At 43.6% G+C, this 70,288-nt stretch overlaps 3 protein-coding genes across 5 annotated transcripts; 2 read left to right on the forward strand and 1 right to left on the reverse strand.

Annotated features, from left to right (window-relative positions):
* Positions 1 to 4,337: 4,337 nt before the first annotated feature.
* Positions 4,338 to 11,023, reverse strand: LOC111143156 (small vasohibin binding protein). 2 transcript variants are annotated; one of them, XM_022496664.1, is made up of 3 exons: positions 10,963 to 11,023; positions 9,982 to 10,127; positions 4,338 to 4,765 (listed from the first exon to the last, which is right to left on the reverse strand). In XM_022496664.1, exons 2-3 carry the CDS (start codon positions 10,093 to 10,095, stop codon positions 4,679 to 4,681), a joined length of 201 nt encoding a protein of 66 aa, XP_022352372.1. In that variant the 5' UTR covers positions 10,096 to 10,127; positions 10,963 to 11,023; the 3' UTR covers positions 4,338 to 4,678. The 2 variants fall into 2 exon arrangements, with proteins under 2 accessions (XP_022352372.1, XP_022352373.1); XM_022496665.1 differs by lacking the exon at positions 10,963 to 11,023 and having other exon boundaries at positions 9,982 to 10,755.
* An 8,123-nt stretch (positions 11,024 to 19,146) lies between these two features.
* Positions 19,147 to 41,404, forward strand: LOC111143218 (erythroblast membrane associated protein (Scianna blood group)). Its single transcript, XM_022496792.1, has 11 exons — positions 19,147 to 19,199; positions 31,067 to 31,157; positions 31,382 to 31,728; positions 33,713 to 33,829; positions 34,376 to 34,408; positions 35,382 to 35,414; positions 36,583 to 36,603; positions 37,381 to 37,401; positions 37,499 to 37,525; positions 37,616 to 37,642; positions 39,718 to 41,404. Exons 2-11 carry the CDS (start codon positions 31,078 to 31,080, stop codon positions 40,440 to 40,442), a joined length of 1,431 nt encoding a protein of 476 aa, XP_022352500.1. The 5' UTR covers positions 19,147 to 19,199; positions 31,067 to 31,077; the 3' UTR covers positions 40,443 to 41,404.
* A 1,946-nt stretch (positions 41,405 to 43,350) lies between these two features.
* Positions 43,351 to 49,357, forward strand: LOC111143261 (zinc finger protein 691). Of its 2 annotated transcripts, none has more exons than XM_022496882.1 (2): positions 43,351 to 43,387; positions 47,848 to 49,357. In XM_022496882.1, the coding sequence occupies exon 2, from the start codon at positions 47,884 to 47,886 to the stop codon at positions 48,736 to 48,738; it is 855 nt and encodes a 284-aa protein (XP_022352590.1). In that variant the 5' UTR covers positions 43,351 to 43,387; positions 47,848 to 47,883; the 3' UTR covers positions 48,739 to 49,357. The 2 variants fall into 2 exon arrangements, with proteins under 2 accessions (XP_022352590.1, XP_022352589.1); XM_022496881.1 differs by having other exon boundaries at positions 47,875 to 49,357.
* Positions 49,358 to 70,288: the final 20,931 nt, after the last annotated feature.

Raw genomic sequence — 70,288 nt, forward strand, 5'->3', positions numbered from 1 at the left:
TATATATATATATATATATATATATATATATATATATATAGCCAAGAATACTTTATCCAGCAAGGCTGTCAGTAAAAATAGAAGGAGAGATAAAAAGCTTCCAGGACAAACAGAAACTAAAAGAATTTGTGAACACTAAACTAGCTGTGCAAGAAACATTAAAGGGGATCCTTTAAGCAAAGAGAGAGCCCAAAAGTAACAAAGACCAGAAAGGGAACAGAGACAATATATAGAACCAGTGATTTTACAGGTAATACAATGGCACTAAATTCATATCTTTCAATACTTATTCTGTATGAAAATGGACTAAATGCCCCAAGCAAAAGACACAGAGTATCAGACTGGATAAAAACAAGACCCATGGCTACATTGTCTGGAAGAGACTCATTTAATTTTATTTTACTTTTAAAAGATCTTATTTATTTATTTGACAGAGAGAGAACATAATCAGGGAGAGAGGTAGGGAGAGGAAGAAGCAGTCTCCTGCAGAGCAGGGAGCCTGATGTGGGCTCAATCCCAGGACCCTGAGATCATGAATTGAGCTGAATGCAGACACTTAACTGCCTGAGCCACCCAGGTGTCCCAAGAGACTCATGTTAGACTCAAAGACACCTCCATATTTAAAGTGAGGGGGTGGAAAACCATTTTTCATGCTAATGGACATCAAAAAGCAGCTAGGGTAGCAATCCTTATATCAGAAAAGATTTAAAACCCAAGACTGTAATAAGAGATGAGAAAGGACACTATATCATAATTAAAGGGTCTATCCAACAAGAAGATCTAACAATTATAAATATTTATGTCCCTAACATGGGAGCAGCTAATTATATAAACTGATTAATAACAAAATTAAAGAAACGCATCAGTAATAATACAATAATTGTAGGGGACTTTAACACCCACGTCACTGCAATGGACAGATCATCTAAGCAAGATCAACAAGAAAACAAGGGCTTTGACACACTGGACCAGATGGACTTCACAGATATATTCAGAGCATTCCATCCTAAAGCACAGAATACTCATTCTTCTCTAGTGCACATGGAACATTCTCCAGAATAAGTCACATATGGGTCACAAATCAAGTCTCAACCGGTACCAAAAGCTTGGGATCATTCCCTGAATATTTTCAAACCACATGCTTTGAAACTTGAACCCAGTCACAAGAGGAAATTTGGAAAGAATTCAAATACATGGAAGTTAAAGAGCATCATACTGATGAAGTTCTAGAACCTAGGTGAGGTTCGGTGGGCTGAGGTCCAGAGCTGATGACCAAGAAAGAATTCTTGAGACATCTTTGGTGTAAAATGGTGGTTTATTAAAGCACGGGGACAGGACCCGTGGGCAGGAAGAGCTGCTGCCCCGGGTTGTGAGAGATGGCAGGTTATGTACCTTGCGGTTGGGGGAAGGTGAGGGGAAGGGAGGTTTCAATGGAACTTTCATATGCTAAAGAGGGCCTACAAGGTTCCGGGATACTGGAGGCCTTGCGGCTTGATCAATGTTGTCTTTTGGCAAGCCATTCACATTTCTGCTATCAAGCATCTTTGTTAGTGAGATTTGGGTTTAGAAGAAATTTAACTTTATTTAGGGCTTGAGGAACTGAATTATTTGCCTCTGGAAATTGTGCTATTGATAAGGTAACTTCTTTGTTTGTAGATCTCTAGGACATTTGTGAACCAAGGGAGACTTCTGTCTTGCAGAATTGTGATTTCTGCAAGTTAACTATTTGTTTATCGTTTATGGCAGTCAGGGGTGCCTGAGGAATGCTACACATATGACCGAGGGGAAGTGGATGGAGAGGGGGTGCAAGGTGCCAGCTTTTGCTTTGTCTTCAGCCAGCCTCCTGCTCCCTCATCAATACTATAAAGAATGAAAGGTCAACCAGGAAATGAAAGAAAAATTTTAAAAAATTCATGGAAACAGGGGGGCCTGGGTGGCTCAGTGGGTTAAAGTCTCTGCCTTCTGCTCAGGTCATGATCCCAGAGTCCTGGGATCGAGCCCCGCATCGGGCTCTCTGCTCAGCAGAGAGCCTGCTTCCTCCTCTCTCTCTGTTTGCCTCTCTGCCTACTTGTGATCTCTGTCTGTCAAATAAATAAATAAAATCTTAAAAAAAAAAATTCATGGAAACAAATGAAAATGAAAACACAACAGTTCAAAACTTTTGGGATGCAGCAAAGGCAGTCCAAAGAGGGGAGTATATAGCAATATAAGCCTTTCTCAAGAAACAAGAAAGATCAGGGGCGCCTGGGTGGCTTAGTGGGTTAAGCCTCTTCCTTCAGCGCAGGTCATGAGCTTGGGGTCCTGGGATCAAGCCCCGCATCAGACTCTCTGCTTAGCGTGGAGCCTGCTTCCCACCCCCTCTCTGCCTGCCTTTCACCTACTTGTGATCGCTATCAAAAAACAAATAAAATCTTAAAAAAAAAAAAAAGAAACAAGAAAGATCTCAAATACACAACCTAACCTTATACCTCAAGGAGTCGCAAAAACGTTTTTTTACCTCTGAGAAACTGCTCACAAAGGAATTCCAGGCAGGGAAGCAGAGAGACATGCTCCTAGTTTTCCCCGATGATGCTTGCAAGAGCCTTAGCATTCAATGCTATTCCAGTTGTGGACACAAAGGCCCATGTAGCCTTCCCTGAGGCAGATGAAACTTCTTTGCCTTTAAATTGTGAGTAAAAAGATGACCCAGTGCTGCCTTGTTCAGGCATCCCTCACATCCCAAACTTTTTTTTTTTTTTTTTTTTTTTTTTTTTTTTGCCACAACCCATAGAAATAAGGAACTTTTACCTCCAGTGTAGTAGACACTTTCATAAGTATACAGGAGCCTGAAGCAAAAGCTTCATGAAATATGTTTACCATATACAATAATTTTTAATCTGTTGTTTCATTAAAAAGAAAAGCTGGTCATAATTTCTTAAATTGATTTCACAACCTGCAGTTTAAAAAACTGCAATCTTAGAGGATGTCTTTAGGTTGGAATAGCTCCCGGGCTGAAACGCGTTATACAGGCAGTTCTCAACTAAGGGTCAGAATCTTTCCACTTGATGCTCCTGTATTACTTGGTTATTTGAAATTTGAAACATCTCCCATGAGACAAGGTGGTTGGGAAGGGAAGAAACATTTACTGAGGATCTATTACATACATTATCTCATTTATTATTCCAACAAATGATCCTGACAGGAAGAAAATGTTCCACGACATAGATGGGAAGAGTGAGGCTCAGAGGCTAATAACTTATCTAATGGAGTAGAATTGCTACTTGACCCCAGGTCATTTGAATCCAAAAACTGTGCTCTTTGTAGTATTTTTATAGGTTTACAATAGCTCACTTCAAATCCCAACTCCTCCAAAAAACAAAACCAAATAATCCCCATTCAGTCCAAATTCAGCAGAATACCATAGACCCTAATTACTTTATGGGGATAATCTTTGTAGAGATTATCCTTAGTTATAATTTAACATTCTCCTCACTGGTAGCAAGTTCCTCATACCCCATTAGTGATCCAATTTTCTCCTAAAACAAGCCATAGCAATGGGAACAGAATTCTCAGTGACTTCTGAGGTAGCAGGGAGACGGGAGAGGGGGATGGCTTGAGGTGTTCCCAACACCAGTAGGGAAAATATGGGCACTTCTGGGATGGAGAGTAAAGGAGGTAGCGATGTCTGGCTCCTTTGCCGTGAGAGGTCTACCTCATTTCCATACATATTCTGCTTTCTGACACCCTTCTCCCTACTCAGGAATATCAAGAAATGAAATAACCTGAAAGAACAAGCTCTGCTTTTGCTCAGAGTTAAAATAACTCTTTGCATCGTGAAAGCTCAAGTAGGAACCACCATTCCTGGCACAAGTGTCTCAGGCAGAAAGTTTACACTTTGATACTTAAAGATGGCAGGTGGGTGGATGGGGAGGTGAATGGTTTTTGAGGAACCAGTCTGGATATTCCCATCATAAAAACTCTTCTAGGCTTGATAAAGTAGCTCCTGGAGTGAAAAGTGAAAAGCACCTGCACGAGTCACCCCGCTGGTACCAGCCTGCTGCGAACTGTCCGCCACAAGGCGAGAGGAATCCTAGCTGCAGCCCATCGGGGAATCGAGGTTCACATATTTATATCCGTGTGGCTAAAAACTTAGGAGCTGCTGGGTTTGCCAAGCTTTGGTCCCAGGAAGAATGAGAACTAGAAACACTCACTTTCTTTCTCTTACCTCCTCCCTTCCATTCCCTCCTGAAGGAGAAAGGGTTCCCTCTGCTCACCTCAACTTGTCTTACCTATTAAATTCTTTCTGGCGCCGCTCTTTCTGTGGCTAGGCACCCCAAGCTAAAGTAGGAGCAAACAGACATTTTCTTAGTATTTTATTTATATTTTTGGAGAAGATCTACAGTTTCATGAGAAATGCTGATTTTTCTCAAGCAATAGAAAAAAGTTAAAAAAAAAAAATCTGTTGTCTTAGAAGAACAACACAAGTCTCTTCAGCAAGCACTGGGCCAATTCAGACTGAAGGAACCAGTGAAGCAGGAGTGACATACGGGAAGTTCAGATTTATCCCCATTCCGGAATAATGCAAACATCTTCTTGTCTAGTTCTGTAAGGTTCCAAGCGGACCCTCTCAGGGAAACGGGAACCACATGGAAAAAGCCAGCCTCGGGGGGGCTTGTCTGGTTCTGTGCGCGGGGGCGGCTCACTCTCCAGGAGGCTGCATCTGTTTACAGAACTCGTCGAACTGCTGCTGCTCCAGTTCTGTCATGACTCTGTTGAGGGCATAGATCTGAAGCAGAGAAAAAGATCCGTTAGTGCGAGCGGCAGCTGTTCCACCTGTCCTCAGACGCCACAGGCTGTGACGTTTGGAAATACCAGTAATGCAGCAGTGATGCAGGCGAGGGAGAAGGGCAGATGCTAATTCCATCTGGAGAATCAGGAGAGATGCGGTGGCTTGATCTGGCTTTTAAAGGGTCAGGAGGATTTGAACAAATAAGAGACTGCGGAAGGGACATGGGAGGTGACAGCCGGGGGGGTAGTATGATGAGACAAATAAAATGGAAAAGTACAGGATTAGTTCTGGAAACTTCAATGATGCCTATATGAAGGATATTAAAGAGTTCGGGGAGCTGGAGACAGTGACAAGTGCGTTAGGAGCCTTAAATGCCATTCCATGACCTCTGGACTTTGGCCAGACTCCGGAGAGCCAGCAAGATTAGTGTGCTAGGGACAACCTGATGGGATCTCTGCTTGGGGAGAGATAACTGGAGACCATGTGAGGGATGAAGTGGAAGAAGAGATGGTAGGCCACCTACAGGCATCATTACAACAGTCCAGGGAGGAGGCGGCAAGAATATGACGCAGGGTAGGCAGAGGGGATGGAATGAAAACTGCAAGAGACATTCTCAGGTGAAAGGTAGGGTATCTACTTCATTCCTCACCTTTCTGTATCCTTGTGGTATCAATCTGCCGACTAACGAGCAGAAACATCAGAAAACTTTCCAATTTGTAGAAGGGAAAAATGAAGGAGTGTGTTTCTGTGTAGGTGATATAACTTGATTCGTTTAAGAAAAGACAAGAAAGGGGGGAAAAAGAACCCAAGAAGTGAGACAAATAGAAAACACAAAATAAAGAGCAGAAAAGGCAACTGAATGTGCGAGGATCACCAACCCTGCGAGATGGTTCTTTGAAAATACTAAAAAGAAAATCCTGCAAATCTCTGACATGATTCATCAAGACAAAAGGTTGACATAAACAAACATTATTATAATAAAAAAGGAAGAATAATTACTGATATAATGAGGATTAAATAAAAATATTATGAACTTTGTGTCAATAAGTTTGAAAACCGAAATGAAATGAATTGCTAGAAAGAGTAAAATGATCAAAACTGACTAAATAGAAAGTTTGAAAGATTCTATAATCCCCGCCCCCATTTTTTTTTTTTTTTCTTACTATGGTAAGATCCTATAATCTTTAAGGAAAAGGTGAATTCCACAGTGATGGAAACAGTTCTAAAAACAACACAAATGATTCTCAAAAAGCTAACATTGATGGTTAAAATGGTTAACTTTTCTGTTATGTACATTTTACCATAATGAAACACATAAACAAATAGATCTGAATAGTTTAAAAAAAGAAAAGAAGCTGAGTGAAGACAACCAGTCACAGAATATGGTAACATATATGAAATTCAGAAACATGCCTGACTAGACAGCATACTGTTAGGCTGCAAAATATTATTTGGGGGTACACAGAGAAATACTAAATTAGTGCAGAACAGCAAGGGTATAATCAGCATAAAATCAAGGAACAAGGACACTGCTGGTGGGAAGGGTTGGGGACAGGACCACAGTGGGGCCCAAGGAGCTTCCAAGTTACTGGTCACATTCTATTTCTTTAGTTGGGTGGTACACAGGGTGTTGGTTTTGTTCATCTTCCTTAAGCTGTAAACATCATATATATGTGAATATACTTCTAATATATAAGCATTAGAACCTCTGTGTCATCCATTCATACTTTACTGAGCATTTTAATCTGCATGTGACTGAACTGGGGACTGAGAGGGAAACTAAGTAGCTTCTTGGAGACCTCTAGATCCAGAAGGCAGGCTGGTGGAAGGGAAAACAGAATAAGCAGAGAAAAAAGAGACTTAAAATGGGTCAGCAGGTCTGAGCCAAGGAATGAAAGGACTTTCAGGAAGGAAAGGGTGTTCAACTGCGTCAAATGCAGGCCACATGCGCCCTCTGTTCCATTTACTCCTCAAGATGCTCCCACTTATCTAACTTTCTGGACTGCGGCATCTATGTAGAACTGAATGGAAACCATTTGTCTTCCTCCCCACAAGGGTCTTGTCACATTCCTATCTTAGGAGATCACATTCCAGGCAGCACAGATAAAGCCAACGGCAGCAGCCCAAGGTCAGATGTGTTTCGCTAGCAGTCTGCCCCTCCATCCCTGAGGGGCTAGGGGTTCTGTGCTTCCAAGTGAGGATAATATCTTCTACGTCACAAAGTCACCTATTTTATATTTATATCTCCCTGCCTTATGCCAGGCACGACTTACAAAGGTCGGGATGGGAGTAGCAACAATCAGCTTTGGTGTGAGGACACCTGTGGTCAAGCGCATGTAAGCGGGCCCCGTGCCAGGCAGTATTACATGGCAATATTCCAATATTGGATTCCAGTATTCCATTTCGGCACGTCACCATCAACACAATCAGTCCTTCCACCCAGAGTCTGCCCAATCAAAGCAGGCCAACTCCTGGGAAGCCCATGGTTCCTGCTGAGGACTGCTGCCATTTGCTGAGTGCTTTACGCACAGCATCTCTGTTCCTCCTAAGAGTCTTTGAGGTAGATATCATCACCCTTGTTTTGCAAGGGGGAACTGAGGCACTGAGGTGCAGAGAGGTGAAGCATCCTGTCCGAGGTCCCATGGGAAGAACTGGGGTTCATGACAAGCTGGAATTTGGAGTCAGACTAAGACATCTAACCTGTGGAACCTCATCAGAAGGATGCCATAAAGACACGGACAATGTCCTCCATATTTATCCCTACAGTGTGCGCAAGGGACGGTTTCTTCAGGCTGTTTCTTACAACAACGCTCCAACTGCTCCCCAAAGTGCAATGCAGTACAATTATTGGGGGGCCTGGATCCAGGTGGCGAGGGGAAGGTGAAGGAAAGGGGAGAATGATTTGTTAGGATCCATGTCCACAGTTCTCAGATGGTCTGTCTTAATCCAAAGGTGGATTTCAGTTTATGGATTAACTTTGAACACACTATTCAATTTCCTTATTATACTGACTGTCTGCCTTTTTCACTGAACGCAAGCTCCACGAAGGTGGGGATTCTTCTCTGCCTTGTCCACTCGTGTATCTCAGGCTGGGCAACAGTGCCGGGTGCACAGTGGCTCAGTTTTACAGGTGGATCAAATCAACATAAATTTAAAGTTGGCCACTATCAAGATGGAGAAGAAGTAAGGAATGAGAACCCTCTTACACCGCTGATGGGACCGCACACTTGTACAATCCGTTTGACAGCGATCTGGCAATGTCTAGTAAAACTGAAATACACACGGTAAATCTACTTCTAGTCATGTACGCTCCACAGAAATGCTAGCACAGTGCCAAAGGAGACATCTAAGTTTTTCACTACAGCAACGTTTGTAGTAGCGAAAAAACTGTAAATAATTTAAATGTTCATCACTGGAGGAAGGAGAAAATATACTAGATTCATAAAATGGATGACTGTATCTCTCTCTCTTTACCCCTCTATGTTCATTTGTTTTGTTTCTTTATTTTTTTTTTTAAGATTTTTTATTTATTTATTTGACAGACAGAGATTACAAGTAGGCAGAGATAGGCAGAGAGAGAGGAGGAAGCAGGCTCCCCGTCGAGCAGAGAGCCTGATGTGGGGCTCGATTCCAGGACCCTGGGACCATGACCCGAGCCGAAGGCAGAGGCTTTAACCCACTGAGCCACCCAGGCGCCCCTCTTTTTTTTTTTTCCCCCCTTAAAAATTTTATTTATTTGACAGAGAGACACAGCGAGAGAGGGAACACAAGCAGGGGGAGTGGGAGAGAGAGAAGCAGGCTTCCCATCAACTAGAGAGCCCGATGTGGGGGCTCGATCCCAGGACTCTGGGATCATGACCTGAGCTGAAGGCAGACGCTTACGGCCTGAGCCACCCAGGCGCATCTTACTTGTTTAGTTTCTTAAATCAAGAAACAGACTCTCAAATACAGAGAACAAACTGATGGTTACCAGAAGGTGGGAGAGATGGGTGTGATGGGTGATGAGCACTGGGTGCCATATGGGAAGTTCGGAGTCACTGTCTTGTACACCTGAAACTAATATTACACTGTATGTTAACTAACTGGAATTTAAATGAAAACCTAAACAATAAAAATAAATCTGGGGCACCTGGGAGCTCAGTAAGTTAAATGTCTGACTTCAGCTCGAGTCATGATCTTGGGGTCCTGGGATGGAAGCCTGCGTGGGGCTCCCTGCTCTCTCTCTCAAATAAATAAAATCTTTAAAAATAAATAAATAAAAATAAAACAGACTACTATACGCAGTGATGAGGAATAAACTAGATTATATTAACATGAACAGTTCTAAAAAACCTATGTAAGCAAAATGTAAAATAAAACAGAATTAATGTAAAATTTTAAAACACAAAAGAATATTATATGTTACTCAAGGATATCTAATAATATATGAGTGTAAAAGCATAAAAAATTATAGTAGATGTCCACAGAGAGGGAAAAAGGGTGTAAGACAGGAAATGGACAAAGAGGACTTTAAATTCATATGTAATTTTTATTTATCTAAAAGGCTCCAGGTGAATAGGACAAAATAGTAACCACTACCAATCTGACATGCTAAGTACCCCGGTGTTTGTTCTAATATTTTGTTTTTCTGTATTTTTAAATTTCTCAAAAGGGAAACAAATAAAATGCCTAGAAAGAGGGAAAAATTTGCAGCAAGCTTTCTTCTGATAATAAATACTAAAATAAAAATACATGTCTGGATGTGGTGCCACACGGGTAGCGTGAGCAGTTTAGTTTTTCATTCTGAAGTTGATCCCAAGTGTTGACTGCACAAAGAAACAGGTTTGGTGGGTGTAGAGCTTGGGCCTCTACTTCTGGTTATGAGCAGCTACTCTCCAGGCCAACGCCTGAACATCTGCGCTAGGGGGTGTCCAACACTTGGTTGTCTCACTCTGACCCCTCCCTTCCATGCCCCTTCTCTTTTTCCTTTCTTTCTTCCACAAAAGCTCTGCACCAGGAGTCATCTGGAGACCGTCAAGGTTCTGACACTAACCTGGCATGTGACTCTGGGCTGTCACTTCATCATCCTGAACCTCACTGATCTCCTGGGAGAAGAGCTGTTATACGGGAGGCAGGTAGCACGCCCCCCCCCACAGGTCTCCCCTCTTCTCATTCTCTATTCCAGCATCATCTCCAGCAGACTACAGGTGTACAGGCCTCCTCCTTAATCTCACCTCTGCTCTTTGTCTTTGCTTCAGCTCCTGCTGGGCTGATTTCTGCTTGGCCTTCTCAACTCTGCTGGCAGGTTCTTTAACTTTGGATTTTTCTTTCCGCGTAGGTTGATCCATGACTTAACTTCTGAACACTTGTTAGCTCTGACCTGGATGGTGCAGAAGAGACTGACTGATTAACAAAAGAAAGAAAGAAAGCACAGCAAAGAAAAAGAATTTCCAGTCCCTCCCTTCACTAATCCCAGAGTTCAGCCCCCTCCCTTGACAGGTGAGGCGGAGTGGCCCCGTGGAAAGGGCGCTGGATTCGATGGCCTAGGACTGAACCCACCGCCATGACCTTGCTGGGTGTCCCTGGGCAAATTGTTTTAATACCTATTTTTCTGAAATTTTAAAATTTTTTTCTGTATTTTTAATTTCTAAGGAAAGAAAAAGAAATGAATAAAACTAATAGACGGAAGGCAGTGCGGCAAACTTTCTCCTGATATTAAATACTAAGATACTTAAATACTAAACTAGAATCCTCTCTCTACTCTGAGCCTTAGTTTCGTGTCTGCAAAATGGGACAACAGCCCATTCGCGTGAGGACCAAGCGACAGGGCCTGGCTCTTCTAACCGTGAGGACACCGCGGCCGCGCGGGGCGAGCCAGTCCCAACCCCGGAGCCGGGCAGCGGGGAGGCTCCGGCCTCGCGCCGTCTCCGGCCTCAGGGCCAGGCCCTCCCACCTCCCCGCGGCCGGACAGTTACCGCCCCGCTCGGCCGCAGGGCCCCCGCCTGCGCCCGCCCGGGCCCGCCCTCCGCCACAGGCCGCCCTGGGCCCAAGTCCGGCCCCAGGGGACGTTCCCCCGCCCGCCGCTGCCCTCTCCGGGTGCAAGATGGCGGCGGGCGACGGTCGGGAGTCGGCGCCAGCCCGCCCCGTCTCGGTACTCCGGGATTCCGCCGCGTCGCCGGCAAGGCCCCACGTGGGACACCCCGGCCTTCCCCTACCTCCGGGTCTGGAGTCGCGAGCCCACCGCGCCCCGCATTGGGCGGGGCCGGGGCGGTGACCCGGGGGCGGGGCCGGGAGGCGGGGCGGCGGCGGGAAACAGGCGCTCTCTGAGGCCCCGCCCCCTGGGGCTGCGCGTGCGCAGAAAACACATCTGGGCGTCTCCTGTCTTTCCCGAGCGTGGGCTCTGGGACTGGGGAGGTTTAACAGTGCAGTTCTCCGGAACATTTTGTGGGGCAGCTGCTAGGCTTTGAAGGGTGAGATGGGAAGCCTGGGATGAGAATTGTGACATTCTGGGTCTCAGTTTCTTAATTCGAAAAGTAGGGATGGTGATTTGCGCCTTCTTGATCTACGAGCTTGTTAGGAGCACCAAGTGAAGTCCTGCCGGCCACGGGACTTTGAAGAAGGATGTCAGGACAAATGTAAATAACCAGTATAAGTATAGAGAAACGTACAAGCTCACAGATAATACATCATTTTACAGTTACAGTTGTTTTACAATTAGAATTTTACAATTATTTTGAAATAATTTTTCAAATTAAAATAGTTGGCTATCGTTTTTCATTGATTAGAACAGGATTGAAGAAAATGGTAGGTAAATGCTTTGACAACAGAAATCTTGTTCAGTCTAATAATAATGATATAATAATAATAACAGGGGCCTCTGGGTGGCTCAGGGGGTTAAGCCTCTGCCTTCCACTCAGGTCATGATCTCGGGGTCCTGGGATAGAGCCCCCTCCCCCTTTCTCTGCCTCCCTCTCTGCCTGCTTGTGATCTCTGTCTGTCAAATAAATAAATAAAATCTTTAAAAAATAATAACAATAGCTGCCTCTTTTCAGAGCCTATGACATCGCAAGCACAGTTCTTAGAGCTTCACATTTATTAACTCATTTATTCCTTTTGATAAATGTGTCCAGTAATATACATGTGTAATAACATGTTATTATCCCCATCTTACAGATAAGGGAAGAGAGGCACGGAGAAGTTAAATGACTTGTCCATGGTTACACAGCTAGTAAGTATCGGGGCAAGTACTTCTGATAGGTTTCAGGCTAGGACAATGGCCTATCCAGGAGAGGACATGTCCTCCAGATCCCCTACTTCTGTTCCTCTAAGAATCAGGCAAGAATTGAAACAATTGATGGATGCTAAGCAGGAGGTTGTTCAATGGATATAGAGTTTCTGTTTTGTAAGATGAAAAAGTCCTAAAGATCTTTTGCACAAGAATATGCATTTATTTAATACCACTGTACTTTACACTTAAATAAGGTGGGAAATTTTATATTACGGGTTTTTTTTAACCACAAAAATTGAAAAAGCGCAACCTTTATTCAGCAATTCCACTTCTAGATTATCCTAAGTATCAGAGATAGCACTATTCTTTTTTTTTTTTTTAAGATTTTATTTATTTATTTGACAGAGAAAGATCACAAGTAGGCAGAGAGAGAGAGTGGAAAGCAGATTTCCCGCCGAGCAGATAGCTGGATGTGGGGCTCCATCCCAGGACCCTGAAACCATGACCTGAGCCGAAGGCAGCGGCTTAACCCACTGAGCTACCCAGGTGCCCCAGAGATAGCACTCTTCTTCAGTGTAAAAAAAAACTGCAAACAACCAAAATAATTGTAACAGGGGTTGATTAAATAATCAGTAGGATAGATGACATGGGATTCTATGCAGCCATTAAAATGACATAGAAGAATATTTATTGACATAATAAAACATTTTTATTAAATGAAAAAGTTACAAAGCAAAACATACAACATAATCACAGCATTTGTCTCAAAAAAAGTATTCTATACATACAGGAAAGAGGCTGTATGAAAACATAGCAAAACATAAATCCAGATTATTTTGAGAGCAGAGGGTATTTTCTTTTCTTTTCTTTTCTTTTTTTTTTTTTTTTTGAGAGAGAGAGGCAGAGTGAGCAAGCAGGGGCAGGCGCAGAGGAAGAGGGAGAGAGACTCTTTTTTTTTTTTTTTTTTTTAAGATTTTTAAAATTTATTTGACAGACAGAGATCACAAGGAGGCAGAGAAAGAGGAGAAAGCAGGCTCCTTGCTGAGCAGAGAGCCCGATGCGGGGCTCAATCCCAGGACCCTGAGATCATGGCTTGAGTCAAAGGCAGAAGCTTAATCCACTGAGCCACCCAGGCGCCCTGAGAGACAGAATCATACCCAAGGTGGAGCCCAAAGAAGGGCTCCAACTCACAACCCTGAGATCATGACCTGAACCAAAATTGAGAGTCAAATGCCTTAACTGACTGAGCCATCCAGGCACCCTAAGAGCAGAGGGGATTTTTATCTTCTTTGTGCTTTTCTGTATTTTACAAAATTTCTACAAAGAATACTTACACTTTAGCAAGATTTATACTTTCTTTTAATTGAGGAACGTCTAACAAATATTATTTTAAGCTTCTATATTAATGTTGATTGGATTATTGTTAATAATAAAAATGGTCAGATTAGATTATACTATATTACGGCTGGAAACAGGGCAGGAACCTTGGAAGGCTTTAGAAAGCCAACTAAAACAGACTGGATATAGGGTATGAAGGAGTGGAAAAGCCAAAGGAGAATATTTGGAAAAATAGTGGAGACACTTTTAGGAATGAAGGTATGCTGTGTTGGCTTGGGAAAGGATTGAGGTAGAGGGTGCATGTATACCTAAGAGAGAGTTAGTTTACACTTAGAGGTGGCAAGAAGTTGTCTAACTCCAGAAAGGTACAGGTGTGGAGACACTGGTTTGGGATTCTTCATCAGGAAAGTGAGGTTGGATTCTGGAGGGAATGAAAGTCCCTTCCTTATTCTTCCTCTATGAGTTTATGATATCTATCTATCTATCTATCTATCAACCTCTGTATCTATCTTTCTGTCTTTTTGTGACCATCAACAGACTTGGCCAGTGTGCACAATTCCCTACTTAGCTGAGCCAGAGTTTCCATTAGTATGACTATGGAATATTTTTACACTTAAGCTGTATACCAGACTAAGATTCCTTTCACTTTATTGAACAACTTTTCCCTCCTAGAGTCCAAAATTCCTTTTTTTCCCATTCACTTAATTATGCATCTATTGTTAATTCTTCTGTTAATTCTGCCCCCAAAATTTCCATCTGGACTGTAAAACACCTCTTGATCTGGTCACATGAATCTGGTGATCTTTCAGGGTCGTTTTTTTGTTTTTTTTTTTTTTCTTGGAGACATCCTTCCTTGGGCCCATCCTCCTCTCTCCATCCTGGCCTCACTGTCCAACTGTTGTCCTAGGATTTCCCCTAACCACATCCTGGGGATTCCCATCTTACTCTCTGGTGCCAAATCTCCTGATCTTCCATTTGTGATTTATTCTCTCATTTTAGAAGAGCACATTCTCCAGTAACCTCCCCAGAAGGAGTTCATGGGAGGTAAATTTCTGAAACTTTGCTTGTCTAAAAATGGCTTTATTTTACTCTCACACTTGGCAGCTTGACAGGATACAGATTTCCAGATTGGAAATCGTACTCAGAATTTTAAAGGCATTGATCCATTGTTCTTTAGCTTCTCACCTGGCTAGACTCTGAAGAGGTCTGATTTAATCTGATTTCCATCACGTCCTCTATAATTTTTGTTTGTGAGTTTGTTTTCTGGAATTTTTTAGGATATATGTTTTTCCTTCATCTTTGGTGCTCCGAACCTTCATAATGATATGTCAAGGTAAGTTTTTTGTTCATTGTGCAAGGCACTCAGGAAATGTGTAGGCTTTGGGAAGATGTTCTCTATGATAGATTTCCTTGTTTTAAAAATCTTTTCTTTCTCATTTTCCATCTCTTAGTTTTGCTTATTCTACTTTTTAAGAGATTTTCCTGAACTTTATCCCCTAGCTCTTCTCTTGAATGTTTTAGTTTCTGCTATAAAGTTTTAATTTCCAAGAGTTTTTCCTGGTTCCCTAGGTAAACCTCTTGCTCTGTGTTGTGGATTCAGGATCTTCTCTTATTTCATATTTCTGAGGACATCAATTGTAATTTTCTGCTATTTTCTTTTACTTCCTAGATTATCTTTGTTGTTTATTTTGGTCTCTGGCTTTGGCTTTGAAGTTGGAGGCTTTCCTCAAGTAATGATAATAACTACCGTATATTGGGCGTCAAGCACTGTTCTGAACATTTTACATGTTTTAACTAATTTAATCCTTACTCCATCCCAAAGAGGTAGTTAACCATTCTTACTGGTAAGGAAACTGAGACACAGGAAGTTAGACTCTCACCCAGGTCACAGAGCTTAGAAATGAACCTGAATCTAATCAAACCTCTAGGTTTCCAATTCACAGGAAATATGAGGGTTAGAGAAATAAATTAAATAATACCACTTGAAAGCAATCAGCCAAATCCAGAATGTAGGACATTGTACAAGGCAAATTTCTAAGTTTTTTTTAAATCTTTTTTTAAGAATTTTATTCATTTATTTGACACAGAGAGAGACAACAAGGAGGCAGAGAGGCAGGCAGAGAGAAAGGGAGAAGCAGGCTCCCCTCCGAGCAGAGAGCCTGAGGCAGGGCTCGATCCCAGGACCCTGAGACCATGACCTGAGCCGAAGGCAGAGGCTTAACCCACTGAGCCACCCAGGCGCCCTGGCAAATTTCTAAGTTTTACCAACAATCAAGAGTATAAAGAAAAATTTTAAAAGAAGAGCAAAGGGGGCACCTGGGTGGCTTAATCGGTTAAGCCACTGCCTTCAGGTCAGGTCATGATCCCAGAGTCCTGGGATTGAGTCCCGCATCAGGCTCCCTGCTTAGTGGCCAACCTTCTTCTCCCTCTCCCTTTTTGATGCACTCTCTCTCTCTCTCTCTCAAATAAATAAATAAAATCTTAAAATTAAAAGAAGACAGAGGGATCATTATAGAATAAAGACCCTTTAGGAACTTAACCAGAAAACGTAATATATGTATCTTGCTTAGATCCAGATTTGAACAGACCACGTGTGAAAAGACATGTTTGACATCATTGAAAATGTGCGAACGTAGACTGCATATCAAATAATATCAAGGGATTATTGCCAATTTTGGTAGATGTAGTGATAGCATGATGTATGTAGTTGTGTGTATATCTGTGTACCTTAAAAATTATTGAGGACCTTAAAGAGCTTCAGCTTATATGGGTTATATTTTTTGCAATTTGCCTTAGTAGAAATTGAAGTAAGAAGTTTTCAATATAATTATTACTTCACTTAAAGACAATAATAGGGAGGTGGGGTTGGGGTAACTGGGTGATGGGCATTAAGGAGGCACGTGATGTAATGAGCACTGAGTGTTACATAAAACTGGTGAGTCACTTGACCTCTACCTCTGAAACTAATAATATATTCTATGTTAATTAATTGAATTTAAATTAAAAATTTTAAGAAGACAATACACACGTTAACATAAACACTTCTGTTAACATAGACATGTTAACATAAACATGACATAAACATAACATATACACATGTTAACATAAACAACATGTTATATGAGAAACAGCTATGTTCTGAAACAAAACAATTAGTGAGAGGAGTGGCAATGTTTTACATATCTCTACATCTCTTAAGCGTCTGGCTGGTTAGAAGTCCGCTGGATTCTCATATGGGCTCTTGCATTTGGTCTGTGGCAGTAGGCTGTGTGGTTGAAGTGGATGTAACTGGAAAAGAGGCATTTCAATCATCTCCTCAGATAATTGTGGATATTCTTTGATAATATAGCCAAACTTGGCAAGTGGTAGTCTCTGAAAGGTTACTGCAGCATAGGATCTAAAATCATACCAGTAAACTTTTCTTGTCTTTTTCCCCTGTAGGCTTGATTGAGATATAATTGACAGGTAGGTATACAACTTGTAAACTTGATACGCTTACACTGGGAAATGATTACCACCATAAAATTAGCTGATACTTCTCCATCCTGTCACAAACTTACCTTTGTTGTGGTGGGAACATTTAAGATGTACTTTCTTAGCAACTTTCAAATGTATAATACACCAGCGAACTTCTCATACTCTGCCACAGTTAAACCCACTGGTGTATCTTGCATATTGAATAGATCTTTTATCTTTGCATGATTTTGTCAAGACATGCATTAACCATTTGGAAGTTACTGGTTCACGGACTTATGCAGATGTTTCAAATGTTGACACATTTCATTACACAACATCAAAAAAATCACTAATCCTTAATGTCACTACCAAGCTCATGAGAACCATCTATTTTTATTGGGATCTCTCGAGCCCACAGGAGCAGATGAACTGTCAACACAACGAAAAAATAAATAACAGCTTAGTATTATTATGAACATAAGAATACCAGGGGACCTCAGGAAAGGGTCTCAGGAGCTCCTGGAGTTCATGGACCCCACAGACCTCACACATGGCTGTCTTAAAGAAACTCTTGCACATGTGAACCAGGAAAGAATGTTCCTAGCAAAAAATGAAACAAGATCGGATCGGGAGGGAGACAAACCATCAGAGACTCTTAATCTCACGAAACAAACTAAGGGTTGCTGGGGGGTGGGGGAGGGAGGGATGGGGTGGCTGGGTGATGGACATTAGGGAGGGTATGTGCTATGGTGAGTGCTGTGAAGTGTGTAAGCCTGATGGTTCACAGACCTGTACCCCTGGGGCAAATAATACATTATATGTTAATTAAAAAAAAAAATGTTCCTAGCCTCTGTTTGTAGAAGCCAAAGCCCAGGCACAAACCACATTTTTATCAATGAGGAAATGGATGAAATGTTGGCATATTCCTACAATGTCTACCACACAGTGAGGAATGAATGTACCAGAGCTCTGTGAATCCATCTGGATTTTGGTATCTTAATCTGTACCCCACCAAAAAGGAGAGTATGAATTGAGTCCTTCTGTGCAAGAGTTTACTTAGGAGGTGATCCCAGGAATCAGGGTGTGCCTGGGTGGCTCAGTCGTTAAGTGGCCCAGGTCATGATCCCAGAGTCCTGGGATTGAGCCCTGCATTGGGCTCCCTGTTCAGCGGGGAGCCTGCTTCTCCCTCTCCCACTCCCCCTGCTTGTGTTCCCTCTCTTGCTGTCTCTCTCTGTGTTGCATAAATAAATCTTTAAAAAAAAAAAAAAAAGGAGGTGATCCCAGGAATCAGAAACGGTAAGTGAGAAGAAAAGGAAGAAAAAGTGCTAAAATTGCATTATTGAACTACTGATGTCTGTGGGTTACTGAGCTCATTCCCTCTGGGAACTCTTTGAGGTGTTGTGTAGAATACAGCTCAGAACTGTCCCTCCGGAGGTGTGAAGCTAGAGCATTTTCTGCTGATGCCGGTCACTGCCCAGTTTATCCCCTGGGGTATTAAGGTTCCTGAACTCCTGGGCTGCATACAGGTTGAACAGCCTTCCCAGCCTTTGTAGAGGCCAGATTCAGATAAGCAAAGAGACATTGTGGCCTTTGAGGTGGCTTGCTGGCAGCTCGCCTACAAGTTTCAGCTACCTCCTCCTGCCAAAATGGGGCAAGGGTGGGGGGGCGGGGCTGAAGGCCTATAGTGTGGGCCAGCACAGGTGTCTGCTAGACTCAGAAACTAAGGTTGAGTGAAAAAAGGAAAATCACAGGGAATTCAGTACAATGTGCTCCATCTGTGTAAAGGTCAAACATACATAATGCATTGTTAAGGATACAATTATGGATATTATGAATGTAGAGGTATGGATATTATGAAAGCAAGCCAGGCAGGAAAGGGTTTATCACATGTTGGGAGACAGTAAGCAAGTCTGTTTGTCAGAAAACACACGTCGGGGTGCAGCTGGAGATAAAGGTAGTGGGTTAAAGAAGGCAGCTAATTGGTGGGTGTCTTTGAAACCAATCTTCAATTTTACTCTAATATGGGAAGTAAAGGGGAGCAAGCTTGTCCGAAAGAGTATGATAGGATCAAAACATATTGCAGGGAATAATTACGCAGTTAGCTTGGGAGGGAAAGGGGGCTGAGGGGCAAAGTTCCCTTACACTGGGTGGCACTGGGAATGTTCCCTCGCTTTTAGCCTCCTCTTTGCTCTGTTCCTTTATCAGGAGCAGACAGGCAGGGTGTGGCTTGTTGGTGTATAGGAGACAGCTAGGGGAGCCCCTGGCTTTGGGCTTTGAATAAAAAGGTGAAATCTTCCCAGGCTCACCTCCATGGCGTTCCTGATGTCCCTGTCCGGTGCTTCATCTTCCTGAATGGCCGGAGGGAGCGTTCCCAGCTTGGAGACTCCAGCTCTGCTGGTGAGGGACAGAGGGCCCTCGATTCCAAAGGTGGTGAGTCCATCTCCCTTTCTCTTCTCTTCATTCTTTTGTCTTTGGCTGTCTGAGGATCCTCCAGTCCGTTGGAGAAACTATCTGCCTTGTCCTCACTCACATTTTAAAGGATGAAATGGGGGAAGGGGAAATGGGCACAAAAGGTTGAGTGACCAAGGGGGCTGGACAAGGGGGTTTTGACGAAAGACTCTCATTGAAGTAGTATTGTTATCAGTCTTAATTATGAAAGCTATCATTTATTTAACCCTTATTATTAGCTGGGTCCTGTACTGTGTGCATTTACACTGATCATCTGCAGATTTTGAGCGTCTAGTCTTAGTCTGCTTGAAGTTGTCAAGGGAACTTCCATTGTGTGTTTTTTTCTGACTTAAAAGTTTTGAAATTAAACTTTTTCAATTAGCAATAATCGAGCCTCGGATAAACCTCATTGGCTACGATACTGCCACTGGGCAAAGCTTGAAATTAAACTTTTAAAACCCAAATGTAAATGAGTGCCTGGAGACAAAATGTTTCCAACATGTGTAGCAGAAAAAAATTGTTACCATATAAAGAATTTTGTAAGCCATTAAAGAGGCAAATGCCCACATTAAAAAATGGACAAAGTGTTTAGACAGGTAATTGACAAAGTCCAAATAACAATTAAGTAATCAAGAAATATAAATCAAAATAAAACACCATTAATTATTTTAAAAGAGATACATTTTGTTACTCATTAAAATGACAGTGATTTTTTTAAAAACATAAAACCCTGTGATGGCAAGATTGTGGGAAACAAGCAATTTCCTAACTTTGATCTGACAATTTGACAATTTGAAATTTGACAATTTCTAGAAGGCAATTTGGTAGTGCACATTAAGAGTCTGTTTTGAAGATGGGAAACTCAAAGCCCAAGAGTTTAAGTGACTTGCTTAAAGTTACAGAGTCAACAGTTAGGAACTAAACCAAGATTAGGGCTAAGACTTCTAACTCTAGTCCTCAATGCATTATCAATTGTAGCAATGCTTGTAATAACAACGTGTTGGAAAACCTAAATATTCTACAAATGTAGAATCATTTTAAAAATTCTCTGATATCCATGATGGAATACTTAAATCATTAAAAGAATATTTGATGGTATGGGAAAATGTACATAATGTAGTACTTGGGAAAACTGGCAAATATCAACAGTGTGGTCCAATTAAAAAAAAATAATACATAGGCATGGAAAAAATATTTGAAGAAACATATCTCTGAGTGGAGGGATTACAAATGATTTTTAAAATTTTAACCATTTTGGGGGATAATTTCCAGATTTTCTACAATAAGGATAGAAAAAGCAATACATTTTATTTAATAAAAACCTCTTTAAAAAAGATTTATTTATTTATTTGAGTGAGAGAGAGGGAGGGAGAGTGGGAGAGCACAAGCAGGAGGAGTGGCAGAGGGAAAGAGAGAGAGAGGCAGACTCCCCGCTGAGCAGGGATCCCTGTGTGGGGCTCGATCCCAGTACCCTGGGATCATGACCTGAGCAGAAGCCAGACACCTAACAGCCTGAGCCACCCAGCTGCCCCTAAAAACTATTTTTAAATGGCTGAAATACTCTGGGGCTATCCTGGAGGTGAATTGGAGCTGACTGACTGGTGGGTGCCTGTCAGGGCAGGAAAAACCTATCTCAGAGGGCATGTGAGAGGCTCACAAAGTCTGAGGGAATTTGAGGCCACGACTGGGGACATAGTGAGAAAAGAGAGATTTTAGTTCCTTGAAGTTGGATGAGTACAAAGAAAAAAAATTAGAATTCTGATACAGCAATGAAAAAATACATATTTACATATAGCAGCATACTTGGGGGACATGCTGTACTATGGGGGTCTTATACGAGAGGCGGCATCTTGACAGCCAATGATGAGGACCCCCACACACTATCTGTTCACCCTTTTCTGTTTCCAGTCATTTTCTTCTAGCCCGTCTCCCCACTACCATCTTTTAGTTTCCTCCCCTGTTCTTAGGTTTCTTCTCCCCATCGGACTTGGAAATGCGCACTGAATACCATGGTTCTCCTTCACCACTACTCTGCCCTCTGAAGGTTCTCACATTAGACACTGACTAATACTCCTCTAATTCAATAATTTTGTAAACTTGAGCATCACGTTTCCTAATTAAGTTATTTCTAGCAAAGAACTGAAAATTTTTCCTTTTCATGAAGCAGAATTATAGTATATTAGAACTGGAAAAGAATTTAGTGCTCCGTCTAATCAAAACTCCTTAATTACACAAATTTACTTTTTGCTGAATTTAGTTTTGTGATACATATTTTTATTGTTATAGTGTGCTTTATTAATAAGTTAGGAAATAGAGATGAGAAAAAATTGTCTGTATTTCCAACGTCTTAATTATTAACCATCCCTATTTTATGGGACTTACTCTCAACTCCTTTCTTAAACTCTCTTTAGTCTAGTTATAATCATTGTAAACATGTTATTTCATATTTTGATTTTAATACATTATTATTAGTTTTCGCTTGAAACATAGGCTTGATGAACCATAATTTATTTAGTCATCTTCCTTATTGATGTGTTTGTAGATAGTCCAGTTTTTCACTATTATAATAATACTGCTGAGGTCATGTAACATTTTTTCTTTCAGAGTCTTTTCTTAGAGTAGAGTTCCAGAATATTTCCTACTGGATTAAAGGGCAAATACATTTGTTTACTTCTTGGTACTTTCCAATTTACACTGAACTCAACAAATGTAAGTGAATCTCCCATTTTAAAAATGGGAAACCTAAGGCCTAAGACACAGTGATTTGCTCAAAGTTACAAAGTCACATAGTAAGTTAGGGACTAAGGACTAAAACCAAGCCATCTGACTCTAGCCTTCCATGCACCAAGGATACTAGCTTTTCCTTTACCATTTGGTTTTATTTAGCATTGGATTCTTCGGAATTTTCTCACTGACTTACTCTTTGCTTTTTTCAGATGACATTATGAGTGAAATTCACATCTTTTTTTTTTTTTTAAAGATTTTATTTATTTATTTGACAGACAGATCACAAGTAGGCAGAGAGAGAGAGGGGGCGAAGCAGGCTCCCTGCTGAGCAGAGAGCCCGATGCGGGGCTTGATCCCAGGACTCTGAGATCATGACCTGAGCTGAAGGCAGAGGCTTTAACACACTGAGCCACCCAGGCGCCCCATGAAATACATGTCTTTAATTAAAAAGCTAAGATCTGGGGCCTGGGTGGCTCAGTTGGTTAAGCAACTGCCTTCAGTTCAGGTCATGTTCCAGAGTCCTGGGATCAAGTCCTGCATTGGGCTCCCAACTCCATGGGGAGTCTGCTTCTCCTTCTGACCTTCTCTGCTCTCATGCTCACTCCCTCTCTCTCAAATAAATAAAATCTAAAAAATAAAAAAATAAAAAATCTAAGATCTAACATCACACTACTCACACTCTACCCAACAACAGAATACACCTTAAGAAACACACACACATGAAACATTTACCAAAATAGACCATATGCTAGCACATGAAACAAGTCAGTAAGTTTAAAGGGATTCAAATCATACAGTATATGTTTTTTTGCCTACAATGGAATTAAATTAGAAATTAATAAACAGAGGGGTACCTGGGTGGCTCAGTCGGCTTAGCACCCAACTCTTGGTATCGACTCAGGTCATGATCTCATGGGTTGTGGGATCGAGTCCTAGGTCCGGCTTGATCAAGTGGGGAGTCTGCTTGAAGATTCTTTCTCTCTGTCCCTCCCTACCCCCATGCTTGTGCACATGCTCTCTCTCTCTAAAATAAATAGTCCTTAAGAAAATGAAATTAATAACAGAAAGGCATCTTGAAAGTTCCCAAATATTTAGAAACTAGAAAACACACTTCTGAATAACCCAAAGGTCAAAGAAGAAATCAAAAGGGAAATTAGAAAATATTTTGAACATAATGAAAATAAAACCACCACATATTAAAATTTGTAGGATGTCACTAAAGCAATAGCTATGGAGAAATTTATAGTACTACATGAATATATTAGAAAAGATCTTAAATCAATGACCTAAACAACAAGAAAAAGACAAACCCAAAGGAAGCAGAAGAAAGGAAGTAATAACAATCCAAGCAGAAACTGATATAGTAGAAACCAGAGAAACATTAGAGAAAAGCAATGAAACCAAGAGCTGGTGGTTCTTTGTGAAGATCAATAAAAATGATAAAGCTCTAGCCAGACTGATCAAGAAAAAAGAGACACAAATTACCAATGTCAGAAATGAGAGAGGTGACATTACTACATTAATTAATTAATGAAGCAAATTCTTGAAAGACCCGAACTACCAAACTCACTCAAGAAGAAGTGGATAATCTGAATGAGCCTATGTTTATTAAAGAAATTGAATGTGTAGTTACAAACCTTCTCATAAAGAAAACTCTAGGCCCAGATGTCTTCACTGGTGATTTCCGTCAAACATTTGAGGAAGACATACTATCAGTGCTGCATAAACTCTTTTAGAAAATCGAAGAGGAGAGAATACTTCTCATCTCATTCTGTGTCAACAGCCTTACTCTCAATTACCAAAAGCAGAAAAAGATAGTACAAAAGAAATACTGACCCTATCTTTCATGGACATAGAGGCAAAAATTCTTAGCATTTTAAAAAATTTTATCCAAAGATATAGAAAAAAGGCTACTACTTCATGATTGACTGAGGTTTATCCCCAGAAGGCAGGGTTGGTTAATATTTTAAAAATCAACCAATGTAATTTACTATATTAACAAACTAAAAATTAAAAATTATCTGATCATCTCAATAGATACAAAAATATAAATTGACAAAACTTAACATCCATTCCTGATAAAAACTCTCAGTAAACTAGGAATAGAAAGGAATTTGCTTGACTTGATAAATGACATCCACGAAAAGCTTATATTACACTCAATGGTGAGGAAAGAATGTTTTCTGCTAGGATCAGGAACAAGGCAAGGAACCAATGCAATAAGGCAAGATAAGGAAATAAAAGACCTCCAGATTACAGAGGAAGAAATAAGACTTTCTTTATTCACAGCTGATGTGATCACCTATGTAGAAAATCCTGTGGAAGTTACAGAAAAACTCCTAGAACTAACAAGTGAATCTAGCAAGATCATGGATATAAGACCAACGTACAAAAATCAACTGTGTTTTTATATGCTAGTAATGAAAAATCAGAAATTAAAATTAATAACAATACCATCAAATATTAAATATTTGGGAATGAAGCTGACAAAACATATGTAAGATTCATACACTGAGAACCATAAAATTCTCAGTGAGAACTTTCACTGAGAGAAATGAAAGAAGATGTGAATAAGTGGGGAGATAAGCCGTATTCCTTGGCCAAAACACTTGATGTGGTTAAGATGTGAATGGTCCTTGAATTGTGTATGCATATTGAACTTTAGAAGGTGAAATCATATTTTATATTTATTAGGGGGACTTTCTTCATAAAGGACTTCCATGATGATCACTCAGAAAAGTGAGGAAGTCATTTGCCTATTTTGTATCTCATGCTACAGGTGTATGCCTTCCTTCATTCTTTCATCTATTTATCCCTGTTCGACATTCTACTGCTAGTTTGCTTGCATAATACCCTGGTGTGTGCATGATTGCCTTTCCTATTCCAAGTGTAAAATGAGGAATATAATACCCACTTCTCAGGGTTATTATCAATACCAAAGACAACATATGCAGAATACCTATAGGTATAGTAAATGGGAGCTACTGTTAATAGAGAACAATATTAGCAATCCAAAAATATATTTAGGATTTGGGGTTAATTCAATCCTACATTAATAGAATGTCTATTATTATAATATTGGTATATGTTAACTGAGAACATGATGGAAGGAGGGGCCATCCTGGCCAACCAGATCAGAAGGATAGATCCTGGAGATCAGTATGGTGACCCGATGGTTATTACATCGACGTAAGAATATATGAAATAAAAGACCTAGCAGCCCTTGTTAATTTTCCATTCCAAGCTCTGAAAAGAGGCCCGCTGAGCAGCTATGGCTGCAGCTTCAGGCTGTGGACCCTGACCCGGGGGTGGGGGATTGGGGGTTAGTGGTGGGATGGGGGGGGGGGGCACTGCCAGCTGTGATTCTTTGCCTCCTGCACTGTGTGTGCCTTTGCTCAAAATTTACTCTGTTTCTCCTCCTTCTCCTTCCTTCCTCATCATCTTCCTCCTCCTTCTTTTAATATTCACTGTATTTGTTTTCTGATCATCAAAGTTATATGTATTCAAGGTAGAAAATTGGGAAAATATAGAGGAATATAAGGTCACCTAATCCTCACTGCTACACCCAGAAGTAGTCTTTTTTTTTTTTTTTTTTTTAGTATCTACGTTCTTGCCTTTTTTTCCTGAGCACCTTCTCCCTAAATGGTATCATACTATGCATATTGTACTTAAAGTTATTGGTTTGGATTATAGTAAATATTTCCCGGTGCTATTAAAGATTGTTCTTTGACATGATTATGAAATGCTGCATAGTATTTCATTCCAAGAGTGTATCATATATAGTTCACTATCTTCATTTTAATGGGCTTTTGGGTCTCTTTCCTTTTTTCCTTTTGAAAAATAACTTTGTGGGATGCCTGGGTGGCTCAGTCATTAGGCATCTGCCTTCAGCTCAGGTCATGATCTCAGGGTCCTTGGATCAAGCTCTGCATAGGGCTCTTTGCTCAGCAGGAAGCCTGTTTCTCCCTCTCCCACTCCCCCTGCTTGTGTTCCCTCTCTCGCTGTGTCTCTCTCTGTCAAATAAATAAAATCTTTAATAAAAAATTACTTTGTGGGGGGCCTGGGTGGCTCAGTGGGTTAAAGCCTCTGCTTTCGGCTCGGGTCGTGATCCCAGGGTCCTGGGATCGAGTCCCACATCGGGCTCTCTGCTCAGCGGGGAGCCTGCTTCCCTCCCTCTCTCTCTGCCTGCCTCTGTGCCTACTTGTGATCTCTGTCTGTCAAATAAATAAATAAAATATTTTTTAAAAAAATTACTTTGTGATGAGCATCCTGACCAGCAAATCCTTATACACATCCTTACTGATTCCTATAAGATTCTTTTCTGGAAGTGGAATTCCTGGGTTAAAACTTTTGCATATTTACAAATCATTTGATACTTATGACTAACTTATACTTGTGACAGTTGTTTTGCAATGAACAAGAGAGTTGGTTTGCCCACATGTGTGATAATTCTGGGTTTGTTTTTTTTTAATATTAGATAATTTGAAAGGAAGACAAAACATATCTAACCATGGCCTTAATTTGCATTTCTCTTTTTGACTAGAGAGTGAATATCCTACTTCTGATGTCATCCTCCCCGGGGTTAGTCTGCTCCCACAGCCACTTTCTGTTCATCGGTAACTTGGTAATATGCTTCAGGGAGACTCCCCTCCTCAGGCCACCTCAGCTGCCCTCTTACAGAGTGACAGCATGATGGAAGGACTTCATTTGCTTTTTTATTTTTAGAATCTGGTGCAAATGATTTCACATGTATTTTCTGGGAATCCTTACTATAACCCTAGCTATGAGATAGGTACTATTATTAGCTTCATTTCATGTGTGAATTAAGAGGAGACTTGGAGAAACCAACCAATTATATTACTAACTAACTAACTAACCTGTCTAAGGTCACACAACCAGGTAATGGCAGAGCCAGAGCTGGAACCCAAGCTGACTCTAGAGCCCATCTTCTTAATCACTTAATAATCTATCTGAATCTCAGAAGATGGGACCGTGGGGTTCTCCTCTTCCTTGACTACAAGCAGCCCCAGTTCAGCATGGAGCTCTGTGTCACTCTGGGCACGTCTACCCAAGGGATGTTACAAAAGCACCTTCTAGTTGAGGGTTTTGGGGATTAGGGTAACTGCCAGGGATCTCAGGCCCTGCCTACTTCCACCGTGGACTATAATTTTTTAAAGACTTTATTTATTTGACAGACAGAGATCACAAGTAGGCAGAGAGGCAGGCAGAGAGAGAGGAGGAAGCAGGCTCTCCGTGGGATGATAATTTTTTTTTAAAGATTTCATTTATTTATTTGAGAGAGAGATAGAGAGAGCAGCAGAGAGCACAAGTAGGGGAGGAGAGAGAGAAGCAGGCTCCCCACTGAGCAGAGAGCCTGATGTGGGACTCAATCCCAGGACCCTGAGATCATGACCTGAGCTGAAGGCTGATGCTTAACCGACTGAGCCACCCAGATGCTCCACCTTGGATGATAACTGATAAGGCAGAGAGCCTTTCTCCTTTACCTAACTTCTCTTCAATTTCTGAGTAGCTGGTAACCTGTGGGAAAAATGGGTGGGATAGAGAGGGGGAAAAAGTCTTGACTGTAACACAGTCCTAACCACACTGTGTCCTGCTGCTGTGTTGCCAATTGTAACCCTAGGGGATTAGAGATGGATGTTATGTGCATCATGATTGAAAAACAAAAACAAAACAAAAACAACCCTAAAGCAGTGTGCTGTTTGCCACGAGAGAAAGGATTGGAAATTTGTTCAAAGCTTAAGTCCATCTTCAGTTTCCCAAACTCCCTTTGACAGTTCCACCTCCTCTAAGTCCTGTTTTGCCCAATTCCAAAACCTTCAGGGGCCTAGCCTGATGACTTCTACAAAAACCCTCCTCTTTGAGAGGATTTGAAATATTGGGGAGAATTCAAGAGACAATATCTCTGTTGGGGTTTTTTGTTTATTTGTTTTTTAGATAGAGAGAGAGAGCTTGACTGGGGCTGGGGAGACAGACAGAGGGAGAGGGAGAATCTCCCAAGCAGGCTCCATGCCCAACGTGGGCACTGATGCGGGGTTCAACTTCATAACCCTGAGATCATGACCTGAGCTGAAACCAAGAGTCTGGTTGATGCTTAACTGATTGAGCCATCCAGTTGCCCCACTTCTCCAGAGTTTTTAGAATTAAACTTCATCCCCAGTTGTGGCATGAAAGACTTGTTTCCTACTAGAGGAACTTCTGGCAGTAGCAAGTACTTTTTTTTTTTTTCTTTTTTAAAAATTAACATATAATGCATTATTTGCCCCAGGGGCACAGGTCTATGAACCATCAGGCTTACACATTTCACAGCACTCACCATAGCACATACCTTCCCCAATGTCCATAATCCAACCACCCTCTCCCCACCCCCCCACCCCCCAGCAACCCTCAGTTTGTTTCCTGAGATTAAGAGTCTCTTATGGCTTGTCTCCCTCCCAATTCCATCTTGTTTCATTTTTTTCCTTCCCTACCCCCCCCACACCTCCCTGCCCTGCCTCTCAAATTCCTCATATCAGAGAGATCATATGATAATTATCTTTCTCTGATTGACTTATTTCGCTCAACATAATACCCTCTAGTTCCATCCACATCGTCGCAAATGGCAAGATTTCATTTCTTTTGATGGCTGCATAGTATTCCATTGTATATATACACCACATCTTATTTATCCATTATCCTTTGATGGACATCTAGGTTCTTTTCATAGTTTGGCTATTGTGGACACTACTGCTATAAACATTCGGGTACACGTGCCCCTTCAGATCACTACGTTTGTATCTTTTTTTTTTTTTAAAGATTTTATTTATTTATTTATTTGACAGACAGAGATCACAATTAGGCAGAGAGGCAGGCAGAGGGTGGGAGAGGGGGACTACGTTTGTATCTTTAGGGTAAATACCCAGTAGTGTGATTGCTGGGTCGTAGGGTAGCTCTATTTTCAACTTTTTGAGGAACCTCCATGCTGTTTTCCAGAGTGGCTGCCCCAGCTCACATTCGCACCAACAGTGTAGGAGGGTTCCCCTTTCTCTGCATCTTCACCAGCATCTGTCATTTCCTGACTTGTTAATTTAGCCATTCTGACTGGTGTGAGGTGGTATCTCATTATGGTTTTGATTTGTATTTCCCTGATGCCGAGTGATGTGGAGCACTTTTTCATGTGTCTGTTGACCATCCAGATGTCTTCTTTGCAGAAATTTCTGTTCATTCTGCCCATTTCTTGATTTAATTATTTGTTCTTTGGGTGCTGAGTTTGGTAAATTCTTTATAGATTTTGGATACTAGCCCTTTATCTGATACGTCGTTTGCAAATATCTTCTCCCGTTCTGTCAGTTGTCTTTTGGTTTTGTTGACTGTTTCCTTTGCTATGCAAAAGCTTTTGATCTTGATGAAGTCCCAAGAGTTCATTTTTGCCCTTGCTTCCCTTGCCTTTGGCGATGTTCCTAGGAAGACGTTGCTGCAGCTGAGGTCGAAGAGGTTGCTAATTGTGTTCTCCTCAAGGATTTTGATGGATTCCTTTCTCACATTGAGGTCTTTCATCCATTTTTGAGTCTATTTTTGTGTGTGGTGTAAGGAAATGGTCCAGTTTCATTCTTCTGCCTGTGGCTGTCCAATTTTCCCAACACCATTTGTTGAAGAGCTTGTCTTTTTTCCATTGGACATTCTTTCCTGCTTTGTCGAAGATTAGTTGGCCATAGAGTTGAGGGTCCATTTCTGGGCTCTCTATTCTGTTCCATTGATCTATGTGTCTGTTTTTGTGCCAGTACCATACTGTCTTGATGATGACAGCTTTGTAATAGAGCTTCAAGTCTGGAATTGTGATACCACCAACTTTGGCTTTCTTTTTCGAGGTCTTTTCTGGTTCCATACAAATTTTAGGATTATTTGTTCCATTTCTTTGAAAAAAATTGATGGTATTTTCATAGGGATTGCATTAAATGTGTAAATTGCTTTAGGTAGCATAGATATTTTCACAATATTTGTTCTTCCAATCCAGGAACATGGAACATTTTTCCATTTCTTTGTGTCTTCCTCAATTTTTTTCATGAGCACTTTATAGTTTTCCGAGTACAGATTTTTTGCCTCTTTGGTTAGGTTTATTCCTAGGTATCTCATGGTTTTGGGTGCAATTGTAAATGGGACAGACTCCTTAATTTCTCTTTCTTCAGTCTTCTTGTTGGTGTATAGACATGCAACTGATTTCTGTGCATTGATTTTATATCCTGATACTTTACTGAATACCTGTATGAGTTCTAGTAGTTTTGTAGTGGAGTCTTTTGGGTTTTCCACATAAAGTATCATTTCATCTGCAAAGAGTGAGAGTTTGACTTGGAAGAGAGTTTTCAAGTAGGGAATCCTCTGGGGTGTGCTTGTGGTTCATGCACTCATTGATTCAGTAATAACAACTACAGCATATTTACTGAACACTTGTTCTGCGAGGCCTTTGTGGCAAGATCTTTCCATGCATTGCCTTCTTGAACCTGGGAAGAAGTTTCCACCTTTATAGATTAAGCACTAGAGGCCCACAGATATTAAGAATGTTCCCAGGGCCATGGAGCTAGCCCATGAGTGGAGCCAAGACTTGAATCCACTGTCGGTAGAAGACAGGCTAACCACAGGCCCATTCCAAGTCTGTCTTGGGACACTGAGTGCTAGAAGAAGCCAGTATCCTGATGTGCACCTGTTTAGTCCCCAGTGTAAGTTCTTGTTCTTCCAGAATCCTCCCTCAGCCTTCCAAATCACACTCAGTGCCTCACCCTCCGTATCACCATGGTCCTCACTCATGGCATTCATAGACACCCATGACCCCGCCTCCACATTGAGCACTTCCGTCCTTCAACCCTCACAATAATCCTGCCAGAAGGCACAGTTACTATACCCATTTTAAAAACAGAGAAACAGAGTCTCAGTTACAAGGTTACCCAGAGAAGTTAAGTTACAAGTTGACATGGAGATAAGTAGCAGAGCTCGGATTCCAACTCTGGGCTGTGTGATTCCAGAGCGTTGGCCAAGCAGCCCTCACTGGCGCCCCACCTCCTTACACTGTCCCGGCACCCACATCAAGCTCACCAGCCCTCTCTGGTGTCTCCCTGCATCTGTCCTCCTAGTTCCCACGGAGATGGCAAGTTCCTCTGGTTCCTGGCTCTGCAGCTGCCTCGTGGCACTTATGTTCCTCTGGCTGCCCCTGCCGTTGTCAGGTAGGAGTTGGTGAGCCTCTTTCCCTGCCTGGGACCTCTGCCCAACGAGTCCCAAGAACAAGGGGCCTTATTTCTTCCCGCGTTCTATTCCACCCACCCCTCCCCGCCGAGTCCTTTCCAATGCCCTTCCCTGGCCTTGCTCTTCGCCAAGACATCCCTTTCACCCACCGCCGCGCGGCTGTTCTCTGGTCGCGCCCACACGCCCTTGTCTGTTTTCTGTCCGCACTACGCAGGGGACGCCGACGACTACCACCTGGCCCCACTAGGGGGCACAGCCGAACTGCCCTGCCCCATCCCCCTGTGGCCGGTCACCGTACCCACCGCGGTGACGTGGCTACGGTCCCCAAGGCCGGACCGCTCCCAGGTCGTGCACGTGTTCCGCGACGGGAGAGACCGGGAGGAAGGCGTGATGCCGGAATACAAGGGGCGGACGGCGCTGCGGAGGGACCCGGGAGAGGGGAGCGTGTCCTTGGAGATCCGCCACGTCCGGCTGGAGGACCGAGGGCTGTACCAATGCGAGGTCCAGATCGGAAACCTGACTCGGGACGGCACCGTGACCCTGCAGGTGGCAGGTTAGTCATTTACAAAGTGGGGACAGAGGTACCCCCAAGACCTGAATCGTGGGATGCAGTTACCCCAGGGGTGCATTTGCGAAGTGTGAGGATGAAGCCAGAGACTCTCTCTCACCCGGTTGGGAGGAGCATGGGGCTGCTGAGAGGGCGGGCCCGCAAGTGGCCAGGACAGCCCCGCCTCCCCCGGGGATGCTGCAGGAAGGGGGCCAGAGCTCTGGCGGGGACCGCGCCCCCACTGTCAGGCACCTATGTTCCCCGTCTCCCTCCAGTTCTAGGCTCCGACCCTTACATCCACGTGAAGGGCTACGACGCTGGATGGATCCAGCTGGTGTGCAGGTCCGCGGGATGGTTTCCACAGCCCTTGGCCCAGTGGAAAGACCCTCAAGGCAGAGTGCTTCGACCCCTGTCGGATGTCCATGTCCTGGAAGCTGGGCTCTTCCGGATCGCGGTGTCCAGCAGAGTCAGGGACAGCACGCTGGGGAACGTGTCCTGCACCGTCCACAATTTGGCCCTTGGCCAAGAGAAGACCACAGCCATGCTCATAGCAGGTAAAAGCCAGGGCAGTAAACGGGCTCGAAGCCCCTGCGGAAAACTCCTACCTGAGTGGAAACTTTATAAAGAATTTTCAGATTTTTAAAATTCTGTGAGGAACACATGTTTGTGGTAGAAAAGTTGAAAAAGTGATGAACATTATAAAGAAACCGGAAATGGCCTGTTATGTCATAAATTAGAACTGCTGCTAACCTCTGGGGGCATTTCTTTCAAGACATTCTTGTATGTCTCCATCTCTTGAGTGTGTGTGTTTTCATATATGTATTCCGCTGGGTCTTTTTTCCTTTAGTTACAACGTCCTGAGCATTTTCTGCCCATGTCCTTAAGTAGTTCTCTGCAGCATGATTTTTAAGAGCTACACAGTACTTCGTTGTGTGGTTATAGTATAATAAAATTAATCAGAGCCCTATTTCTGGACATCTGGGTGGTCTCCAATTTTTCCTCCTATTATAACGAATGATTCAGTGAACATCTTTGCACATATTTTGGGATGTGATTCTGATTATTTTCTTAGAATGCATTTCTGGAAGTAAAATTAAGGGATCCAAAGGGTGTGAATCTTTTAAAGACCCTTTAAACATGGAGCCATGTGGTAAAGCAGAGTGGTTTTGGAGCCAGGAAAGACAGACTGTGGCCTGGGGTCCCAGATCAGAAGGGATCAGGACTTCTGTGAGTCCCTTCTTTTTTTTCTCTCTGTCCCCCTCCCTTCCCTTACTACTGCCACTGCCTCTCATGAAGTGCTAAGTGCTTTACTCTCCTGGGTAAGTCTCCTTACAACCCAACGGGACAGGAGTTATATCATCTCTATTTCCTAGATGGTCAGCTAGGCTTGGGGAGGCTCAGTCTCTTGCCCAGGGTCACATACTGCTGAGTGAGGTCTCGCATCCAGCTGAGACTCTTCCCATGGGTCACAGAGCTTCTTCTGCTCTTTTTCTCTTCTTTCCTTTCTCCTTTCTTCTTGCCCAGGCTTTAGGTCTCCTGCTATAGCACCACAGAAATGGTTCTGCCCCTGCTGGTAGGGCTCAGGGCCAAGATGTCACTCACTGACTTGTTATTTCACAGCAGAGTGAGGACTTGATGCGGAGACAGGTGGGTGCTCATGAGAAGACTAGAGATGATCCCTGAGGAAGCCCCTCCTATCCTTCAAAGTCCCCAGATAATGGCTCCATCTAGGACAGGACAAGGTTGTGGTTGAAAAGTGGAGTTTAACCTGTTGTCTTCAGGCAGGACAATCAGAACTACCCCTAAGAAATGAACATCTCACTTTAAAATCATCCCTGGGTCATTCCCCCAACATTCTTGGCTAGAAGTCTCTCTCTACCCAAGAAGTTGGGATGTGCTTGAGCCATCTGCCATCTGAAGTGGGGTCTGTGGCATGGGAGAAGCTGTTGGATGTCTCTTTGAGGGTGGCCATTGGTGGTTTCTGTTTTAGCCCCTTCTCCAGGGAGGATCTCCTCCTCAACAGTGGCTCTTGCTGTCATCCTGCCTGTCCTGGGGATTCTCATCATTGTGGGCATTTACCTCATCTGGAAGCAAAGAAGATCAAAAGGTAACTAAGTGGTAAGGGAGCCCCGGCTGGCAAGAAGTGGGATGGGCTTCTCTAGGAAATGTCCAGGAAGAAGTAGACATGGACGTGAATTACCTGTAGGTTGGAGACCCTGCAAAATGGCAGAGAGAGAACTAACTGGTAGAGCCTTGCTTGGGAACTCCCAATGCAGAGAAGGTCAGAGAAACTGCAGAAAAATCCGGGACAGAGCTGTGAATCATTATCTTTTGATAAATTAGGAAAGAACTGATCTTGCCAGCCTGCTAGTTAATTAAGAAACACAATTCTAGCCATGAGATAAAACCCCATAAATATGGTTGAATTTCACAGGATCACAGGGTTGAACATGACCCTGAGAGTCAGGGAATCCAATATTCCTTCCCTTATCTGATGGTTTGAAGACCCGCTAATCTTTTCAAATAGACACACGCCCAGAATGACAAGGAGCAAAGTCCTCCTGGGCAGCTTGGGCCATCTTTGGACAACTCTGCCTATTAGAAAAAGCCCTTCCTTAAACTGAACTGATACCTCTCTCTTTCTGTCTTCTAGAGAAGCTTCTCTATGAACAGGTGATGGAGGTAGGTAAGTGTCCTGAGTTGGGTGGAGATGTTACTGTGTTTTATTCATTTTGTTAGTTTTAGATTAGCTGAAAATCCCAGTATCTGCTGTCCTTACAGGCAGGGGTGGTGGGACATCTTTACCGTCCTTTCCAGTTTTCACAGACACTTTCTTGTCAGAGCTTGCCTTCTAGTATGTTTGGTGATTTTTGTATGCGAACTCACTGCTTGATCTGTGGGAGTCATGTAAGTCTAACATGGGGGGAGCTTTTATTTGTTCAACAAACAATTAGTGATTGTCTACTAAGTGCCCAGGACTATACTAGATGCTGGGGTCACAATGGCAAGTAAAAGCAGATACAGTCTGTGCCTTCTTGGAGCTTTCAGTCCAGTCAGGGAAGCAGATGTGAGTGAAGTAATTACATAGATAAATGTGCACACATGCCATGAGAGGAAGTTCTAAGGGCCGTAAAGACTAGATCCAGGAGGAACCAACCAACCAAACTTGAAGGACAGGAGCGGAGTCCCCAGAGGATGTTTGATCTGGAAGATGGGCAGGCTTGGAGGAAGAGGGAACGGAAAACCTTCCACAGCAGAAAGAACAACATGCAAAAGACACACAGTGCAGAAGTGAGGGGAAAGGTGCCAGGGGATGAGGCTGTGGACTTAGCAGGGGTCAGGCTAGGGGAGGCTTTGCAGATCATGTGAAGGGCTTTCGTTTTTCTTCTCGGAGCAGTGGTAAAACAGTGAACAGGGCAGTCCTTACCAGAATTGTGCTTCGAGAAGCTCTCTGGCTGCAGTGTTAAGAAGGGACCAGAGGAAGCAAGACAGGTTGAAGGGGGCTGGTGGGGGGCACCGTTTCTGTTATCCAGATGAGAGATGGTGAGGGCCTGGGTCAAGGAGGTAGAGATAGGGAGCCTCAAAGGCAGGTGAACTCAGTAGGAGTTGGGGACCGTCAAAGTAATGGCACAGAATCTCATTTACTTTTCTTCCTCTAGAAAATCTTCTCTCAAACCACGCAAAAGAAAAAGGTAATTATATGTACAGAATAAAGAGTAGGGGACAAATAACAAAGAACATATTCTTTCCACTTCTACATGAATGTTGACAGTCTGTCATACACACATCACACACACACACACAAACACACACACCTTCCATTAATATTATTGGAATTTACTTTCCCATATCAAGGGGCTATAGAGCAACCATGGTGAGGGGATGCCCTTGATCAACATTCACAGGTCTGAATTGTCCTGAGCTCCCTTCATCAGCCTTTCCACCAATCACTTAAAAAGAAGGTCTACTTATTATTTGAAAAGGTATTATTATGGTCATATGGGGTGTATGAGCATCTCAGAACTCCATACAGCTTTTGCATTGAGAGAGGCAGTGTGATATGATGGGAGGATCCCAGGCTCTACAGAAAAGGGCTGGTTCAGTGACACTCGGCTCAGATCACCAGTGTGCCCCTTACTGGCCTTGGACAAGGTACTTCACTGCTCTGAGCTTTGGTTTCCCCATCTGTAAAATGGGGACAGTGAGTCTCCTCACCTGATTGTTTTCAGGATTAAAATAGACAACTTAAAAAGTTCTTATTACAAAGCCTGGTACCCCTTTCCCTTCCCACCTGTCATCTTCGTTAATTGAGGGTTTGCCCTGGACCACTGAGAGTAGAAGTCAGACACATCCAGGGTACCAAAAAAAACAGGGGGCTCTGCCCTTGGAAGGTCTTTCTGGGAAGACAAGTCCCTGGCTCGAAATGGCTCTGTCTGCCCCGATTTCTGCATCCCATCTCCTTCAAGTTGGTGAAAGTGTGGGTGCGCCCACCTCTGGGATGCTATGGCCATTCTGTCCAGGGGCGGAAGGCACGGTGTGGTATAGTGGGGTTGTCTCTGACTGGGAGTCTCACAGTATCGCTATTAGCAACAGTAGGCTATTAAAGGACAACAAGACACATGTACGTGAGCACACAGTTACAAACACACAGAAACACTCAACAGGGACCACAGAAAAAGCTGGAAAAAAAGGGAGGGCCAAGAAAGGCAAACCCAAAGTTCCGGGCAGTCCAGGTCCTCGGGAAGTTTCAGGGCCCACAGGCTGGTTCATCACCCCTTCCACTGGTCAGGTGGGAGGGGATGGAGTGATGAGCCTTCCTGTGTCCCATCTATTTACGCGTGCCTTTTTCTGTTTTTTTAGGAAGGCTCCATAAAGCCCTCAGTAAGTTCCACTGCTCATCTATGGCATAAACCTCCTTCTGCTGACGTCTTTGCTTTAGGATGAGTGTCTCAGTTTCACTTCTTGGGGCAGAAGATGGGGCAAGGGTACTTGAGGTCATGGGGCTTGGAGATGTATTGGCTCTCAAAGTCCTCTCTTCTCAAATATTTCCTGTTCCTCTTTCCCACAGAACTGTTATCTGGTCTCTACGTGGGAAAGATTTTACTGGGAAGCGCTCACCTCCCATGGGTGAAGCTTCCTGGGAGACCCTTTTTATTCCCTAGGTGTGACATTCCCTTTGGGATCCTCATTACAGTGAGTGTGTGGAGCAGTGTTTCTCCACCACTTCATGTATGAGAACCTCTTTATAACCACAAAAACCTTCAGACATGTGATGCCATGTCTCTTTTATTTTACATTGAGAAAATATACCTAAGGAAATCAAATGGACATTGGGTGATGGTTTTAAATGAACTTGGACTTTATTCTTCTCTCACAACATCCTACAAATGTTTACGTTGTGGTGACCTAGGTGCAGAAGATGTGTTGTTGACTTGGTCTGCCAGAAAGTTCTGGCGGGCACAGAAACTGGCTGACTCTCCTCCGCCTTGTCCCCGGGGAGCCCTGGCCCACGGCTGGGAGCCACGGCTGTGGCAAGCCCCTTCATGGGAAAGCTCAGTGTACTGCTACTGAGGGTCTGATGTGGGAATGTGGTTGGGATGGGACTGCAGCACTCTGGAAGTCCTTGTTCTGATTGGTCCAACTGTTTTTATTCTTCAGAGAAACTCCGGAGTGAACTGAGTAAGTGTCCCATGTTTTTCTAACTCTCGTACCACCTGATCTCCCGTTGAGTCTGTATTTCCAGCAATAGCTCATCTCCTTCTTTCTTCTCTTATAGAGTTGAAAAGAGCTGCGGCGAACTCAGGTGAGGTACACCTTCCCCTGCACTTGGCCCCCACGCCCCAGGAGTTCTCCGTTTTCCTTTTAATTCAAGCATCCCCTTTCTGTCTTTCAGGCTGGAGGCGGGCGAGGCTGCACTTTGGTAAGTTATACCAGTCAGGGCATCCACATGTCAGAGCCCATAGCTCTGGTCCTGTGGAATGCAGACTGTCATTTAAAGCTTTTTAAAATCAAATCTGTTTATCTGCTTATCAAATTTAAAAAAAATCTTTGTGATTTGGGGGGTCACGTTTAGATTTGGAAAGTCTCCCCTCATTTAAAACACTGATATATATATATATATATCTTGTGATCTTCTTATGGGTTCTCTATGATTTTTGAGATTGATCATAAGTGTGTTGGTTATTTGGATGTCATCTTTGTGACTGGTCTGTTCCTGTCCTGTCCAGACTACTTTTTGATTTGTAAGGGTTCTTTCTATATAAAGTATACTAGTTCTTTGTCATATTTTTCACAACTTATTTTTCCAAGTTTTTTATTTTCATTTTACTTTCCTTATGTTTTTTTTTTCTATATGATTGTTTTGTTTTGTTTTGTTTTTGTAGTCAAATTTATTTGTCTTTTCCTGTGTAGTCTCTTCCATGCTTTCAAATTTGGGAAGTCCTTCCTATCCCACAGTTGGACCAACAGCCAGTGCTCCTATTTCTGTCTACACACCTGCCATGTCCTTCTTCCAAGATCAGTTTTCTTGGGGGGTGGTGACTGAGATTCTCAGAGAAGACAGTGGGTGAGGCTCACGGTCCCACAGCACACACTATGAAAAGGTTTCATAGTTTTATTTTAGAAGATTTGCACATCTCTTTTCATTTTATTCCTAAATAGTTGGCAATTTTTTTGCTGCTATTTTTTTTTTTTAAGATTTTGTTTATTTATTTGTCAGAGAGAGAGAGAGAGCAAGCACAGGCAGACAGAGTGGCAGGCAGAGGCAGAGGGAGAAGCAGGCTCCCTGCCGAGCAAGGAGCCCGATGCGGGACTCGATCCCAGGACGCTGGGATCATGACCTGAGCTGAAGGCAGCTGCTCAACCAACTGAGCCACCCAGGCGTCCCTTTGCTGCTATTTTTTTAAAAGATTTTATTTATTTATCTGACAGAGAGGGAGACAGTGAGAGAGGGAACACAAGCAGAGGGAATGGGAGAGGGAGAAGCAGGCTCCCTGCCAAGCAGGGATCCCAATGTGGGGTCCCAATCTCAGGACCCTGGGATCATGACCTGAGCCAAAGGCAGATGCCTAACAACTGAGCCACCCAGGTGCCCCTTTTTTGCTGCTATTTTAATGAGACCTGTTATTTTCACCTACTGGCAGTCCTTATCATCCAGCTACTCATCCCCCTTCTGTTCACATGGCTTCCTTCAGGCAGGTACGATAGAAATGAGGAGTTGGCACTTGAGAAAACACCAGATCACCTTGGTTGGCATTCAAGGAGCTCATAAACCCTTCTGACACTCATGGTCTGGCTCACTCCCACCACCTTGACTGAGTACAGACTTCATGGGTTCTCTCTCCAAGAAGAGCCTGTTTTCTATGCTTGGCAAAAGGGGGAGACTCACTGTGACCCTCATGATCCACAATTTTAAAGAAGAATCCTTCTATCTATATTACCCTTTAAAAATGATAATTATAAGCAATGATTTTAACTACAAAATGAGCATCACACACTCACTGTGTGAACTAGGCACCATCTCATGTATTAGCAAAATTTGTACAAATGGGAGCCCCTACTTCCATTTTATAGAAGAAGGAACTGAAGTTGGGAGATAAGTAACAAGCCCAAGGTCACATAACCAGCAAGTGGCAGAGCTGGGACTCACACATCCTAGCTGGCTACGGGGTCTAACATCAAAGCCTATGTTTATTATCATACATTACATTCCTTGGGACCATCGAAGACGAAGGCAATGTTTCTTAGGGATTAAGGCAGTTTCATAGACAGATGAAATACTTTTTCCTCTTTCAACTTAATACACTCCCAGCAGATCTAGGAGACTGGAAGACAGTTTTCTTTTGCTCCCATACATATAGGGGAGGGGGAAACATGAACTCAAATAGACCAATGACAGTGATCACAGACCTAGAGATTATCTTTCCCTCCAAAGCTACCCAAAGATCCCCTAAGACCTTGCCTTCCCCAGCCTCACCTGTCAGTGACTCTCTGCAGTGGCAGTGACCCTGGACCCGGACACAGCACATCCCAAACTCATCCTGTCTGAGGACCGGCGATGTGTGAAGCTTGGAGACAGAAGGCAGCCTGTGCCCGACAGCCCCCAGCGATTTGACTTTGTTGTCAGTGTCCTGGGCGCTGAGTACTTCACAGAAGGCTGTCACTACTGGGAGGTGGACGTGGGAGACAAAACTAAATGGGCCCTGGGGGTGTGTAGTGAGTCTGTGAGCAGGAAGGGGAAGATCACTGCCACGCCTGCCAACGGACACTGGCTTGTCCGCCAGAGTAGTGAGAAGGAGTACGAAGCTCTCACATCCCCGCAGACCACGCTGCGCCTCAAGGAGCCCCCGAGGTGCGTGGGAATTTTCCTGGACTATGAGGCAGGCATCATTTCCTTCTACAATGTGACCAGCAGATCCCACATCTTTACTTTCACCCACACCTTCTCTGGCCCCCTTCGCCCTTTCTTTGAGCCCTGCCTTCATGACGGTGGGAAAAACACAGCACCTCTAATCATCTGCTCAGAACTCCAGAAATCAGAGCCACCAACTGGCCGCAAGCCAGAAGAAAAAGGTCATGCGAATGGAGACGTGACCATGAACGTGGACCCTTCCTTATTCCCCCCTCAGGCACCGGAGATTTTCCCACCCAGGGATATGATCCTGCCCTGGCCCTCTGACCTTGCCCCAGCCCTTCAAGGTCTCAAGGTTCCTTCTTTTTAGGGCTGTACCTCATTACCTGCTCCCCTGATGGTCCAGCGCCCTGCCCTGGATTTCAGTCTGCTGGCCCAACAACTGATTCTGAAACATCCCATCTCCTTTCCCCAGATCTAGACCTTGTGATTTCGAATCACACCACCTTCCACCCAGCGCTCAGTTCTAAACTCTGTCATCCTTCCGGGACTTAAAGCTCCCATTGCTCTGGAAGAATTCTTGAAAACCAACCATCAGATTAGGTTTAGTGGATGATGGAATGGTGAAATGTGTGTCCCCAAGATACAGGGGTCCTCTACTCGAGGAGCTAGTTAAAGGAACTTCACCCTGCCTCATCCTGCACTTGACCTTTTAGTCATGAGGTTATGGTGCCCGGTGCCTGACTTCTCTCTTATTCCCTCCAGAATGGCTTTTTTCCTTCTCTCAGTGCAGGCCTCTAGCTCCTTTGGGTCACACGCTCTTCCTTCTTCTGGAATATGGGATGGGGAAGTTGGAAGAGTAAAACATGCCCTCCCTTTATGTTTCCTTGATGTTTGTTTACAGTATAGTTTCCTGCCATCCAGAGCTAATGTACACGTTTTCAAAGCTAACTTACCTATTGATGCTAACCAGGTACAGGGATTTTAAGTGTGGTAGCCATAATCCTGAAAAGCCTCAAGAGCACCGACAGGGAGCTGGGATGCAGAGCTTCAAACACAGCAGCCCAGCTGTGCGTGGCCTTGGAAAGACAGGCATGGATGTAGTCTGTCAGCTACCCTGGTCCTTTCGAATCTCCTCCCGGGATTTAGAGAGGTCCAGCTAGAAAAGTGGCAGTTCTGACCACCAGTGTAGAGGCTATTTTTCCCCATAAGCCCATTATCTTAGAAGACTTGACTACTTGTGTAGCAAACAGCCTCTTAGGTGAGAGTACTGATTTCAAATAGGAAGTTGGTAGCTCCTGTGCGAGGTTAAAACATTGAACCTCCTTTTTTAGTGTGGCTTGCAGAACGAATCCTCCTCACTTTGAAGTCATTCCCATACGTGATCTGGCCTCTTTGTAGAGATACTGGCTGATACCAGTTCACAGATGAGTACACAGTTCTACCCAATGGAAACTGGGTCTTTTTGTCGGAAGTTCTCTCTGTTAGCGCTTGTCATAGTCAGGGTCCTCCAGGGCAATATATATTTGTTATATTTATATGTATAGAGATTTGCTGTAAGGAATTGGCTCACATGATTATGGAGGCTGGCATGTCCCAAGATCTGCAGGGTTAGTCAGAAAGCTGGAGACATAGGGGAGCTAATGGCATAGTTTGATGGCTGACAGGCTTGACCACCAGGAAGAATCCGAATTTCCATTTGAATCTGAAGGTAGGGGGAAAAAAAAGTCAATGTCCCAGGCTAAAGACCCTTAGGCAAGAAGAATTCTCTCACACTAGGGGCTGGGTTGCTTTCTGGTTCTATTCAAGCCTTCAGTTGATTGGATGGGGCCCACCCACATCCGGGAGAGAAATCTGCTTTGTTCATTCTGCCAATTTAAATGTTAATCTCATTGGAAAACACCCTTGGCAGAAACAGTCAGAATAATGTTTGACCAAATGTCTGGGCACCCTGTAACCTGGTCAAGTTGATATATATGTTTAATTATCACAATGCAGGGGTGAAATTTATTTGCTTTTGTATAGTTCTTAAATAAAAGTTTGATATTTGTTGTTTGGCATGATGTTATTTTCATCATGAATGAGATGTTGTGGGGAAGGGCTTTGCACTGGTAACAGGAAAACATCTTACGGAATTGGTATTTGAACAGCCTTGAATCCACCCAAGCACGCTTTAACCACAGTTAGAAACAAAGCCACAGTTTTATTTCTGATCTGCCTTCTCAGCATTTTAATCAATTTATAAGCAGTAGTGTATGTGGGGGATTTATATTTCGCTCATTCATACTCAGTTTCAAACATACTTTCCTGAATATCTTAATCCTAAAACTAATTCCCATTGTTCACACTGGCTGCACCCAAGAGAAATTTACCAGCGGGAAAGAGAACTGATATTTGTGGAAGCAGAAGCTTTAACTCATTTAATCTTTAATTCTACCGGGGATTTTATGGGGGAGGGGGATGGTGCTCCAAATGGCTAGGCGGTAGAACTGGGATTATAAATCTAATTTATCTAGCTCTGAAGACACTATTCTTTGCTCTTTGCACTGAAATACCGTTGCAGATATGAGAATATTCTATTAGACTACTTCTTCTTAACTAAAACCTGGGGGGGGGGGGGGAATCTTCATCCTGGAAATACCTGGGAAGTCTTATTGTGCCGGCTTTCAGGTTTACCGAGGTAGGACCCAGAAAAATCCCTGTGCAGGAGCATTGGGGGACCCAGAGGCAGCTCCTCACACAGGGAACGTTTAGTTCTCTGACAAACGTTTTGGGTTAGTTGATCTTTACTCCCCCTTCTAGCTCTACAATCCTTTGACTTTAAAATTATCGAGGAAAAAGCGGATGCCTACTGGGATGTCTACCGGACCGTCAAGTGCCACCAACTCACAGTAAAGAAGAAACTGAGTTCATGATCCCTTGGTGGTTATGCAGGTTAGCTCTACGCATTACTACTGGCCAGACCGGTGGCCTCACACGTTGGGCTTTTAACGCGTGAACGTGGAAAGAAATCCGAGGACCTCAGGAGGAAACTCAGTCCCAACTGCTCAGTTCTCAACTTCGCAAATTCCTTCTCCGAGTCTGCGCTCTTCCTCAGGACTACAACTCCCAGCAGGCCTTGCCCGAGGCCAAAACTTATTGGCGGGACCGCCTGGGTTTCTCGCGTTGTGGCAGCCAGCACAGCCAGTGGGAAGAAAGGGTCCTCCTCAGAAACCAATCCTGGAGAGGTAGGGCGGGTCCTCTCTGGGTTCCGGCTCCGGCTCCTCCCCCGGCCCTCTGAGGCGGCGCTGTCCCTGACGGAGCGGCGGGAGCGAGGTGGGTCCGGTTTGGGCCCGAGGTCGCGGGGGTGGGTGGCGGGCCCGGCTTCGCGGGGAACCGTGAGCATGGCCGCCTCCCTTCCTCCAGGGAGTTAGAGGCTGTGGCTTTGCTCGCTGGACTCGGTGGGGAGCAAATGGGACCCGGTGGTCCCTTCGCCCCGACCCCTGGCCCCCGCCCCTGGCCCGCGCGGCTAGGCAGCTTCCCCAGCCTTCCCCACAAGCCCTCCTGTTGGCTTTTCAGTCCAGCCCCCTGGCACAGACCATACTTTGGGGGTCAGTCCCTACCCCTCTTCTACTCCTCCCCTACCCCTCCCAACCCATCCGGCTACTCAGAACCCAGACCTATGCCCTAGGACGCGCGTATTCTCGACTCCGCGATCGGCTTCTCTCCGCCACTCCCAACCCAGCCTACTGGGCTCCGGTGTCCTGACACCTCTGATTGCAGCCTGTGCCTCCTTTCCTCTCTCCCGCCCATCTCCTCCGGACCCTCTAACCCCTTTGGCCCCCTCTATCTGACCCGTTATGCAGCTATCCAGTACAGTTCTCTGTTCTTAAACACCTTGTTCCTGGTCTTTCTAAGCTCTTCTCTCCGCATCATCCCCCACCCCCTACCCCTTGACTTGACCCTAAAGAGCGGGGACTTCGGCCCTTCGGACCACTTTCCACCTTGGCGCCTTCACTCTAAACCGAGTCCCTTGACCTTCAGCATCTGTGATCACCAGCCCTGTCTTCTTGGCTCTCACTTCCTAGCCCTGGCCGCTTCTCCACTGCCCCAGTCCTTTCTACCTTCGGTTCTCCCTGTAGGTCTGAGCCTCGTAGGAAGGCAAGCCCTATGGTCCCTTCTCTCCCCAAATCTTTTGAAATGTGCGTCTCTACCTTACCTGCCGCTGTATACTCAGTGGGTAGATAGGGGGCTCCTCAGCTCTGCAAGTTCCAATTTTGCTCACCCGTCTTGCAAGTCCTAACTCAGATACCGCCTTTTCCATGCAGCTGCTCATCCCCGATTTCTTCAGGGAGACACGCCAGTGTCTTCTTTCTAACTCCCTTGGCACTGTTCTTTTTCCTTCCCTCTCCACCCCATCTCCCTTCCCCTCTCCCTCCCTGTCTTCCTCCCTGCTTCTCTCCATTACTAGTGGCATGTCTTAAAGCACTGGCTTTGGAGCGATGGGCATAGGTCCCTGTTCGGCCACGCACTTGCTGTGTGCCCTGAGGCAAGTTACAATTTCTCTGAGCCTCCATTTCCTCATCTCTAAAACAGATTGTGAAAATGAAATGACATGATTTGCATATTGCGTTCAGTCCAGGGCCTAGCACTTAGTATGAGCTTCCAGAATGTTTATTATTATTGGTTCCCATATAATGCCAGGTGCTGTGTGAAGCATTGAGGAGTCAGTACAAAGGTGACCAAGGCACAGTTCCTGACCCCCCCCCAGAACTGAACCTTCTACACTGTATGCCAGTTTCTGGAGGTCATGGCCTATTTCCCTGCACTGTGCCATAAACTGAGGGTAGTATCATAATCCTAAATCTTGTTGCTCTTATATTGATCCAGCATTCAGTCCTGAGTAGAGTCAAAGCCTGGTACATTACAGGTTCTTAGAATAGCAGGATTGGATGTGAGTGGGGGCCAGATAGCCCCCCCCCCTGTGGTACCGGAGCCCCAGGTAGGGTGGGCAGGACTGGGGACTGAATTCAGATCGTATCCATTGATTCATACATCAGAAGACATTAAGCAGTGCCTCGTGCTGGGGAGAGATTGCCAAAATGACCCAGTCTCTGTCCTTAAATTGCTTATAAACTGCTAGTGGAAACAGATTATGTTAAAAGATCATTGCAAATCAGTGTAAAAGCAAGTACGTATGAGATTCTGCCGGTGCATAAAGGTGGAAGAGTGGGTAGATTCCTGAGAACAGTGGGTGAGACAGACACAGGTAAGCATGAAATGGGTTCTGGAGCCAGGCCTGGCCTTCACTCAGCTCGTTCAATGAATATTTATTAAAGATCTACTATATATGACTGTCACTACCTGAGGAATTTGGGTTACATTAGAAAACAAAGGCCCTGGGGCACCTGGGTGGCTCAGTCGTTAAGCGTCTGCCTTCGGCTCAGGTCATGATCCCAGGATTCTGGGATCGAGCCCCGCATCAGGCTCCAGGCTCCCGGCTTGGTGGGAAGCCTGCTTCTCCCTCTCTCACTCCCCCTGCTTGTGTTCCCTCTCTTCCTGTGTCTCTCTGTCAAAATAAATAAAATACAATATTTAAAAAAGAAAAAAAAAAAAAAGAAAACAAAGGCCCTGTCCCTTAGGGGACATATGTTTTAGCAAGGGGAGGGCAGACACTAAATAAGAGACAGAAGAAATAAATAGAATGTTAATGGGTGAGAAGTGCTGTGGGGCAGGGGGACTGGGAGTGTGGAAAAGGGGTTGTGATTTTTAAAAGGATTGTCAGGAAACAGTGAGTATCAAGGAATACATTGTTTCTGGTGTTTACTTGCATTTTTGAAAATGAAGCAAGCCTCCTACACGTCTCTTCTCTAGATTCCTCAAGAAACACTCTCTCAGAGATTGGTAAACTGGTTCACCTCCCTTTGTCTTAAATAAAGTTTTATTGGAACACAGCCACACTCCTTCCTTTAAGGAATTCTCTGAGGCTGCTTTTATGATACGAGAGCAGAGTTGAGTGGTTGCAACAGAGATACTGTGGTCCCAAATATTTACTAAATATTTACTGTCTGGCCCTTTCCAGAAAAATCTGCTAGTTTCCACTCAAAGATTTGAGGCTCTGTCTGTATTTCACCTTTTAGATTATATAGAGCCTCATACCATTTATTTTCTTGTACTGTTTCTTAATTAAAAAAATTTTTTTTCTTTCCTAACAAGATCACATAAGGAATCTTTTTCATTCCTGTGATCTGTGCAGGGCTAGGAGATAGCATCCTCCGCAATGGTCCTAGTAGGTGCCACTGGCTGCCTCGCTCGTACCGACCCCACAGCTCCTGAGAGCACTGGAAGTGTTTCCTCTGCCACACGGTCCTGCAGTGTAGGCGGGTATCATCGTGTTAGCGATGTGGGAGTCGAGGCTCAGAGGGCTTGAATCATTTTGCACAGTTCCACAGTGTGTGTCACCATCAGGATCCAGCCCTAAATGTAGTCTGTGGCCCTTCCATGACTACTGCTGGGTGTTCAGAAAAGCTTGCTGACCTGAAGGAGTTCTGTCTCTCATTCTTCTTCCCTCACTGTCCTGTCATAGCCCCTTGTCCCTTGGTCGTGTTACCTTACAGTATCCGCACTGGCCCACTGGGCCTTCCAAAGTGCCGTTGTGGCCTCAGGGCCCAGAGGAAACCCCACGCTGGGCAGTGCTTTGTCCCCTCCTGGCCAGGCCCGGGCTGTAGGAGCTCAGAGTCCGTGCGGTCTGGCAAACGTTTATTGATGCCTGTCTGAGTTGGCAGTGTGTATGTGTAGTTGTGTGGAGGGAGAGAATGCGGTTTGTGTCTATGTCTTTGTAGGTGGCATGTGAGAGCATGTGTGTGTGATTTTGTGTGGGGTACGAATATAGCTGTACGTGTGATTGGGTAGGCACGTGCGTGGCTATATATTTAGAAGGGCTGTGTATGTGATGTGTGTGGCCATATGTGGCTACAGGTGTGTATGAGTGTATGTTGTGTGTGTGTATGTGTCTGTATGTGACTGTATGTGTGACTGTGTGGTTTGTGTGTATGGTATGAGAACTATGGTTGAGCGTGGCTGGTACGTGAGGATGGCCATGTGTTTGGGGTGTATGTGTGTGAGAGAGAGATGCGGTGTGTATATAGCTGTGTATGGTGTTAGAGAGCGGAAGTGGGCACTGACCAGTCGGAGCAGACCTAGCCTGGGCCCTGCAGTAGGTTTTGGAGGGCTCCCATGTTAACCCTTAGTTGCCTGCTAGGCTGCGGTCAGGGGAGGGGAAGGGCGGCGGAACAGGTAAGAGAATTCATGGCTGGGCCTCTGAACGGCTGGGAGAGCCTCAGGAATGAGAGGTTCTGTTCATTTTGAAAGCAGGCAAATGGATACTTTTAAGGAAGTTTTTTTTTGTTTGGTTTTTGTTTTAATTAAACATAAAAGGAGTTTCAGTTAGCTTAGAGTCAGGCAGAGAAATGGAATCGTCCGCAGCTGGAAGCTCCTTTACCGACACGGGAATCAGAGTCTAGACTGTCATTGTTTCGTGGTCTTAGGAAAGGTGACATTATTTCCACTGACAAGTATCTGTGGGGAGTGGACAAAAGTAGTGCCTTCACTTTACTCTGATGGGTGGCTGTCGTATCTGTGGAAGTTTGTCACTTGAGAGTTATTAAGGAAAGGCACGCTCTCCAAGTATTCCCGAGAATGGAGGTTATTTCTGATGGACAGTTCCACGGGGAAGGGTGCACCCCTTCAGCCAGAACAGAGGTTCCCTGCAGTCGAGCCTGAGCCCAGAAATAAAGGTGTTGGCCATTTGTGTTCATTCTCAGGGTTCAGAAATGGGCAGTGAGAAGGAGCAGCATCCAGAACAGCACCTGCCTGACGAAGGGGACTGGGGTGAGCCCTGGAGAGTGGATGACTCGGAGGGTTTTCAGATCCCAGATGGGGAGAAAGAGCGCAGGCAGGAGAGCCCGTCAGAGTGTCCGCCAGAGGTCCATCCCAAAAAGCCATGGCAGAAAGTCACTGTCGCCACCGGAGAGCCCGGGGGCCCCACGGCTCACCCGAGGCCCGAGACCGACGAGAAGCCCTTCACATGCGCCCAGTGTGGGAAAACCTTCAATAATACCTCCAACCTGAGAACGCACCAGCGCATCCACACGGGTGAAAAGCCTTACAAGTGCTCCGAATGCGGCAAGAGCTTCTCGAGGAGCTCCAACCGCATCCGCCATGAGCGGATCCACCTGGAAGAGAAGCACTACAAATGTCCCAAGTGTCAGGAGAGCTTCCGGCGGCGCTCGGACCTCACCACGCACCAGCAAGACCACCTGGGCAAGCGGCCGTACCGCTGCGACATCTGCGGCAAGAGCTTCAGCCAGAGTGCCACGCTGGCCGTGCACCACCGGACCCACCTGGAGCCCGCGCCCTACATCTGCTGCGAGTGTGGCAAGAGCTTCAGCAACAGCTCCAGCTTCGGCGTGCACCACCGCACGCACACCGGCGAGCGGCCCTACGAGTGCACTGAGTGCGGGCGGACCTTCAGTGACATCTCCAACTTTGGGGCCCACCAGAGGACCCACAGAGGGGAGAAACCCTACTGGTGCACGCTGTGTGGGAAACACTTCTCCCGGAGCTCGAACCTCATCCGCCACCAGAAAACACACACGGGCGAGCAGGCTGCCAGAGACGCCAGCTGAAGGGCGAAGAGGGAGAGAGGTGGAGAGACGCCAGCCTAGTGTAGGAAGATCTCCAGGATCTGCGGCTGCCCCCTCGACCTCAATCCCCTCATCCCACTTTGGAGAATGGTTTCCTGTTGCCTCTGAAGCCAGGATCTGCGGGAGGTCCTGAGAAGGGACTCTTGAGTAAGAAGAAGCGTTGCCGCTTTCCAGGCCAGTTTCTTGCCTTGGAAAGTTTGGAAGATCCGGTCTTGGCTTCATCTCCTTGGGATGAAAGAGAAGTAGGGTAGGCTTAGCACAGGCTCGTGTCATTAGGGCAACCATCCCCTGGCCTTTGAGGACGTACCTGTGAGGTGGGCGTCACCGCCTGAAGGTCCTCCAGATCGTATAGGAACCACACAGGGCCTGTTACGGTGGCTGTCAGTGCCCGTCTGCTATGCCTCGCCTGCGCTGGGAGGAGCGGCCTTCCCGATGGAAGGGGCCTCCTCGGCCTGGACAAGAGGTCTGGTCCTGCCTTAGGAATGAAAAGGAAGCCCTCAGGGAGCCATGATCCAGGGACCTTCCCAGTCCCCCGTGTCTGTGACTCGTTCCCCCACCCTAATCCACGTCTGTTCCCAGAGTGATTAGTAGTAAAACCCTTCAATGAAAAGGACCTGTGTACTTATTTGGGGCATCAAGGAAGTGGGAGCTGGGGAGCTGGGGGAGCTGGTCGTGCTGCAGCCTCTCTGGAAGGGGGCTGGGTGCCCAGACAATGGGTGGTTGCTCTGAAAAGCAGAGGAAAGCAGGCGGAGTCTGGGGGGCTTCTGAGGAGGAAGGCAGGAGGGAAGGAAGGAACACTGAGCAGACACATCTGCTGCGGCATCTGCAGGTCACATTGACGTCTTTGTCTCTGTGTCCTGGCATGGCAGCCCTCAAAGGAGTCACACAGCGGGGGTTTGGTGGAGCCGGAGTTCACCCTTGGGCCTCCCTTGATTCTGAGCTGATGCTCTCTCTCCACTGCTTGCGCCTAGTGGCTTCGGAAGGAGGAGCCCCTTAGGGGCTGCCTCGGACCCAAGTGAGTCCCTGGAAGTGGGGGCTAGGATGGCCTCTTGATGTGGCCCTGGACTGTTTGCTCTGTGGGAAGTCAGTGCCAAGTCAGAGAACCTTATCTCCTTCAGATTCTTGATTGGCACTTCCCTGTGCTTAGGAAAAAGGATAGTGTCCGGGAGTAAGGGGTGAGGGCTGAGATAAACCCATCATGGGAGTCCTTGCCTTTAGTGGCAACAGTTTAGTTCCCAAGGCTGGGACAGCTTGGCGGGGGTCCTCCCAGCTTCCTGCCCTCCTGGTTTAGGCTGGCTTCACGTGGCGGATTTCGGTGTTCTCTGCATGGCAGTTTAATGTTCACCCAGACTTCCTCCAACAAACACAGAAGACCATCTCTTGCCGACCTGGTCCTGCTCTTCCAGAGGGAGGGGTCTTCTTCCTTGTAGCTAATTGCCAGAATGATTCGGATACCACCCATAGCCTGACCTATCACATGGGATCCTGCCACCCACCCAGGAAGGGATGTGCTAGGAGATTTATACTCATCATGTTGAATTCTCACGTAACCCCGGGAAGTAAGAATCACCCACATATGACAGGTGGAGAAGTAGGCTGACAGAAAGTGACTCACCCGAGATTACTTGGCAAGTAAATGGCAGGGTCAGGAATGGAACCTATTTCTACCTAAATCCAGAGCCTGCATTCCAGCTCTAAAAGACTTCCCAAACAATTCCCTGACATAGGTAGGACACTACAGTTTACAAAGCACTTTTTTTTTTAAACTTTTATTTTAATGACCTGGTGCTCATCCTGACAAGTGCACTCCTTAATTCCCTTAACCTGTTCCCTGCCCCCCGCACTTCCCCTCTGGTAACCAGTTCTCCATAGTTAAGAGTGTTAATTGCTTTGTCTCTCTTTCTTTTCTTTCCGCTTTGCTCATTTGTGTTTTTCTTTCCAACATAGGAGTGAAATTGTACAGTATTTGTCTTTCTCCAGCTGACTGACTTAGCAGTATATCTCTAGCTCCATCCATGTTGTTGTGTATGGCAAGATTTCATTCTTTTTTTTACGACTGAATAATATTCCGTTGTCTATATATACCACATCTTTATCAATTCATCTGATGTCCATCAACTGATGGACACGTGGGCTGCTTCCACAATTTGGCTGTTGTAAATAATGCTGCTCTAAACAGGGGTGCATGTGTCCCTTGGGATTACTGTTTTGTATTCTACAAACCACTTTCATTGCATATACATTTTCCTGCTCCTTGAAAATCTGCACACAAGATTTTTTTTTAAAGATTTTGTTTATTTATTTGACAGAGATCACAAGTAGTCAGAGAGGCAGGCAGAGAGAGAGGAAGGGAAGCAGGCTCCCTGCTCCTGCTCTGATGTGGGGCTCGATCCCAGGACCCTGGGATCATGACCTGAGCCAAAGGCAGAGGCTTAACCCACTGAGCCACCCAGGCGCCCCTAGATATTTTAAACATGTCACGCACACTTGCATGTATGAAATGAAACACTCTCTAATAGTTAAAGTTGCCATCAAACACCACTGAGCACCAGTTCTTATGCATCTGTTTTCTCTGATAATGGATATAATAACTATCCTGTAAGGTGGTAGTATTCCCATTTTTGAGATAACACAAATCTGAGAGGTTAAATGACTTGACCTAGTGGTTAACCTGTGATTCAAATCAGGTGTGTGGGATATCAAGGCCATGGTCTCCATTATACCCACTACCAAGTTAGGTCTACTGGTCCCCTGTCTGCAGAGCTTGATACCATCCTTCCAGACCTAGAGCCTTAGTGACAATTGCTGTGACTTTCTGGGAGTCTCTGCTGCCGGTATGACCCAGGACCAATGTACTGGGCAGTTGCTTTGATCTTGGGACATGACTTGCTGGCCAATCTCGTTTGCCCCTTTTTGACCAAGTTCAGAGGCTAGGGTTTCTGGGTTGGTCCAGGCCTTTGAGTCCTGACTAGTCCACTTAACTCACTCTCTGACTTCCTTTTTTGTTAACTTCCCTAATTTCCTCTTTGATTCTCTTCATCTTCTGCATGCAGGAGACTGGCACATGGACCCAGAGTTACAGTGCAGGATGATAGGTCACTGTGGTTGTACCTAGGGTGCTCTAAGAGCCCAGGGGAGGGCCTTAAACTGGCTTGCACTGGACATTGGGGTTCAAAATTGAAAAAGACAGTCCTTCCTGCAGGGAACTCAGAAGAAAAACTCCTCAGAACAGGGTATTGGGAGAACACAGGTGGGAATGGCTAACACTTTGGAGGGAAGGAAAAGGTGAGGTGATGACTGAGCTCATCTTGAGTGAGTAGGTGTTTAGTAGGCAAAGAAGAAGGTTATTTCAGATGGAAGGGAAAGCTCCTCCGTGTTTTAAGCAACAGCGAAACATCTGACGTAATCAGAGTGTCCTGTGAAGAAGAGATGAAGCTACTAGGTAGTCCGGGACCAGACGGTAAAGGGCGTTGGATGCCAGGACAAAGAATTGCTGACCGTAGACAACAGAATTTTCAAGCCGGGGAATGGCAAGATCATTCAGGCTAGTGTGGATGGTGAGCTAAAGGGGGTTAGGTAAGTTGGAACTATGCCAAGCACTGGTTGAGCCCTCCTGACCCATAGAGAGCTCTGTATGTTCACCTCAGAGCCTTTCCAGTTCCACAGAATGGGCAAGTCCAAACCTTCCACACAATTTCTGCAGATTCCTGAGATTCATGCTCTCATGGCCTCCTCTTGCCTGAGATTCCCAGGACTGTACAAGCCTGTTTTGTCCCTGTCAGCCCTGTCACAGAACTAGGCACTTTCATTGGCTTCCCCAAGAAATCCTGCCACACCAAGCATTCTGTAAGTTTAGAATCTCTTTGAGAGACTGGAAGTCTTGGGGAGGGCTCCCATCATGGCATGCCCCTAGCTTCCTCTCCCCCCACCCCACATTGCTGTCCTTATCCTTTCCCAACTGCCCTGGAAACTGCAGATTCCTGTAGTCTATTATAAAGATTTTATTTACTTATGTTTCTGAGAGAGAGAGAAAGAGAGAGCAGAGAAAGGAGCAGAGGAGGAGGGAGAGGGATGAAGGGAAAGAATCTCAAGCGGACTCCACACTTTAGACCAACAAGGAGCTCGATCTCAGGATGCTGAGATCATGACCTGAGTTGAAACCAAGAGTTGGGCACCTCACCAACTGAGCCACCCAGGTGCCCCATCTTTTACTCTATTATAAAAAACTGTCTGGCTTTCCTCAGCCCTTGATGCCATTTTGCATACACAAACCCTTCAAGGAGCACCCCAGAACAAAGGCCTCACCATTTAACAACATACACCTACTCATAAAGCAGTTGCCAAAATAAATCAATAAATACCTTGGAGATCACAACGTATATAAGCATATTAAAGGTTTAAGACTCCAGTCTAAGCAAAAGTGGTTGTTTCCCCTTCCTTCTGAGACTCCACTAAGATAACAAAAGGAATCGAAACAACAGCAGAGAGAATGGCAGGGAAGAGGGGTGGCGGGTGCAGAGACTTAAACAATTTCTAAAAGTAGATGACACACATTAATGACTCAGCAGAGTAGAGGAAGCCACAGCCCAGAATTCACTCCCAGAATGGAAGTGAGAGCCAGTCTTCCTTGCAAAACCAGAGAAGCTCTGAGTTCATGGTTGGCAGGTACTGCTGATAGACATGGAAAGTGGGTCTAAAAACTATTAGAGTTTGTAGAAGGTCTGTCTGTGCAGCTGCACCGGTCACCTCCCTCTTACCTCCAGAGTGGAGAGTAACTGATGGTTACCTCCAGACAAAAATAAGACACATAGCAGGACCCCAGAAGGCTCATCCTATAGAAATCCAATAAATTTCGAGAAATCTGGTGTTTCGGATAGCATTGATATCCCAGAATAAAACTTGTGTTGTTGTGACATTTACAAACCCTCTTCCCACCTCATCCTCTAAAAATGACCCATCCACTCACACTACAGAAGAGCCTTCCAGATGACACCCTCCCTCCCCAGCTTTCCTGTTCAAGAGGGTGACCTGTCAGGGAAACATACAGCAACAGAAGAAATACACAGCAACAGAGGGAACCAACTCAATTACTGAGATTAACCAACTTGGTCTGTTATTCCATAAACAGTCAATGAGGAACATCAGAGTTAAGAAGGCAGCTAGAAGCATGAAAGATAGACAAGGTAAATAGAATAAGTGACCCCAGACAACAGAAAGTTATAATGGAGCAGTAGAATCTTTAAAAATTCTAATTACATCCTCACAAAGATCTGGGGAGGTACTACTTTCATAAAACAAGAAAGGTTGCTAGCAGAAAGGAACAATTGGAAAATAGAAAATAGTTTTTGGAAATTAAACATTATTAAAATAAGATACTCAAGAGACCACCTGGAAGAGAAGATCAATAAAAGCCCCTACAATGTAGAGCAAAAATACAGATAAGGAAAGAAGAAATAAGGCACCCAGAAGATGGACCCTTGAGGTTCTTAGGATGAAGACTGTCTTGGTAGTCCTCCAAAATGTGTTCTCTCGTTTTCTTGGATCACTGAACTAACCAACATTTCCCAGCCTCCTTTGCAGTTATAGTCATATAACTTAAGTTCTTGTGATTGGAAGATGAGAAGAAATAATATGTGACATTTCTGGGCTTACACCTCAGGAAAGCGGACATGTCTTCACCTCATTTTCTTCCGTCCTTTCACTAGGTGTAACCTGCAAGAACCCAGCTCTGATAGTTGCAGACTATATAGTGCCCTAGTGTCAGTTTGCCAGATAAAACACAGAACACCCAATTAAGTGTGAATTTCAGGTAAGCAGTGAATAATTTTGTACTATCATTATGTCCTGGATGTTTTATCCTAGTGAGTGGCAGAGAACAGTGGGATAAAAGGAAGTGGGTTCTTGAACTTCACATGGAGCAGTGCTGTCCCACTCCCCTGCCTGGATGCTTCACAGCTATTAATGAGAGAGAAACAGATTTTTTTGTACTCCAAGCTTTGTTGGGTCTCTTTTTCACAGCCGCTTAACCTTTCACCTTAATACTTAGAGGTGAGTTTCTGCCATAACAAGACTGTGGCACATCTTACTACATATGGACTATTGTCCTTATGGAGTATTGCCATTGGTCATTCTCCCCGCCCCCACAGTTCAACATCTCCAATATTGGATTCTGTCTAGTAATTGATGCTAGTTTAGATTCCATGAAATATCACGTTATAAGAGAGAAACGAGGCAGTGCTATCGTCAAGATGGACTAGGAAGTCCCAGCCTTCACTTCTCAGCAGAGACAGTGACTTAACAACAAAATATGGACCAAAATACCTTTGTGAGAACTCCAGAAACCTATAGCTGGCACAGCTCAGCGCAGGAAGTTATTCCCGGGGTTGGGGATGGGGGTGGTAAGAAAGGCGGGGTGGGTGGCGGGGGGTGGTGGTAAGAAAGGCGGGGGGGGGCGGGGGGGTGGTAAGAAAGGCGAGGGGGAGGTGGGGGGAGGTGGGGGGGCGGGGGGCGGGTAGAACATGTGTCCAACGTTCTGAATTATCAGAGGGCTGCCCAAGGAACTGTTTTTTATCTTACCTGATTGGGGGTACTGATGGGGAAACAAAATACTTTTGATGCCGCTGAGTACAAAATACTTTGGATGTCACTGAGCACAACGTATACTTTTGGATGTCCCTGGGTGGGGTGGCTTCGTGTTGTTAGCGCCAGAGAAACTGCAGTACCACAGATAGGCACCAGAGGGAGCAAAAGATATATGAACGCCTGAAAAAAAGAAACCAGCGAACTTGTGTACTTGGGAAATTAGAGCATAAGCTCAGAGAAACTGCGTCTACCAAAAAGGTTTTCAGAAGTCCCAGAATCTCTAGCCAGTCTGATTATTAAAGGTTTCACCTACCTGAACCCAGTCTCTACAAAAATCAGGAAAATAATACATGAACAAAATGAGAATATCAAGAAAGAGCTAGAAACTATAAAAAAGAACCAAACAGTGGCACCTAGGGGGCTCAGTTGGTTAAGTGTATGACTTGACTTTGGCTCAGGTCATGATCTTGGGGTTGTGAGATCAAGCCCCGTGTCGGCTCTGTGATGAGTGTGAAACCTGCTTGTGATTTTCTCTCTCCCTCTCCCCTTCCTCTCCTCCACTGTTTGTGTTTGCTTGCTCTCTCTCTCTCAAATTAATTAATTAATTAATTAAGGCAGGGGGGAGGGGAAGAGCCAGATAGAAATTCCAGAGCTGAAGAATGCAACAGCTGAGCTGAAAAATTCATTAGAGGGGTCTGACAACATACTTAATCAGAAAATAAAGAATCAATAAACTCAAAGACTGGTTATTTGGGATGATTGAGTCAGAGGAACAAAAACAAATAAGATGAAGAGAAGTGAAGAAAGCCTAAGGGATTTCTAGAATACCACAAAGCCAACCAATGTATGCATTATTGAAGTCCCAGGATCAAGAGAGAAAGGGTCAGAGCACTTAAAGGAGTGATGATCCAGGACATATAATTTCAAGACACTCCATAGACTCTAAGTATGAAGAATCCAAAGAAGCTCACAGCAAGACAAATTATAATCAAACTGTCAAAAAGCCAAAGACAGAGAGTCTTGAGAAGTAGCAAGAGAAAAACAAATCACTATGGACAATGCAGCTCCCACGGGATTATTGCTATAGTCTCAACAGAAGCCTTTCAGGCCAGAAGTAGGCAAGGTAACATATTCAAGGTGCTGAGAGAAAAAATCTGCAAGCCAAGAATATGATACCTGGAAAAACCGTCCTTCCGCAATGGAGAAACAAATGCTTTCAGATGAACAAAAGCTGAAGGATTGTATCCACTAGACCTGCCTTCCAGTAATGCTAAAGGGACTTCACAAGCTGAAACAAAAGGATGCTAGACAGAAGTATGAAAGCATATAAAACTATACAGCTTCTTAGTAAATGTAAAAAAAATATTAGAGAGTACTTTAATACTGTAAGGGTATTACAAAAAAAAAAAAAAAACCACACCTTTAATTCCAGTATAGAATTTAAAAGACAAAAGCAAAAAAACAACTATGATAGTAAAACTATGTTAGTGGATACAATAAATTATATAAAGGTGTAATTGTGACATCATTAACAATGCTGGGAGTGGAGAGATGCAAAAGAGTTGGGTTTTACATGTAGTTAAAATTTTTATCAGCTTAAAACAGATTGCTATAACCATAACATGTTTTGTGTAAGCCCTATGGTAACCACACACACACAAATACCTATAGAAGATACACAAAAGAAAATGAGGAAGGAATCAAAGCATGTGAGTATAAAAAAGTCAGCAACATACAAGGAGGCAGAAGGAGAGGAAACCAGGGACAAAATAGCTACAAGACAGAAAGCAATGAACAAAATGCCAATTAACTAATTAGTAATTAGTTAATAAACTCCTCAATCAAAAGACATAGAGTGGCTGAATGGATTAAGAAAAAAGACAGTATATACTGTCTATGGGAGATCCACTTTATATATAAAGATACACATAGGGTGAAAACAAAAAGAAGGAAAAATATTCCATGCAATTAGTAACCAAAAGAAAGCAGAAATGGCCATATTTATATTAGATAAAACAGACTTTAACTAAAAAAAAACTGTCACAAGAGACAGAGAAGGACATTTTATAAAAATAAAAGAGCCAGTTCACCAGAGAGAATATGACAATTACAAATATATACTGACTGAACATTATAGCACCCAGACATATGAAATAAACATTATCAGAACTGAAGAGAACAGTAAACTGTAACACAGTAATAGTAGGATATATCAACACCACACTTTCAATAATGGATAGAACAACCAGACAGAAGATCAGTAAGGAAATAGAGGGCCTGAGTAAGCCAAAGGGACCTAACATTTATACAGAACATTCCACCCAACATAAGCAGAATATACATTATTCTCAAGTGCACATGGAACACTCCCCAGGATAGATCACATGTTAGGCCACAAAACAAGTCTCAACCAAATTTAAGAAGATGGAAATTATACCAAGTATCTTTTCTGACTACAATGGAGTAAAACTAGAAACCAGTAACAGAAGGAAAATTGGAAAGTTTACAAATATGTGGAAATGAGACAACACACTCTTGAACAACCAAGAGGTCGAAGAAGACAAGGGAAATCAGAAAATATCTTGATACAAATGAAAATAAAAATACAACAAAGCAAAATTTATGGGATGCAGAAAAGCAGTATTAAGAGGGGAGTTGATAACAGAACATGCCTACATTGAAAAAGAAGGCTCTCAAACCAAGAACGTGACTTTATGCTTCAAGGAACTAGAAGAAGAACAAACTACACCCAAAGTTATCAGAAGGAAGAAAATGTTAAAAATAAAGGCAGAAAAAAATGAAATAGAGATGAGAAAAATAATAGAAAATCAACAAAGTACTGAGTTGGTTTTTAAGATCAATAAAATTGACAAACCCTTAGCTATACTAAGTAGAACAAAAAAGGGAAGGCTCAAGCTTAACAAAAATCAGAAATGAAAGAGGAGACTTTGCAACTGATGTCATAGAAGTAAAAAGGATCATGAGACTACTATGAACAATTACATGCCAACAAACTGGATAACCTAGAAGAAATAAATTCCTAGAAAAATACAACCTGCACAGATGGGATCATGAAAAAAATAGAAAATCTGAACAAATAACTACTAAGGAGATTGAATCCATCATCAAAATGCTCCCAACAAAGAAGAGTCCAAAACCAGATGGCTTAAAGGGAGATTGCTACCAAATATCTAAAGAATTAACACCAATACTTCCTGAATTCTTCCACAAAATTGAAGAGGAAAGAACATGTCCAGACTCATTTTCTGAGGCCAGCATTACCCTGATACCAAAGCTAGACAGACACTACCAGAAAATGACAGACTGATAGCCCTGATGAATATGAAGCAAAAAATCCCCACTAAATTATGAGCAAAATGAACTGAGTAGCATATCAGAACTATTGTATATCATGACCAAGATACATGATGGTTCAACATATGAAAACCAAAAAATGTAATATACCATTATCAGGTGAAGGACAAAAATCACGTGATCATCTCAACTGATGCATAAAAAACATCTGACATGGGGTTATGGACATCGGGGGAGGGTGTGTGCTATGGTGAGTGCTGTGAAGTGTGTAAACCTGGCGATTCCCAGACCTGTACCCCTGGGGATAAAAATACATTATATGTTTATTAAAAAATAAATTAATTAAAAAATAAATTAAAAAAGCTTCTGACAAAACTCAACACCCTATCTTGATAAAAACACTCAACAAACTATGTACAGAAGGGATGTACCTCAAGAAATTAAAAGCCATACATGAAGAGTCCACAGGGAACATTCTACTGAATGGTGAAAGACTGAAGGTTTTTCCTCTAAGGTTAGGAACAAGGCAAGGATCCCCATTCTCCGCACTTTTATTCAAAACAGTACTTGAAATCTACCCAAAGATATTAGATAGATAAACAGATGAAGAAATAAAAGGCATCCAAACTGGTAAGGAAGAAGTAAAATTATCTCTTTTCATAGATGACCTGATCTTATACGTAGAAAACCCTGAAGACTCCATAAAACAAAACAAAACAAAGAAAAACCTATTAGAACTAATAAATGAATTCAGTTAAGTTGCAGAATAGGAAATTGACATACAAAAACTAATTCCATTTCTTTCTTTTTAAAAAAGATTTTATTTACTTATTTGATAGAGTGTGAGAGAGTGCATGAGAGAGGGGTGAGGGGCAGATGGAGAGGCAGACTCCCCACTGAACAGGGAGCCTGATGCAGGGCTTGATACTGGGACTCCAGGATCATGACCTGAACCGAAGGCAGATGCTTAACTGATTGAGCCACCCAGGCGTCCTATTATTTGCATTTCTATACACTAATAATGAATTAACTGAAAAGGAAGTTAAGAAAACAATCGTATTTATAATGGCATCAGAAGAATTAAATAGGGGCACCTGGGTGGCTCAGTCAGTTAAGCGTGTGCCTTCAGCTGAGGTCATGATCCAGGGTTCCTGGGATTGAGTCCCATATGGGGCTGCCTGCTCAGTGGGAAGCCTGCTTCTCCCTCTCCAACTCCCCCTGCTTGTGTTCCTTCTTTCACTATCACTCTCTCTGCCAAATAAATACATAAAATCTTAAAAAAAAAAAAAAAGGATTAAATACTGGGGTTCCTGGGTGATATGGTCAGTTAGGCATGCAACTCTCAATCCCAACTAAGGTCTTGATCTCAGAATTGTGAGTTCAAACCCCACATTGGGTTCCACACTAGGTGTGGAGCTTACTTTAAAAAAAGAAGAAGAAGAAGAAGAATGAAATAGTTAGAAATAAACTTGAGAAAGAAGGCGGAAGACTTACACATTGAAAACAACAAAACATTGCTGAAAGAAATTAAAGTAGATGCAAATAAGATATTTCATCTTCATGGACTGGAAGATAATACTGTTTAGATGCCATAGTACCAAAAGCAATTGACAGATTCAATGCTACCCCACTGAAATCCTGGCACTTTTTACAGAAATAGAAAAAGCAATCCTAAAATTGATATGGAACCACAAAAGACTCAAATGACCAAAGTAATCTTGAGAAAGATTGGCAGAGATTAACAAAACTGGAACATTACACTTTCTGATTTCAAAATATATTACAAAGTACAATAATCAAAACAGAGTGGTATTGGTGTAAAGGTAGACATGTAGAACAATGGAACAGAATAGAACCCAGATATAAACCCATGCACATATAGCCAGCTGATGGTCAACAGAGAGCCAAGAATTCAAAATAGGGAAGGATAGTTTCCTAACAAATGGTGTTGGGAAAACTCAGTATCTACATGTAAAGAATGAAATTGGATCCTTATACCATACATAAAATTCAACTCAAAATGGATTTAAGACTTAAATGTAAGACCCGAAATCATAAAACTCCTTGAATAAAACATGGGGGAAGTCTTCTTGATATTGGTCTTGGTAATTTCTTGGATACAATACCAAAAGCTCAAATAGACAAGTGAGTCAACATCAAACTAAAAAATTACCAAACAGCAAAGGACACTATCAATAAAATGAAAGATAACCTGCAGAATGGGAGAAAATATTGCAAACCCTATATCTGATAAGAGCATCTAATATATAAGGAACTCCTACGACTCAATTGCAAAAAAAAATAAATAACAAATAACCTGATTAAAAACCAGGTAAGGGGGTCGCCTGGGTGGCTCAGTGGGTTAGGCCGCTGCCTTCGGCTCAGGTCATGATCTCAGGGTCCTGGGATCGAGTCCCGCATCGGGCTCTCCGCTCAGCAGGGAGCCTGCTTCCCTCTCTCTCTCTCTCTGCCTGCCTCTCTGTCTACTTGTGATCTCTCTCTGTCAAATAAATAAATAAAATCTTTAAAAAAAAAAAAAAACAGGTAAGGAATAGACATTTCTCCAAAAAAGGCATACAAATGACCAACAGGTATAAGAAAAGGTGTCCACCATCCCTAATCATCAGGGAAATGTTAATCCAAACAGACACTATCAAAATCCAAATGGTCACTATCAAAAAAGAAAACAAGTGTTGGTGGAGTTGTGGAGAAATTGGAACCCTTATACACTGTTGGTGGAAATATAAAATGGTGCAGCTACTATGGAAAATAGTATGGAGATGCTGCAAAAAATTAAAAAGTGAACTACCATATAAACCAGCAAACCCATTTCTGGGTATGTATCTAAAAGAATTGAAAGAAGAGTCTCAAAGAGATATCCATACTCCCACATTCATTGCAGCATTATTCACAATGGCCAAGATGTGGAAACCACCTAAATGTGCATGAGTGTAGAACAGACAAGGAAAATATGGCATATGCATACAATGAAATATGAATCAGCCTTTAAAAATAGGGAAATCCTGCCATGTACAACAATATGGATGAAACTTGAGGATGTTATGCTAAGTGAAATAAGCCCATCACAGAAGAATAAATGCTACATGATTACACTTATCTTAAATAGTCAAACTCATAGAAGCAGGGAGTAGAATGTTGGTGGCCAGATGCAGGAGAAATGGGGAGCTATTGTTCAATGAATATAAAGTTTGAGTCAAAAAAAAGTTTTAGTCATGCAAGAGAGACGAATTCAAGAGATAAGACAGCACCTATAGTAATAATACAACATAGTGCCTACAGTAACAATACTATTTGTTCGCTTAAACATTGTTAAGAGAGTACATCTCACGGTAAGTGTTCCTACCACAATAAAAAAAATAAAATAAAATGTATGGACACAGAAAAGTTGAAAGTAAAAGGATTTAAAAAGATAGTGTAGGCAATTACTAACCAAAAGAAAGCCATTGTATAGCTTTGTTAAATGAAAAAGCATAGACTATAAAGGGAAAAATAATTTCTATGGTTAAAGTGGGCCACATAATGATGAGTTATAATTTATCAGAAATATATAATAATCCTGAAACTATGAGCACCCAGTAAAACCTCAACAGTCAGGAATGACCTTGCTACTTCTAGGTGAAAGCTCTAAGAATCCATGTGTGTTGCTACGTGCTCTCTTTTCCCCCTGCCATGGTAATCAGGGCTGTTCCAGATACTGCCTTCTCCATCAACCTGGGTCCCAGCGTGGGGATGATAATACTGACAACACTCCTAGCCAGTTCATGATGGACATGGAATATGAACAAAAAATAAATGTTTGGGGCATCTGGTTGGCTCAGTGGGTTAAGCCTCTGCCTTCGGCTCAGGTTTTGATCTCAGGGTCCTGGGATTGAGCCACTCATGGGCTCTCTGCTCAGCGGGGAGCCTGCTTCCTCCTCTCTCTGCCTGCTTCTCTGCCTGCTTGTGACCTCTCTCTCTCTCTCTGTCAAATAAAAAAATAAAATCTTAAAAAAAAAAGAAATAAATGTTTAATGAGTTCTTTGCTTTTGACAGTCTTATTGAACTATAATTGACACAGGATGAACTAAACACATGTAAAGCATATGATTTGATAAATTTGGACATAGGTATACACCTACAGAGTCATCAGTACAATCAAGATCATGAGCATATGAGTTATGGTCCAAGATGGTGACCTAGCAAGACCTTGGACTCACCTCCTCCACAAACACACCAAATCTGCACCTATTTATAGAGCGATACTTCCCAAAGGAGAACTGAGGTCTGACCAAGCAGTGGTGTCTACACAGCAAGGGGTAAAAAGACCACACTAGCAGCTACTAGAATATAAAGATCCAGCCCTAGAACCATGTCAGATGGTGAGAAAGCTGCTGAAACTCTCTCCGGGTTGGGAGGGCGAGCTGGGAAGTGCCACAGTTTAGAACCCCCCCTCCACCCTGAGTTGGGAACAGGGTCTGGGCACCATTGCTGGTCTGCTGCCTCAGTGAGCAGGGGCCCCTAGCCCACACCATCCCTGGACCCCTGGGGCACAGGAAAAAAGCCATGGTTTAAAACTGCACTAGAATATAAAAGATCTAGGCCTAGAGCCCTACCAGACAGCAGGGGAGCTGCTGGAACTCTCTCTGGGTCAGAGGGGCCAGCAAGTGCTATGGTTTACCCTTCCTCCCGCCACCTTGATGGTATGGATGGGAGCAGGGTCCAGGCACCTTAGCCCTAGCGTACACCAGCCCCAGATGTCTAACCAAGGTGACCCCAGCATGGCGCATGTACACTGGGATACCCCTGGTCAGCCCTCACTTCAGCCCCAGCTGTCTTGCCAAGGTGAGAAAGCACCCTGGAACACTCCAGGCCTGTACCACCTTAGCTCCAGGTGACAGAGAGAAGCTATATGAACAGGTACTAGTGACTGAGATGTCTTATGGGTATGGGTGCTCGGTGGCCCTGGTTCACTACAGAAGTACCTCTGTGAAATACACTCTTCTATGGTGATAGTTTCCAAAAACAATTATGGGAGGGGCGCCTGGGTGGCTCAGCGGGTTAAGCCTCTGCCTTCAGCTCCAGTCATGATCCCAAGGTCCTGGCATCGAGCCCCACATCGGGTTCTCTGCTCTGCAGGGAGCCTGCTTCCCCCTCTCTCTCTCTCTGCCTGCCTCTCTGCCTATGTGTGCTCTCTGTCTGTCAAATAAATAAATAAAATCTTTTAAAAAAATAAATTATGGGAAATAAACTAGATAGACTAATGTAACATAAATCATGTATTTAAATTGGACCAATTCCTAAAAGATAAAAATTGGTATTGTTAGGAGTGTGGTATCTTTTTAAAGCCCAACTATCAGGGCACTTGGGTGACTCAGTTGGTAGAGTGGCTGCCTTTGGTTCTGGTCGTGATCCCAGCATCCTGGGATCGAGCTCCACATTGGGCTCTCTGCTCAGTGGGGAGCCTGCTTTTCCCTCACCCTCTGCCTGCTGCTCTACCTTATTGTGCTCTCTCTTCTCACTCTCTCTGTCAAGTAAATAAATAAAGCCCAACTATATTTTGGGCAAGTCCCATCCAACATGGGACTTGATCCCAGCACTCTCTTTTTTAAAAGATTTTATTTATTTATTTGAGAGAGAGAGAGAGAGAGAGACAGCAGGAGCGGGAGGGGCACAGGGAGAGGGAAAGAGAGAATCTCAAGCAGATGCCAGGCTGAGTGTGGAGCCTCATTGTGAGCCTTTTGACTCATTGTTTTTGGATAAATTTTACCACCACCAATCACTCTCAAATCAATATATAACTTTAACAAGCTGTAGCCACCAGTTTAAACAACTTGAATTAAACTAGTTTTGGGGGGCGCCTGGGTGGCTTAGTGGGTTAAGCCACTGTCTTCGGCTCAGGTCATGATCTCAGGGTCCTGAGATTGAGTCCCGCGTCAGGCTCTCTGCTTGGCGGGGAGCCTGCTTCCCTCTCTCTCTCTTTGCCTGCCTCTCTGCCTGTTTGTGATCTCTGTTAAATAAATAAATAAAATCTTTAAAATAAAAAAAGTAAACTAGCAGTTTCTATAATTTCTTAAATTTCTAATCTTCAGGACACATTAATCTTGGAACTTCTCTTTTCAGAAGGAGAAATAAACTTTAAATATAGACAATATCCAGTGAAGTCTTTCTACTCTATTAAAATTTGCCACAATGTTAAGCTTATCTATTAAAGAGAACATCTGTGAGAAATAAAAATAATTAAGAACATGTCCAACATCCTCAAGAATGTCTTCATGTCCTTTGTGATTCTCTTCCCCTCATCCCTCTTCACCCTCCACTTTGTTCCAGGTGACCACAGAATCTGCTTTGGTCATTATAGATTAGCTTGCATTTTCTAGAATTTTATATAAATAGAATCATATTGTGTGTATGTACTCTTGTTTTGATCTGACTTCTTTTTTTTTTAAGATTTTATTTATTTGACAGACAAGAAATCACAAGTAGGCAGAGAGGCAGGCAAAGAGAGAGGGGGAAGCCGGGTCCCCGCTGAGCAGAGCCCAATGTGGGGCTCCATCCCAGGACCCCGGGATCATGACCCAAGCCAAAGGCAGAGGCTTATCCCACTGAGCCACCCAGGCACCCTTGATCTGACTTCTTTCACTTGGCATAGTTATCTGGAGATCTATGCAGGCCATAGTGTTCATAAATCATACATCTATTTTTACTGTTGAGTGGTATTCCATTATATGGCCATACATTTATAAGTTAATCTACTCATCTATTGATGGGTATTTTGATTGTTTCCATTTTTGGCTGTTATAAATAAAGCTGCTATGAACATTGCTGTATGAACATATGCTTTCATTTCTCTTGGGGAAATTCCTAGGAATGGCTGGATCCGATGGAGGTGTACACCTAACCTTTCGAAGAACACTTTATGGGGCGCCTGGGTAGCTCAGTCAGTTACGTGTCTGCCTTTGGCTCAGGTCATGATCCCAAGATTCTGGGATCAAGCCCAGCTTCAGCTTCCTGCTCTGTGGGGAGTCTGCTTCTCTCTCTCCCTCTGCTCCTACCCCTCCCAACCCCCTACTCAGAGCAGCAGGCAAGCAGAGGGAGAAGCAGGCTCCCCACTGAGCTGGGAGCCCAACATGGGACTTGATCCCAGGACTCTCTTTTTTAAAAAGATTTTATTTATTTATTTGAGAGAGAGAGAGAGAGACAGCAGGACCGGGATAGGGAAAGAGAGAATCTCAAGCAGATGCCAGGCTGAGTGTAGAATCCAATGCAGGGCTCAATCCCAGGACACTGAGATCATGACCCAACCTGAAATCAAGAGTTGGTTGCTTAACTGACTGTGCTACCCAGGTGCCGCATAAATAAAATCTTAAAAAAAAAAAAAAAGAAACCCACACCAGTTTATAAAAATGTATTGTTGTGGTTTTATTTTCACTTCCCCAATGACATGTTGAAAACCTTCTTATGTGCTTACTTGACATCCATATATCATCTATGGTGAATTGTCTGTTCAAATATTTCCCAATTTTTAAAAAAGATTTTACTTACTTATCTGAGAGAGTGAGTGAGAAAGAGAGAGGCTGAGCATGAGCAGGGGTGCGGGGGTGGAATAGAGGGAGAGGCAGCAGCAGACTTCCTCACTGAGCAGGGAGCCTGATGCGGGGCTCGATTCCAGGACCCCGGGATCATGACCTGAGCCAAAGGCAGACGCTTAACCCACTGAGCCACCCAGGTGCCCTGAAATATTTCCCAATTTTTTATTGGGTTGTTTGTTTTCTTTTTCAACTAAAAACTTGTGACCTTTGAAAGATATTGTTAAGAGAATGAAAAGACAAGCAGGGGATGGGATGGGATTATAGAAAGTAGCACAAGGAGATCTTTGTAGTGGAAGAATAGTTCTGTGTTTCGATTGTGGTGGTGGTTACACAAATAGGCACATGTGATAAAATAACACAGGTCTATACACATACATCATACTAATGTCATATTCCTGGTTTTGATAGTGTATACTAATTATGTAAGTTATAATGGTGAGATAGTAGAAACATATGTATTAGTCCCTGCCCCCAGTTCCTGGCAGTAAAACTCTTATAATTCCCTAAGTCATAAGAGCGCTAGGAACATCTTTTGTTCTCATATTTGTTCTTTGGCCCTGGTTTCTGACACAGAGTTCCTAAGACTCTGGGAATTTCTTTTGTTCTAGGTGACTCTTCATGCACCCTTGGATGGGGGCTGGTCACCAGAAAGACCAAGCCATGATTAGAAGCTTGGAATATTCAGCCCTCCCCCCTCATTTTCTAGAGAGGGGAGAGGGGCTGGAAATGGAGTTAATAACTTAGCATGTCCATGTGAGGAAGCCTGTATAAGAATCCCTAGAGTATGGGGTTCAGGGGGCTTCCAGGTTAGTGAACAGATCCATATACCAGGGGAGTGATGTACTCCAACTCCACAAGGACAGAAGATCCTGTGCTCAGGACTCTCCCAGCCCTTGCTCTGTATATCTTTTCTAGCTGTTCATCTGTATCCTTTATCAGATTCTTTAATAAACTGGTAAACATAAGTGTTTTCCTGAGTTCTGCTCTGGTAAATATTTGGATCTGAGGAAGAGAAGGTCATGGGAACTTCTGATTTATAGTCAAGTTGGACAGAAATTGTGGGTAACATGGAGAGCTATTACTTGCAACTGGTATCTAAAATAGGGGACAGGGGTGCCTGAGTGGCTCAGTGGGTTAAGCCTCTGCCTTTGGCTCAGGTCATGATCTCAGGGTCCTGGGATCGAACCCCGCATTGGGTTCTCTGCTCAGCAGGGAGCCTGCTTCCTCCTCTCTCTCTGCCTGCCTCTCTGCCTACTTGTGATCTCTCTCTCTCTCTCTGTCAAATGAATAAATAAAATCTTAAATAAAATAAAATAGGGGACAGTGTTGTGGGGCCAAGCCCCTAACATATGGGATCTGGTGCTACCTATAGGAAGATAGTGTCAGAATTGAGGTGAATTGTAGGTCACCTATCTGGTGTCACAGAGAATTGTTTGTTGTGGGGAAAGCCCCACACACATCCAGTGTCAGAAGTATTGTGGGTATGGTAGTGGTGTGAGCTTAATGGGGAAACACAGGTTTCCAACTCAGTAACTAACCATGGAGGGAAACTAGGTGAAAGGGACATATATGATCTATCTGTACTATCTATGAAAATACCTGTGAATCTACAATCATTTCAAAACAAAAAACTAAAAAGAAAAAGACAAACACTGACTTCTAAAATAAATGGTGTTTGAACAATTGATTAGATATTAGGGAGAAAACAAAATTGGATTTCTATCTCACAATATATATACAGTAAATTCCTAGAGTTTTAAAAACATTAATACAGAAAATTATTAAAGAAAATAATATAGGATGGGGCCACTGGGTGGCTTAGTGGGTTAAGCCTCTGCCTTCAGCTCGGGTCATGGTCTTAGGGTCCTGGGATCGAGTCCTGCATCGAGCTCTGCTCCTCAGGGAGCCTGGTTCCCCCTCTCTCTCCACCTGCCTCTGCCTACTTGTGATCTCTCTGTCAAATAAACAGATAAAATCTTAAAAAAAAAAAACAATACAGGACGCGTCTTCATGACTGCAAGATAGGAAAATATTGCTTAATCTGGTCAAGAAAGAAAAGGAAAAAATTAACAAATTGGACTATATGAACATTAAACATTTCTAGTCACATAAAGAGAGTGAAAAGCTACAAACTGAGAATGATTGCAACACATAAAAGTAAGTACAATTTAATATCTAGAATATATCATGTCTACAGATCAGTAAGAAAAGACAACTCAACAAAATGGACAAAGAAATGAACAGTGTTTTCACTCAAAAGAAAGCATAAGTCATCCATAAACATATGAAGGAACATTTCAGGTTCATTAGCAATCAGGGATAATGTAAGTTGAAACTACAATGAACTCCAGTTTCACAGCCACCAAATGTCAAGGTTGGATAATACCAAATGTTATAGCTAGAATGTACAGAGCAATGCGAGCTTTCATATGTTATTGACAGCAGTATAAATTGGAAAATCCTCCAGGAAAATAGTATTGCACTACCTTAAAAAGTTGAACATGCATGTGCCCTACGAGCTAGTAGTTCTACTAGGTATATATCCTAGAGAAACTTGCATGCGCACACTCAGAGACATGTAGAAGAACGTTTAGAGTGGCACTGTCCATAATAACAAAACAAACAAGAATAACAAAACGGCACGGATTGCATGGAGCACTGGGTGTGGTGCAAAAACAATGAATACTGTTACGCTGAAAAGAAATTAAAAAAAAAGTGACTCGTTTTATGGTTTCGAGATTTACGTATGTAATTACATGAAGTTGTATTCTTCGATTTTTACTGCTCTAGTGTGTGAATACCGCTGTATTAGGGAAATGCCATGACTTATTTATCTAATCTCTTCTATAAAAGCACTAAAGCCAGACCGTTTCTACTAAATGTTCAAGGGTACAGATAATTCTTATGCACATTATTCCAAACGGGAGAAATTTTATCCAACTCGTTTTTAAGATGTTAATGTAGTATTGATACCAAGACCATTTAAGGGCTGTAGAATGGACAATCTCATTTATGAACATGGAAGCACAAATTCTAATCCAACAGTAAAATAAGGTATTGCAGCCAAAGTACAGCTTATTCCGGGAATGTAAGGGTTTTTTGGAAATTAGAAACCGTCTCTGTTTTTGGCTTCCTATCCCATCCCACTACTTCTTCCAAGCAGTAACACAGGCAAGGAGCTCCACCCCAGCAGTCCGCCAGTACTGTTACTGTGACGAGGCCCCATTATACAGAGGACCCGGGAGTGAACATCTGAGCTCATTCATACGGAAACACTAATGATTTCAACACACAGATAAAACAGGCTGGCAACTCCATGATTCACTACTTAAACTGACCAGACTAGAGTCACCAGGAGCAATGGCCGTTTTATGGATCTGGAACCCTGAAGCTCTCTTGAGTAAAAAGGCTCAAGATAATATTTTCTTTCATGACATGACAAGCCTTTGCAAAAATCCCTTGTGCTTCCCCAGATCTCCCTAAGCAGAGCTAATTGCTAATTTCTAATTTCCGTTTATTTCATTTGTACGTGGTATTATTACTTCGGAGGATCACCCTTTTACAGTCATCAGTGTAATGGATGGATTCAGGCGAGGGTCACCCATGGATGTTAAAGGCACTGGATGAATGATGTTTGCAGGATAGGATATTTATGCAGTTCCCAAGTATCACTCTGTAGGTTACTCCACTAACTACAAAGAGGAACCCTTAAAATGGAGATCTGATGGACATCACCTGAACCAAGTGACCAAACTCACCATCGCCTGTAAGAGAAAAACTATGATGTGATGTACTGGGAAGCAAACATCATGTACATAGTATTTTTGCCAAGAATGATGAGCCTGAATCTAATTGTGGGGGCAAATGACCAAATCAAGATTGTGGGACATTCCAAACGATAACTTCCCTGGATTCTTCAGAAAATATTATTGGCATGAAGGACTTTCTATATATAATGTGCACATGCCCAGCATGTGTGTGTGTGTGTGTGTGTGTGTGTGTGTGTGTCTGTGTGTGATTAAAATAAAGATTAAAGGATACTAAAA

Source organism: Enhydra lutris, unplaced genomic scaffold, assembly GCF_002288905.1.
Source record: "Enhydra lutris kenyoni isolate GAN:26980312 unplaced genomic scaffold, ASM228890v2 scaffoldscaffold9, whole genome shotgun sequence".
NCBI classification, from domain to species: domain Eukaryota; kingdom Metazoa; phylum Chordata; class Mammalia; order Carnivora; family Mustelidae; genus Enhydra; species Enhydra lutris.

Excerpts from the sequence above, each read along its gene's own strand:
- LOC111143156 (XM_022496664.1), bottom strand. The coding sequence starts at position 10,095 with ATGGATCAACCTACGCGGAAAGAAAAATCCAAAGTTAAAGAACCTGCC. Across the intron at positions 4,766-9,981 it reads AGCAAAGACAAAGAGCAGAG|ATCTATGCCCTCAACAGAGT; the intron begins GTGAGATTAAGG and ends TCTCTGCTTCAG.
- LOC111143218 (XM_022496792.1), top strand. The coding sequence starts at position 31,078 with ATGGCAAGTTCCTCTGGTTCCTGGCTCTGCAGCTGCCTCGTGGCACTT. Across the intron at positions 31,158-31,381 it reads CTGCCCCTGCCGTTGTCAGG|CTACGCAGGGGACGCCGACG; the intron begins TAGGAGTTGGTG and ends TTTCTGTCCGCA. Across the intron at positions 37,526-37,615 it reads AAGAGCTGCGGCGAACTCAG|GCTGGAGGCGGGCGAGGCTG; the intron begins GTGAGGTACACC and ends TCTGTCTTTCAG.
- LOC111143261 (XM_022496882.1), top strand. The coding sequence starts at position 47,884 with ATGGGCAGTGAGAAGGAGCAGCATCCAGAACAGCACCTGCCTGACGAA.